Here is a 72,089-nt window from a genome sequence, read left to right as displayed (position 1 = left end):
CAAGGCTTGGTGTTATATGTTCTGACCTTCTGGTCCTGCTTGAAGAAATTTGCACATGCTGGACACATCTCTTGAACATTCCCTAAGGGCACCCCCATACTGACAGCACTGAAGTAATATAACATGGAGGTTACCATTGGGAGGATTACTGACCAAGGATTACCAAGCTGCAGATAGGCACCAGCCAAAGCTGGTAGAAGGCTTTCTGAACTTCAAGTGGCAAAGATGACTCCAGGAGAACCCACGAGCTATGAACATGGTCCTTCAAGAGGGATATAACTCCAAGCAGACCAAGATAATCATCCTCTATATGGTCAGAAGAGCCACCCACTAATAGCATCTCAGTCTTGTCTGAATCGAATTTCAGTTCATTAGTCCTCTCCACTCCATCATTTCAGCCAGACAAGGATTAAACTCAACTACAGCCTCACCTTCTGGAGATGAAAAGGAGAAACAGAGCTGCGTATCATCAACATAGTGATGGCAGTGTACTCCAGAACTCCAGGTCACACCACCCAGTGGTTTTATGTAGATGTCAAAAAACCATGAGTGACAAAATTGTCCCCTGAAGAACCCCATGCCTGAGGACCCACAGGGCCAAGCAATGCTCTCCAAACATCATCTTCTGGAATTGGCCATCAAAGCAGAAGCAGAACCACTGCAGTACAGTACCCCCAACCTAAAGCAGTCACAGAAGAGAATCAACAGGGCCACATTGCCCCGATCTCTCTCCCAACGTATGTCATCATACAGGGCAACCAGAGCTATTTTTATTTCAAGACCTGGCCCAAATCCTGACTAAACTAAATCCAGATAATTAATCATCATAATAGATGACTCAGGGAGGGCAAAATGATAATAATCTATCTCTAACTGTTCTTCCCTATGTACAAATTAGCATATTAAAATTTTATGGAAATCTACATCTTTTTTGTTCCCTTTACTGATGATTCATGGTCTCTTTTTTAACAATATGCAAATTGTCAACAGAAGTAAACCCTTCTAGCTCTGTCTGAGCAAGCAGGCCTAAAAAAAAAAAAAAAAAATCAACCTATTCCTTTTCATCCTTTCCTGCAGGGGAGAGGAGAGATTTAGCTGGAGTGAATTGATTTGATTCTGCTCCCCAGAACCAACAGTTAAGACGTGATAAGTGAGCCAACAGTTAAGAAGTTCAGGGGAATGTTGTTTTGCAAGGTGATGTTATTTTGCAGTTGCCATGCTCATTGGAATTGCTGAGGTGCATTTTATTTCTATTAAGATTATAATTATTTCTAAATCTGCACCCATACACATACATTAGCACCTATGCATTTTATAAAAAGTGGTGTCTTCTTTTCGTGTGAACCATTTCCTCTTTTGGGGTGATTCATCAGTGGCTACCTTAGACAGAAAGTGAGAACCGTTAAAATTTTCTAACCAAAAGCTATTAATTTCCAGGTAGAAACCTCTTCCCATGCTTCTTGGCCGAAAAACAGAGTGAAGAGAAGGCTTTATTATTTCTCCACCTTGTGGCCCAAGGTATAGTTTCTTCCTTTTACAGCACACCAGGCATTAGGCTTCGTTAACCTGCCGGTGTTTTTAATTTACCTCCTGACCACAGCGCTTCAGGAGAGTTATTCAAGTATGTTAAATGGGAAAGGGTATGCGGAGGTGGGCTCACATCCTTTGCTCACTGTAGAGTTTCCAAACTGACTGACGCTGTTCCTGTAAACTCACGCTCTGGGCAAACCCAAGGAGGGAAGCAGGCCCTGTGCTGATAGCAGATGACATTTTCAGCCTTCGGCCACATGCTTCCCCAGTCAGCAGCTTATGAGAAATGACAGTAGCATATCCTCAACCATCGGTTCCCACTGCCTCACACAAACCCTTGTCAGGTACACTTATTTCCTCGGCCCAGGCCACATACGTTCTGACCCGAGAGAGAGCGCGCACAAACCCAGGCCTTGGGGAGAGGAAGGGGGGGTTCAGTAACTGTCATCTACAGCTAGAAACCACCTGCCACAGGAAACTTGTTTCAGTGCTAGAAGGAAAGTCTTGCATGTTTCTTTCAGCAGCTGGGGGAAAGCAGCAACGTAATGGGGAAATTCATCAGAAGAGAAAGCTTCTGCATGGCCGTGGAGAGGAAGCCTTTCTCCTTGTAGGCTCAAACTATGGGAAACCATTTTGTGCAGCTGGACAGGGCTGCTCAGTCAGGCCCAGCCTGAAATTAGGCCTGCTGCTACACTGTGTGTAAGGGTGGCCATACAGTGTATTGATGATAGATACCTTTCCCAGAGCACCAAAACTCATCACGGAGTTCCTGTATTATCCCTCCACTGAAGGCTTGTCTCAGTTTGGGCCATTTCAGCTGATTTATGTGTGCAAGAAAAAGACACGCAGCGAGACAGGGAAAGGGAGGAAGGTCTACAGGCATTATTCATTTGTTATGGGGGTTCCTTTTGTGAAGACACTGTATTTTCCCAGCAGGTTTACAACCTTCCAGGACCTGTACCATTTGCAGCTAGGAAATCCATTTATGACTGAATCAGGAGGGGGAAAAGTCCTGTACATGTGAAACTATGCAGTTTTCAGAGAGAAAACTGGGCTAGAAATGTTCTCCATGATATCTTGGTTTCTGTGAGAGGGGAAATTTGTATGTGAAGTCCCCCCACCTACAGATTTGAAGTAGCAGAGTCCAGGAATAGAGACTGCAGCCTTCAGCAACCGCAAGGATGAGATGTCCATGCTTGTACTCTACATGAGCAATTGCTGTTTATACAAGGCTCAGGACTGACATTGGCATATACAGTTTTCTATATAAACAGGTGTAGTATTGTGCCTTGAATGAATTACAGTATACCTTAATTAGTTGGTGGTTTTATTGCTGATGCAACAGAAACTGAGGTTCTGAAATAGATATGATCTAGCGCTTTGCCTGCTGGACATTCTCTAAATAGTATGTAGAAATGAAATCCGCTAAAATAATCCGCTAAAATAAATACAAAAGAGTTTAAAATGGATAGAGGTCAATATAAAATAAGCATCTCTCTAAAAAAAAAAGATACAGTATAGACTTCTTCAGTATTGTCAGCATCATACACTCATTTTGTCCAGTATAAAAACGTTCTTTGTTCATTTCTTTATCCAAACTGCATAGCTTTAACTTTAATTTAGCCTAACCTTAGTATTATTATTTATTTTATTGTATTTATTGTATTTATATACCACCCCAATAGCCCAAAGGGCTCTCTGGGTGGTTTACAAATATTAAAACCCCAAATACAGTGCCCAATCCTAACAAATAAATAAATTTATTTATTATTTATTATTAATGTCAGAAGAGCACAGAAATTACTCATTCAAGACACACGGAAGCTAATGCAGGACAGAGCAACTCTGTGGCACTCTGTATTTCCCTGAGCAGCTTTGGAGGGTCTCCAGATGTATCCTGTCCCCCCACCTCAGAAGATAAATATGCCTTGGGATAATCTTGGAATAAACTCAGGAGCATAGCCATTTGTCTGTCAGACAGCTGCAAGCAAGCTTCTGTGAGAATCCACAGGGAGGCATCCAGTTCCGGATTCATGACTTCTGGCTTCACTGGGCCAACTGACGGCCAGCATTCAGGGCCGCATGTCTGAGAAGGGCAGAGTCTACAGAACAAATGGGGCATTCACTGGCCCTGACATATGAGCCACCCTCATTCTAGTTCATTCAGCCTGGATCAGCCGCCACGACTCCAGGGCACTGAGATTTTTGCCATTGAGCACCTTAGTTCAAGGGAAAAGGCTGAATCTAGTTTTCTTCCCTTAGCAGTGAAAGCCTTCATCTTAAAGGTTCAGCTCACTCTGGACTGATCCTATCCATTGACCAGTGGTAGAAATGAAATATTTATTAAATGACTCTAGACTGATTCTCACAAACAGCAGTACAGAAGTAAAACCTGCCCTTGAGCTTTACTACTTGCAGTTGAGGTGTGTGTGGGAGCCTATGGCTTAATACTTTTCTGTGGTCAAAAGAACGTTTCCTTGCATCTATGAAAGTATCTAGACTCCCTCCCTAGCTTTATATCTGCAGGGATGCTAACTCATCAGCCTGTTAAAGCAATGAAAAATGGAATTTTGGATTATATGGAGGGGGCATTCATACTGAGCTGTACTCAGTCATGTGATCCTCCACTTGCAGCCTAAGATGGTTGAGTCCCAGAACAGTTTGGCCACCACATCTGCTGCTAGCACAACCTGCTAGGCCCATCCCACAGAAATCCAACTGAATGGACGATAGCAGTTCTTACCAAGTGCAGGGTGTCTGCTTTCTGTGTCTGTCTCTGCCGGCTCTTCTGGGCTGCAATGCGGTTTTTTTCCCTTCTTTGTACTTTCCTCATGTCATCAGAAGACTCCTATAAAAACCCCACATGGTAAAGACTTAACCCCTTCCTGGTGACTCTTACAGAAGATGGGAAAGTGGAGGGAAGAGGAGTACAAAGTGGAGGAAAGCAAATTTTATTCTCATGATCTCTATCAGCCATGGTCTCCTCCCACACCCCACCTTACCCTCTGTTGCTTTCATGGCATCACCTATATTAGATTAATATAGAAACACTCTCTCTTTAAGCATACACAAATGCCTGATAGCATACCAAATAGGAAAGTGCTGAAGTACAAAGAGGAGGAGAACAAAAATGCATCTCAGCAATGGTATCCTTTTCCTCTCACACCGTCCTCTGCTGAGTTCATGGCAGATTCCATATCAAACTGATACGGCTCTTCACGCTTTCCTCTTTAAGTATGCACAAATCCCTGATGAAGAAGAAGTAAATCCAGCAAGGGTGTAGGGCAAATGCTTATCCTCAGATCCTGGATCCTGGTTATGAACTCTTCTGCATACAGACAAGTACATTTCGTAAGGCCCTATTTTATCAAGGTACATAGCTGCTTTCCAAAGATATGTATCATATCTTTCAGGAAAAAGCAATGCATATTTTTAAGTTTCCTAAAGGACATACAGGTTTTAAAATGTTTAATACTGTGTTTTATTCACTTTACTGTTTATGGTTTACCAGAATTGGTCTAGATGTCAAGCAGTAAATAAATGTGGTAAAATAATTATATATATAAAGTTTGTCTTTCTCAAAAGCATTTTCTCTCCATGGGGTGTTCATGCACCCCAGGGAGAATGATGTCCTGTTTGTGGGGTACTAGTGCCAAGCAAATGGGAGATTTTATATGGATAGCTATATCAACAATCTTTCCATCATATCCATGAATAATGTTTGCTATTCTTTTGTTTAATATTCAACATGGTTCCATTCCTGTCCATGTTTTCTTTGCCTTGCCTCTTATCTTAGGTTTTATATATCATGATTGGATTTTGCTTGATTATTCCAGAAACTTAATCTATTCTCTCCTTTCCTTTTCTAGAAAGCCCCATGAAAGTACCACTGGGAAAGTTTCCATCTCTTTCTAGCTCCCCAAGCTGTTTCTCTTTCTAGAGAAACCTTTAGTTGCATGGTTGGGCAATTCTTCTAGCTTGCAAGATTTACTTTGCCTTTTACTCAAAACCCAAGATCTACCACCCAAAGGTTGGTGCAGAAGACTCTGAATTTGGGGTCCAGTCCTTGCACACAAAACCCCCCTCTTAGTTACCTCCGAGCTTTCACTGCAGCAGCACAGTTGATGGCAAGTAGTGGAAGTCATCTTGTTGCTACTGAGAATTCAGAAATCCTTGTTGACCTATGCAAATCACCCAGAGATCTTCCATAGATCCCACTTTACTTTCTGCCCACCCCTGAACTACAGTTATCATCTTCGGTTTCTCCCATGCCTTTTCTACAAACTGAGAGAAATGCAGCAAGACAAGTTTTCCCCATTACTTTGTCTTCAAGCAATGACAAACTTCTGCTGTTGAATGTCTGTATATCAACTCTGCTGCTCAAGGGAAATGGAGCTGAAAAAGTGATGCCCATAAAGTTAAAGCAACTGCCCAAACTGTACCTGTTTGCTGGATGAAGATGACTGGCTGAAACTACTGGAGTCACTGCTGTCAGAGCTGTGGGGCATGGCTCACAGCTCCCCCTGTCTGTGGACTCTCCTCTTTGCCTGTGGACGCGCTTCCCTTCAGTTCTTGGTGATGTTCTCTCCCTCTGCTCCTTTTCCTTGGGCTTTCTCTCTCCTGCTCTGCCCTTCCTCTTCTGCCTTGTGGCGCACTCTGTGGCTCCTTGCTGGTGTCTACATTGCCCTCCTTTTAGAGTCTGCACCACACTTCAGTAGTTGCTTCTTTTTAGATCTTCACTGCTGTGGTTTCTCGGAAGCTGAGAGGCTCAACTGAAAGTCACATGGGCGGAAACTGAAGTTAGAATAAGAAAAAAAAATAGCTCAGGGAAAATTGAAATAAAAAAACCCCAAGTAGCTTCAAGCAGTTAGTGAGATCCAGCACAAGAGAGTATTGGTTTCAGCTGCGTGACAAACACGAGAAGGGAATTAAAAACACAATAAACTTACTATAAAGAAGTGTAGAGGTTTACCTGCTCAGAAGTTCTTTCAAAAAGACCTGCTTGGCCAAGCTTTATTTTGCACAGACCATTGCAATAACATTTATAATGCAAACTCTGGGACAGGTAACATCCATTAATGATGGAAACATTGACCAGAGGTAAAACAATAATTTAAACAAATCTGTATTTTTTCAGCTTCACAGGCAAAAAGAACTATCTTTGCCATTATAGTTTTTATATTTTGGGAACATGAAAATGCATATTTGTGGAGGTTTGACCAATGGGCATTTCCAGCAAGCAAGTATTTAAGGTCCTTTAGCTATCCCTCTATTTAGAATACCAAGTCCCATGGAGACCATCTGGCTAAAAATAATTAAAGGCAAGTGTCAAATTTATTGAATAGCATTGTAGTTGGAATTTACTACATACTGTCATCCCAAGGAAAGGATGGAGAAGATGCTTTCCTGAAAATATGAAATGCAGGCATAACCACACAGTCCATAAGCATAAAAATAAAAATCCACAGCTGGCCAATATGTTTACTAGTACCAACCCAAGTGCCAAAATCATCTCTGGAATTTTATGTGATTCCAAAACAGGTGTTGCCCAACTGTGGATTTTGGATTCCCCCTGCCCCTAGCCAAAACAAAGAACCAGTGCTTCAGAGAAGGGAGAGAACTCCTAGCACTTAGAAGGCATTCTACAGTTCTGGTACCTCTTTTTTCTTGAGAAACATAGATGAGTTGAAGACAATGTAATTTGGACCCTCTGAAAAATTCCCTGAATAAGAACATAAGAACTACCATGCTGGATTTGACTAAAGTCCCTATAGCCTGGCTCCCTGCTCACAGGTACCCCACAAACAGGATGCCAGTGCCACAGCGCCCTCCTACCTGTGCTCCCTACCAGCTGGTATACCTAGGTAAACTTCCCCTGATAATGGAGGCAGCACATAGCTGCATAACCTTAGCCTCCAGGAATTTGTCCAGTCCTCTTGTTAAGCTGTCCAAACTTGATCATCACTACATCTTGTGGAAGTGAATTCCACAGTGCCATATGAAGAAGTGCTTCCTTTTATCTATCCTGAACTTCCCACCAGTCAGCTTCATGGGATGACCATGGGTCCTAATATTATAAGAAAGGGGAGGGGAGGGGAAATCCCCCTAGCCACTTTTTCCACACTATGCATAATTTTGTACACTTCTGTCATGTCTTGCATCACTTGCCTCTTTTCTAATCTGGATAGTCCTAGATGCTTTCCTCTCAAAAAGTTGCTTCAGCCTCCTGATCCTTACAGTTGCTCTTTTTTTAACCTTCCCTATTCTTTTCTAGGTGTGGTGATCCAAGCAGTACAGAGTATTGCAAATGAGGTTGCACCATATACATCCAGTAATATATTAGCAGTTTTATTTTCATTCCTTTCCTAAATTATGCCTAACAAGGGATTTGCCTTTCTCACAGCAGCCACACACTGGGTTGACCTGTTGCTCAAGTTATCCAGCACAACCCCAAGACTTCTTTCTTGGTCACTTGCTGATAGCTCAGATCTCATCAACGTATATTTACAAAGTTGGGATTTTTTTGGTCGTGTGTGAATCATCTTACTCTTTTTTACAGTAAACTACATTTGTCATTTTGATGGTATTCTCCCAGAGATCTTTCTTGAGTTCTTTCAGTCCATTCTTCTTTTAACTACCCTAGATAATTTGGTGTCATCAGCAGACTTGGTAACTTCACTTCTAATTCTACATAATTTATGAAAAATTTGAAAAGCATTGGCCCCAATCCCTGTGGGACCTGTTATGCCAAGTAATTTTGGGGAGTAATACACCTCAAAAGGAGATGCTTGTCTGCCAGATTGCCTCAAAAGGTTTGGGATCTTTTGTTGGAGTTTAATGCACAATGCCAGAGAGAACAAGTCCTGGTTTTGCATTCACACAAACACAAGACTTAGGAAGGAAAGGAAAGTTTATTCAAAGAAAATTTAGAGCACGCTGAAGTTTTTAACCCAATGTTGTCGAGGCAGCAGGTATTCATATTGAATCCCAATCTTGGTCTATATTTCTAAAGAGATAAAAAGCTACCTGCCTAACCGAAAGTGAAGCTAACAGACAAAGGGAAGAAGGGAGAAGGAGTCCATTACCTGTACTGAATCCATGTGGCTCCACAAAAAGTTAAGTGACAGCCTGAAAGAAAAAAAGAACTTGTTCAGGTAGTGGAAGGTAGAATATAAACAAATTGCAAAGAATTGCAGGAATGGCATGAGAAAGGCTAAAGCAGGAAATGAACTGAGAATAACAAGAAAGCACAACAAGAAAGCCTTCTTCAGATACATCCAGAACAAAAGACATGAGAAAGAGAAGGATGTCCAGCTACTTAAAGTGGATGGCAGAGTGATAACAGACAACAAAGAAAGGGCAGAGGCACTCAATTCCTACTTCTCCTCAATCTTCTCCCACAAAGAAAACTGCATCAAGAGGAAGTACAAGCTAGAAGTGAGAGATGGCAGCCCAAGATTGACAGACAAATGGTCAAGGAATACCTAGATGGAATAAACACTTTCAAATCTCTGGGCCCAATGAACTCCATCCCAAAGTCATAAAAGAGCTAGCAAAGGAACTCTCAGACCCACTGGCTATACTGTGTCCAGTTCTGGGCACCAAGATTTAAGAAAGATGCAGGTAAATTAGAAAGGGTCCAGTGGAGGGCAACAAAAATGATCCAGGGTTTGGAAACACTGCCCTAGGAGGAGAGACTGAGAGAACTGGGCATGTTCAGCCTTGAGAAGAGAAGACTGAGGGGCAATGAAATTTCACTCTATAAGGACCTCAAAGGCTGCCACAAAGAGGAAGGTCAAGATCTCTTCTTGCTGATGCCAGAGTGTAGGACATGGAATAATCAATTCAAGCTGCTACAACCCAGATTCAGGGTGGACATCAGGAAAAGTTTCCTCACTGTCAGAGCAATTTGACAGTGGAACCAGCTGGTGGTGGGCTCTCCCACACTAGAGACGTTCAAGGTGAAACTGGACAGCTGTCTGAGTGGTACGGTGGAACTTGGTGTCCTGAAACAGCAGGGGGTTGGACTCGATGGCCTTCATGGCCCCTTTCTACTCTACTATTCTATGATTCTAAGCAAAACTCCTTGTGTGGGCAGGGACAGTACAAGGCCTATATTCAGAGCTTGCCCCCCTTTCCTAAGTCCCTGATCTTCTTTGTACTTGCTACTATGGGAGCAATGAGTTTCCCAGACTTATACTAATTGTTGGATGGTTGCTCCATTGTTCCTGATCACCTTGTGACTATGATTGTCTTCCATGGGTCTTAGGCTGTGTTTGCCAGCTGCTTTGATGTGGGGTATTCAGGGTGCCTCAAGAAAATGGGCCGTCCTCTTTGCAGAATTGTCTTCTCTAATATCTTTAAGAGAAAAGCCTGACCTTTTATCCCCAAGAATTCCAGTATTCATTCTTATCTCACACTGACTAGCCCAGGATACTAGGTCCTCCTTCCTGAATTCAAGCCTATCCAACATGGGCCATATAGTGAAAGCCTGTCCCATCCTTGGAGCTTATGGCTATGGTGCTAATATTGATACATACATGCACTACAGGCCACACTGCTTATATCCATCCCTTGGAAGAATTTGCCATTTATTCCTACTATTTGTGGTAGGATAGGATGAAGTGAGGTAAAGACACCACAAAAGCCTTGAAAGCATCCAGTAATTAGTAGGAATGGGTAATTTCCACTACCCTGAAATCTTCTGGGACACAAATGGAATGACCAGTGAATTCAGGACATGCCTTGCTGACCACTTCACCCTGTTTCTTCATTTTCCTGTCCAGAGTGTCATAGGCAGATAAAATATATTCATAGTTGTGACTGGAGGTATAATTTATTCTCATGTGGATGAACAAGGAGGAATAATGCCCAGTAATCTTGATAAGTCTTGGCCACCTCCCCATCTCATCCTGGATCCAAGCCCTAGAGAGACAAAATAGTTCTCAAGTTAACAGGTCTGGCCAGCACCCAGCTGTACCACCTGGGAGAGATACCTGAGTTGCCACATTCGCCTTTTCTTGCACTTGGAGAGTGGGTCTTCTGATCGGGCATGGATGCCATTCCTAGGATCCTTGGAACCACTGAACATTTGCTTCTTTCTTTCTTGGTTCTGGTGATTCTCCTGCTTCTAAGAGTCACTCTTGTTGCTTGGTTATGCACTGTGGGTTCACATAGATTGCTAAGCCTGTGGTTCAATAGCAACCCACAGAATAAATCATCATGCTGTCAGGACCCACTGCCTTCCTGGTAGCGTCCTCCCTGTTAAAATTTTCATCCTTTCTCCTAACAAACACATCCTGCTTTTGTCCTTGTTGTAATGCAACTTTAACCCAGCAGTTCCCTATCTTGGACATGGAATTTTACAGTTACTGGGTCATCCAGAGATTGTTGTCTTCCATTTGTATCCTTTTGTGTTAAGAAGGAAAAGATCATGCAGCACAATTGTTTTTGACTGGTAGTGCTGGGAGCGCTTTGCCTGGAAACAGCCTTCATCTCTTCAAATGAGGTGAAGTGTGAAAACTTCACTCCTTTACTCCTCTTACTTTCTCTGCTAAGAGAGCAGTCAGTTTACACTTACTGCAAATGTAGTTTTGTAATATTTTCAGATAAATAAATAAATCAAGCAGACATAGTAAAAGTCACCTATGCAGAACCCTCCAACCTTTTCACTCTTGTTTATATTCTGACTAACCATTGTCTTTCCTGATGGTAGTGGACTCCTTCCTTCCTTCCTTCCTTCATTGCTTCATGGTTTCCTGAGCTCCTGAGCTTTAGTATACAAGGCATTTATTATTAACTTCTGAGTCTACTTTCAGTTTTGCTTTAGCATTGCACTCTGGACCCTACACAAACAGGTCTTCCACCCCCTCTTTTCTGCTTCATAGCATCTAGGTAGAGCTGTGCTAGTGAGATAGCATAAATATACTCAGAGATAAAGCACCATTTTCCCTGTTGTAATTTAATAGCTCATTTTCTAAAGAAAGTGGGGTGGGAGTGAGGAAGTGTTTTGGAAAAGCAGCAGCAAAACTGGAGGATCATGGAGTAAGGAACTATGAGGACACAATAAAGGACTCATGTGGAAAAGCACCCTGTGGTGAGCTGATATTTTGGATATAATTTGACCCACTGATGCAGAGCAGGGGTGGTTAAAAGCCCCAGTCCTGCAATCACACATATCAGTACTCAGGCACAAGAGACACCAAATCACTGAGATCCCTTTAATAAGTAGCTTGCACAGCATAAGTTTAATGATTACAGTTTTCAGAAATACAGATGATGGCATTTTGCCATAGACCCTTGAAATAGTTCTGCATCAAGATAGTGGACCAGAATGTCTCCCAGTGACCAAATTCCCCCAACATTCCACACCAGTGTATGGAATTGGAGGCAATTCCCCCTGCTGTTTAGACAAAGGAAGGATTAGAACCAATTCCAGATGCTCCTGGGATGGGGAAGGAATCCTTGTAACAGGTCTGACTTACTCAGAACTCCTGAAGAGATCTGATCCAACTGTGCCACTGAGTTGGCACGTCCAGGGTGCTGTGAGTCTTAGCCTTAGGATCTGAGCAGCTGTTCCTAGCTGATCCTTGTACTGGGGAAGAGATTCTAGAAGAGGTCTATCATGCACGAGAGTATACCAATGAGCTTAATCCAGAGGTTATTTTGTTGGGAGAGGGATCTGTTAAGGGTGGTTTGAATATGGTCACACTTCTCCCTGAAGAATCAGGTTTGCAGCTTGGAGGTATTCCTTGAGCCTGCAAAAGGCAGATATGGCCACAGTCACACATACACTAATCATCTCCAGTTTTGTTTATTACAATGGTTTAAATGAAGCTGCCCTTGAAAAGCATTGAGAAACTTCAGCTAGCTCCAAACTTGACTTGTAAGGATTGCCCAACTGGAGCACAATTCTCCAGCATTGTGCTATCAGCACTAGTTGCTCGTTTATTTCTGGGCTCAGTTAAAGGTGCTGATTTTTCAGACTGGGGCTGGAGAACATGAAGTGCTTGATCAGCTGCAGCCCCTTCAGCCTGATTTCATGTTGCTTGGCTCAGGGAAGGAAGGGCAGGGGGATGGTGTGGCGGAGAGGGAGAAAACAAGAGTGAGAGAGAGCGGGAGAGCATGCTACAGAATCCTGGTCCTCCAAATCCCACCCACTTTTGGTCCTGGACTGGCTGTGCCCACCAGACCATCAACTGCAAACCCAACTGACCTTTCCCATTTGTCAGTGGCTTACCATAGGAAGAGGTTTTCCCACACCTGATTTAACCTTTAAAGCTGTAACAGCACAATTTTATACATGACTACTCATATATAAGTTCCACTGGATTCAGTGTGCCTTACTGTCAGGTAAGGATTGCACTCATATCCAGCTTGTGGGCCTTTGTAATGGGGCATTTGGTTTTGCCACAATATGACAACCAGCATGGCTTTTCTTATCTTCTTAAGCAGGTACAGGACTGCAGCCTCAATAGCTTGACTGATCTTCTCACATCCACCCACCCACCCACCCACAAGTACTCAGTTTTTTTAATTCAGTGCCATAGTGCCTCTGAATTTGAGGGTTCCATTGTCAAAGCCACTAATAGACAAGAGACTTGTCTCTCATCAGTTTAGCTCAGTTCCTTTTAAAAGCACCAAAGCCAGTGCCTACCCAACCGTGAGGCAATGAATTCTACTCATAAATTTTGTATCGCATAAAAATTGTTTTATATGTTTTAAATCCACTAGGGATGGCTCCAAGTTTAATGAGAAAGAAAGTACAAGCATCTGCACTGGCTTTAATTGAGCTTATTTCCAGATAGGTGTGTACAGGATTGCTTCATCAGTGCACTTTCTTTGTCGTCGTTGTTAGTCGCGAAGTTGTGTCCGACCCATCGCGACCCCATGGACAACATTCCTCCAGGCCTTCCTGTCCTCCACCATCCTCCGGAGTCCACTTAAGCTCATACCAACTGCTTCAGTGACTCCATCTAGCCACCTTATCTTCTGCCATCCCCTTCTTTTGCCATCTATTGTTCCCAGCATTAGGCTCTTCTCCAGGGAGTCCTTCCTTCTCAGCACTTTCTTTAGTCCATCCATAATTTTATGTACATCTATCATTCCCTCTGCCCTTTATAAAATATAGCAGATTTTTAACAACCTCACCAATATACGTATAGTTACTCAATATTCTTATAGAAAATATGTTACTTTGCTGTAACAGCTATCCTAGATTGCACTGGGCATTTGTCTATTTAGTAGGACTAGATCAATGCCTTTCATACCCTTGAAGGCATTTCATCATATAATACAGGGAGTCACCTTGACTCGATTCAATGTTGACATCTCAGATTGTATAAAGATACTCCATTCTGTTTTGACTTCCCACTGTAGACTCAACATTACTGAACATTATGTGTGCAACATTACTGAAGCACACATAAGAGAGGAGAGTGAACTGTGTGAGAATGAACTATTGTATGAGTCATTTAAAACTATTCTGCTAGGGAAAAACAACCCAAGCTGCTCATGAGTCACAACAAAAATGGCACAATACATGGTCAGCCAATGCCCTAGGACCAAGCAGAAAGGTAGACAATTGAGGACAAGCTTTCAAGATCTCTGGAGGATTATTTTACCAAGCAAGATGTTACAAGAAGTGGCAGGAGTGAGGCAGGCATAAGGGGCTGAGAGAGAGTGGAGAAAACCAGAAATATTTCTGCATCATTGGAGACCTAGCAGGGCGTAGAGGAGAAGGTGCAGACAAATTGAAATGGATCAGATGCTACTATATGTTGCACAGGTTTTGGTCTACACAGAGGGTTCTTGGGATAAACATATAATGATTGTTGCTCCCACTTTTAAAAATATAAAAGCCAGGCAATGCTTAGACTTGTCTCTAAGAAAAATGGACAGGTTCCTCAGGAGACAAAGAATAAACATAAAAAGGAACCTATGGAACTTTTCTGTTAGCAAAGCTGGAGGTTAATTTTGGGTAATGCACTAAGTTAAAAAAAAAAACCTCAATAGGAGTCCAACTGGGTGGTGTGGCCCAGTGGATGGAAGAAAGGTAACCTTTAAAAAAAGGAATATGTTAGAAAGTCATGCATCCTAAAAAGATTATAGAATAACAGAAAACAATAGCATTAGAGCAATAGAGGAAATGCAGCAATAGTGAAGCCTCACCCTCACTCCCAAATATATCCTCCAAGCACAAAATATTGAATAGTGAAAACTATTCTTTTTAAAGAGAATGTACCTACACTTGCACAACTGTGGACATCTGCAGTTGTTGTGAGTGCCGAAATAGGGAGCATCATGTGGACATGGGCAGGGGGTGACTGCTGGAAAAGTCCAGATACCCATGCCGGGCATTGCCCTACAGAGGTTGTAGGTAAATTTATTTTCTCTTCTGGTTACATATGGCAGTTGTGAAAAGGTGAGCTGTCAAAGGTAACCAAAGGCACGAGGGAGCTTAGCTTGCAAATGTGAAGTGGTGGCTCATTCAGTCACTTCACTGCAAGTAGTTCATGTGCATTTGATTTGCAGGAAGCGGGGTTGCGGAGGACTCAATTTTCCTAAGGGTGACCTCATTTTGCACTTGATCTTGAGATTCTGCCACGTCAGGAGCATGCAAATAAGTAAGCCACCCCATTTGCAGGAGTAGTTACTTTTGATAGCTGAACTATCCAAAGTAAAGCTTCTTATGGTAAACTGCCTAGGAAGGCCTTTTGGCAGTTATAGGCAGCATATAAATATGTGCATAAATAAATAAATAAAGCTCCATTTTAAGGTATTTAGAAAGAGTTAAAAGCATTTTTCCAGGAAACTATATAGGTATATAGATTCTATATATCTGTATAGTCCCGTCCCCCCGCTCAAAAAATTGCCAGTCACTAATAGCCCCTCCAAGGTACCACTTGGGTAAGCTGAAGGGGATGTTTGTGGCTTTCAAAAAAGGAATTGTGAAAGTTGGCAGTCAAGCTGTCTTTTACAATTTCTGGAAAAATGTTGATGATCCAAAAAAGCTGCAGAGAGCCAAAAATAGCTCACAATTGTGGTAAGGGACGGGCAGCCCGTGCAAGCTGTCTCCTACCCTTGCTTGAGCACTTTTGGGTGGGTGGCATTGGTGAATGTCAGGGCATGCTTGGCAAGAGCAGCAAGGAGTTTCCTGCTCTCTTGCTGCTCTTGCCAAGTGACTCGGTAACTCATTTCCTGTACTTACTAAGGCATCAGTCACCTGGGTTTAGATAACACAGCAACCCATTGAGGACCAAACAACTGTACTACAACACAGGGGTTGTCAGGGTGGCTTGCTATCTTTAAAGCAGTCTTGAGAGAATCAGTCTGAATTCACAGGACACAGCAGCTTGTTATGGGTAGCTACCCAAGGTGGATTGTTGTGTTATGTGAACCCAGTCAACAGGCACAGTCAATAGTCACAACAACCCAGTCCAAAACCCCCAGTGCCAACTCAAACTCCCCATTTTAAACGTGGTTTTGAGAGCTAGTTGTCAAAGCTCCTCTTCTCTTGAAAAGGGGTGGGGGTGCACATTTGCAATTTCCTTAAGAGGAGATCTGATTAGAACAGTCTCTGCCACCAGATCCCCTGCCTGGAAGTATTGGAACTTGACTTTCATCATCCTCAGCCAGCAACACACCTGGAGGGCACCAGATTAGCATAAACTGTGATAGAGTAGGATTATAAAAGGTGATCAGCAGCGCCCTTTGAATCATTTTTGGGAGGAGTCAGAAAAGCTTGAGTAGGTAGGAGGAAGTTTGTATGTATTTTTACTTAATGTGTAGTTACACTGCAGAAGTGCTTTTCTGCCTTCTGTACCTTGTGATATGTTATGCTGCAGTGTATCAGTTTGTCCAAATATGGTCAAGTGAGCTTCAGAGGTGATGGATTGGAACTCGAGTTCCTCGTTTATTTATTTCAGTTAATATTTATGCCGTTTTTCTTGTTTAAAAAAAACCTAAATCACAAAGGGATCAACAAGAGAATAGTATGATAAAATCCAATAAAAATAATAATTAAAAAACAGAGCTGTGATAAAACAGTAATATCCCATTGCAGAGTTGTGGCCCACCTTAGGTGAGCTGTGGCAACACATCCAGTCACAGAAACAGGTACTTCTGCTTCTTTTTGGTTGCCCCTGAATGCCTTAAACCTTTGTTGCACAAGCTAGAGAAAAGGAGTGGATTCTGCCCATCAAACTGACTCTAAATGTTTCCTTTGTGCCTGGTTCATAAAAATTCTAATTTCATGAGCTTCTCTTTTCTCCTCCTACCCCTTCATCCCCTTTTCTTTGTGTCTCCTGTCTGTTAGAGTATAAATACATGGGCAAATACTGCCTTACAGCCAATACTTGTAAGCCACTCTGGCAGCCTCTTTGACTAAAAGGTGGGGTAAAACCTGTTTAATTAAACAATAAGACATGTTTCTATTAATAGGTTGCAAATAAATTCTTAGAAGATGGTTCCAGGCTTGGTGATAATTTGCAGGAAGCCATGTTGAGTGGTGCTTGCCAAGGCATAAATATTTAGCGGTCAGGGTACCTAAAGGACCACCTCTTCCCATGGGAAACCATCAGTGAAGATCAGGAGTGGAGGCTCTTCCTCAGGTATCCTCACTATCAGAAGTCAGGCAGGTGGGTAATGTCACACCTTCCGAAAGCATACCCAAATATCTGTCAGAGCTATATTTGTTATTTCCACTGACTGGGAGTACCTCAAAACTTGCTGTGCAACAGAGCTTACCCACGTTGGTTTGGAGAGAAATCTTACCACATCTGCATTGGACTTTGACCACAGAAGCATAAGGACAGAGTTTAGACAGGCCCAGAGAGGTCTTAAGGTATCATCCTATGCATGTTTAGGTCAAAAACAGCTTTACATTTCCCAGCTAGGGCAGGTGGAAATGGCAAAACCTCTTTATGTCTGAGCATGCATCCGACTGCAAGCTTAGGCACTCACATTCTATGTCAACGTGATACAAAATGGCACCCTCTTTGTCACTGTTCCCCATCCTGGAGCTCCAGCCCTTGTCTTGAAGCCTAGTAACAAATTCAGCACCCATCCAGCAGCATTGCAGTCACATACCTCACACTAGGCTAAGTGTCCTGGATTGACTCATGAGATGTGGAACTGATTAACTGATGCATATTAGTCTCTAGCTACTGGCTAGAGATGGGATATGCCTCTGTAATCTCCTCAGCCCCAGGAGGGCTATAGCAACAGATCCCACTTGCTGTGTCTCCCCTAGTAACAGTTCCTCAAGTCCTTTTCAAAGACCCAGGTGTAAGAATCGGACTCCCTTCATCAGGTTTTCTGGTTTTCGTTATCTTAATCACAGCAGCAATGAAGTTGTTTTCTGTGGTATTAACAGAGAAGGAAAGAACGGTTTAAGTTTCAACCTTTGCATGAGTTCCTCAGAGATGAACTGGTCTGTGGCTGAGTGCACTGTTGCTCACATTCCTTCTTCTGCATTCGGTATACCACTGAGTAATAATGGACAAGCACAGAGATTGAAGGGAGATATCTGGTATAAACCATGAGAATGGCCCTTATCAGAACTGGAAGCCCAGTCAGGGAAACCTAAGAAGGCTTGCAAGACTGGCATTTCTAATGAAATGACTGTGGAGCAGAGATCTCCAAGTTTTTAGGGTTGGTGGGTGCAATCAGAATTCCAAGAAGATATTGTGGATGTCTCTTCAAAAATGGCAGCCCTGGTAGACAGGGCTGGTCACAAGGTGCTTGTTTTCCTGAAAACAACCTGCGGAGATTAAAAGAGAGGTAGCCTGCCCAAGAACGTAGGTAAAGGTGAAGATGGGGTCTGATTTCCAAGACATAAAGCCATTATTTTGAGCCCAAACAGAATCATGCAAACATGCAGCTGAATGCAGGTGCTGGAAGGTGGCAGTTCACTTTGTGATTGCCAACCTCCCAAATTATTTTTTTAAAGTGTAATTAAACAAAACCGTGAGACATGAAATAACATACAAGTCAGAGCAGGTGTGCAGAAAAGTGTCTGGTTGTGCATTGGTGCACAAGGACACCATGTTGGAGACCACAGCTGAAGAACATAGTGATCGAGATATGAACCAAGTCCCCAGTTTGCCACAAACACGCCAAACCATCTCAGGCAAACAGCACTACTCGTATTACACCAACCTCAGTCTCCCTTTCTAAAATACGGTGATAGAAATATTGGTCTGTCTTAACCACCTGTCTCTGTTAGAGCCTTGAGGACTGCACCAGAATGGAGCAGGGGAGACGCGACTGTAAATCAACTGCTACAAGCTGTAAGAAATCTGGTTGGTGTTTTCTATATTTTGTACTCCTGGGTAACTTCACAGACTGAATTATTTATTAATGCCTCAGTGCCCAGGAAGGATTGGTTTGGTGTGCTTGGCTCTGGCTTATGCATTACTTTTTACAAATAAATAATAATTGATGTTGCAATTATGATTTTGCCTATTCTGTAACTAATCTGAATTATTGTAATGGCAGTCTTTGTGAAATGAACTGTTTATATTGTTTCTTATTGCAATTGATGTATGTATATGCTTTCCTCTATTGGTGTGAACTGCTCAGAGAGCTTTGGAATTTGGGTAGTATAGGAATAGAATATATGAAATGAAACAGTAAGGATTGCTCAAAATATGCATGGAAGGTGCTTTGCATCCTCAATATGCTGACCATTCCTCTATAATGTGGCTTTAAACTCCACAAAGACAGCAAATTTACCCTGATGAAAGCTGGCTTTTCATGCTGGAATAACTTGACTGTATGTCAGAGCTGCAGAACCTCTTCAACCAAAAGTCCCAATTCCATTTTGAAAAAATTCGAGGGGCTGCATTTGAGTGGCAGTTGGGCCAAAGGCAGGAGGAGCATGGACTAAAATACTGAACATGGCACCTTTGAGCCTAAAAGTCTTTCTGCCAGTAACAGAAGCATTTCAACCTTTCAAAATCTGCATGGGCTGTATGTTAAAAAATCTCGTGGATTCTTCTATCTGTGTGCCCGTGTAGATATCTATTCTACCACACTTTGACAGCTACTGTGTCGTAAAATTCTCCTTTCCATTTGCAGGATGATAGAGACCACCTAGCTGCTTAGAGGTGAAAGTGGTCGCCCCTGGGTTGTTTCATCATCTCTGTGAGCTTGAATAATTGAACACAAATGGAACAGCCCACCATGCATGACTAATAAAAGTCTCCATATAGTCCTTGAAAAAGCACCTTTAATCCAGGTCAACTTAGGTACTGGGGCATCATCCAGACAATTTTAAACACAGCTGCAGCTCAGAATAGGATGGAGCAATGGCCATCAACTGGGACAGCTTTCACAGAGGACTCTATAACTTCTTGGAGGATCAAGCCATCAATGACTACTCATGATGAATCTATATAACCTCCAGTATCAAAGGCAGCCTATGTTTGAGCATCGGTTGCTGGAGAACATGAGACGGAAGCATGCCACTGTGCACAGGTTCTCCTTGTGGGCTTCCACTGGGGCTTCTGGTGAGCCTCTGTGAAAACAGGATGCTAGATTAGTTAGTCCTTTGGTCTGGTCCAGCAGGACTTGTATTAGTTGAGGTTCTCCTGGCATCGTCACTTTATTCTTTTAGGTGTAAAGCTAAACCCTTCTTTATTTTTTCAATGTTTTAAGGCTTGGTTGTTTTAATATGGGGTTTTATTGTTAATTGGAGAATTTAGATTAGGATGCTGAGTTTTATTCTGTTTTGTCTTACTGTGATCACAGGATGGTTTAACAATAAGGGACAGTCTAAAAAGTTTTAAATAAATAAATAGTTCTTGTATGAATAGCATTCCAAAATGCTTCAACGGTTCGTGCTAATTTAAATGAGTGGGGCCATAGGTATGCCTAGTCCTGTGGATTGTACCCTAAGGCCACATGGGTAGGTACAGGATCATTCCACAGAAATCAATGGTACATAAGTAGTTATCACTGTGGGTACGATTGTAGTCACTTAAAAAAAAACATGAAGTAAAGATGAATGCATTTTTACTAATTTTTCAGTAATCAAAATAGAATACTTTCTGACCTTGGTTTCAAGTTCACAGTCAGCAGAGGATAAGCCAGCCAAGTCCAGAGTTGCCGTTCCATTGGCAGAGGACCTAACCTGAATTTCTGTAAAGTGAGTACCCTTGATGGTTTCTTCCCCTGAGCTGATTGCTCAAGCAGACAAGTGTCTTTTTCTCCACCATGCCTGTCCAAGGGACAGAAGGGACAAGAAGCAGGCCAGGGGCCTGATGGAGGGCGCAGGCTATTTCTTTAAGGCAGGAATGGGAGTCCTCTTCCACCCTGTTTTCAGTTTTATAGAAGACCTGGAGAGACACATTTCTGTAGTGGATGAGGCCAAAAATACCTGGCAAATTAGGAAAGGCACTTCAACCGTTTCAAAACCAGGAAACCATCAAACGATCAGGAATTGGAGGAAGGGAATAGGCCACTGGAAAGTGTGTGGCTATCTGAGGAAACCTAGATAGTAAAACTTGACCTACTGGCTGGACATCTTCACCTTTGCTTTAAAGATTCAGTTGCTTCAGCTAGGGTGGGAGAGCCTTGTTGGAAGGCATGGACTGGGACTTAGAAGGCTGAACTTGCTCCAGGCTTTGTTGGTGTAACATCCTCACACGGAGCCTCCCAAGGTACTCACTGGCACTGCCATGGGCAGACCAGCAGTGATGCACAGGGAGAGTCCCTCAGGCAGCTGATGCTGGGGCAGAGGGAGGAGCAAGCAGAGGTGAGGATTTAAAGGATGGAAATATGGGTGTGTTGTCAGCTGAGCTCTCCCTCCCAGTAGTAACAGTCTCATCAGCATTTCTTGCCAAAAGCCTGTATTTTACAGGTAAGTCTCTGAGCATACACAAAGCAAAATGCAGAACCCTCTCTGGCCCTCTTTACCTGAAGCTTTGTGTATAAATCCTTCTGCACCTGTCCCTGGAGGGAGGGGCGCTGTGGAACTGGGCACACCATTGCTTCTCCCTCTGGGATCCCAGTTGGGCCACCCTATGCCTGTGACAATGGATGATCAGGTCCACTTCCTCAGGAGGCTGGAGTTCCCCATCTGATAGACTCCCCATCTCTAAATCTCTCCCCTCAGGATCCTGTTTCTGTTCCTTGTTGCCAAGGGTAGGTTGACTGGGCCCCATGGCTGCCCTTGAACTAATCTCTCCCATAGCAGGCACAGGACTTTGGACTGCAGCTGGAACTGGGTTCGTTTCAATAAACATCTTGTTATCAGAGCCTGAGCTTCAGCCCTGCCGGGATAGGCAATTCGCCTGCACACACCTCATTCTCAGGATCTGAGCTGTCAGTCCAGCCAAAATGGGCTTGCTGTTCTCACACATGGTGAAGGATACTGTTCAGTCTCAGGGGCCACAGCAAGATTCAATTGCCAGGCCAGCTTCTTTTTCAGAATGAGGGTGGTGCTTCCTTTGCCTCAGGAAACAAGTTATCTTGGGCCAGCCCGCACAAACCCATCAGAACCTGTAGCCAGAATGCAGATTTCTCTATGAAGTAGGATAATATAAAGGGAAGATCATTTACTTGATCCTGAGAGGATCCTGAGGAAAAGGGTTTCTTTTCCAACATTTTATTGCTGTATTTCTCATACTGAATTTCCCTTCTCTTTCCCGCTCCACCTCTTGTTTCTGTCTTTGCTCATGCATTTCTTCAGAGTGACTATTTCCGTACCTTAGAAATTTCCATACAGTCTGTATCCAGAACTTTCCCCTACAAATGTTATAGGCAGGACAGGTGGAATCTTATATCACCTTAATGTTGCAAGACACTTTCACTTGCTCACAAAATTAAGTATTTGAAATTGTATTCCAAACATGAACTGGTTTGCATGCCATACAAACCAGTCCTTGGCTAGTTTCAGCCATAAATTGGCAAGGATACACATGAGCAAGTAAGCAAGCTGCTTTCTTCTGTTTTCAGCAGCAAGCCAGGAAGAGAATGCTATTTCATGACTTGTGAACCTAGACTTCTTGGTTGTTTAGGGGTTAGATAACCAAGAGTCAATCCAACCATCACCTATTTATCCCATAAATTCTGAGTGTTTTGAACCATCTAGGAATGGGGCTCGGTGCTATTGAAAACAGAGCTGGGATGGGAAGAGGCACAGTTGCTTGCTCCCATGGGTACCTGCTGATTCCTGATCAAATAGGGCCGCTAATTCAGCATTGTTCTTCCACAACAGCAAGACTGTTCCGTCTGCAGTTTTTTGTACACAACATCTTATGCAAATGAATTAGCGCACAAGGCGACCTTTTTGTTGGCAACTGCTTTGCGCAGAAACATAAACAACCATTTATGAAAACTGTGTGGGGGTTTATCTTCCATGACAAGTGACAAATTAGCAGCTATTGTGAATCATATTCTCTGTTTGCCTGAAGAGGATCTTCTCATAATGTCATTATCGTGTCAGATTTAAATGTTAGAAAGAATACTCTGTTTCTGGGGATTTGGGGCCTTCATTAGTCTTTTAAATAAAGGAAAAATAAGGGACATATTCTAGCCAAGGTTAAGTCCTTTAAAATCCCATAGATGGCAACAAGAGAGAGTTAAGCATGACCTACCAGATTTTTTTCAATATTGTTCTGTTGTCAGCCCTTGACTACCCCAAATTTTTCAACTTCTCTCTTTGCAAAGGGTGAGATGCAGCAAGCAGAGGCAATTTTGAACTGTTGTTCATGTTGCTTTAAGAGCTTTAATCATCCCTTCGATTAAATATTGTATGTTTCCAAATGGCCAGATCCAGTAGGTCCATTGCTGGAGTTTCAGTATGTGGGGCAGCCGTCTCCAACCTGATACCCTTCAGGTATGTTGGATTGCAAGTCCCATCAGCCCCAGCTTACATGGTAGCTGACATCCAGTGCATTTAGAGGACACCAGACTAAAGAAGGCTGAGATCTGTTGCTTACGAATGCAGTTAGGAAACTGTCATGGGTGCTGCTGAAAATGGGTGTGCTATGGATGGCAACCTGCCCAGTGGAGCAACCTGCCATCTTGATTCTCCTAAGGATGCCCCTCAGCCCCACGTGTGGCTCAGAGGCATTCATGGGAAAGAAGACAGGAGAAGTTAGTGGCCTTCACTTCCAGTTGCCAGTAAGAAACTGTATTAATTTATTTTTAAAGCAGGAGGTATAGGGCATCCCAGCTGGGGTCACAAAAGGGTCTGAGGGGACACCAGTTCCCCCTGGACACCGCACTGTTTATCCCTGCTATGTAAGCGTAACAGCCATGCAGCCACGTCTGCTGGTATGCAGTAACCTCTCACATGGATGGCACCAGGGTGTTCATGCACACGCTGTTCCACCCCAGTGAATTCTACTGAAGAGATTATTGTGACTGTTACCTCCTGTTGGGCGAGGGTCTGGATTGAGTGTAATGCCCACATCTGGCTGTGTACTGTCAGTACAACAATGCCAATGCAGTCCGTTCTGCAGGGGCTGGAGAAGAAATCCTGTAGATGAGCAATCTTGTGCAGCACTGTGTTGGAGCCGCAGATCTGGGTTAAAAAGAAGTTACACATTTAACACAGAAGCAGTCACCACATTCAGCAGCATATTTCCAGCTGAACTGATTTTCAGTAAACCTAGCCTCACTCCCTTTCTCTTTCTCCGCTGGAATTGTGTCTGTCCTGCAGATACAGGCAAAACCATGGTGTCAGGGAGGTCTAGGGTTTCCCCAGAGGTACCACAAATAACAGCTCAGCAAGTTCATTCTGCAGAACACTGATAACAATCATTGTAAGTTGGATGTTACTGGCAAAAGAGACTGTTCCCAAAGCGTCATCTGAAACATCAAACCGCACAGTGAAACTTCTGATAGCCAAAGCCAGCTCCTGCCCTCCTTTGCACCCAACTGTTTTTCTACGTGAAGGCAGCACATTTTGCTGGGTATATTCAATCCCTCTGAGATATTCCCAGGGTGAACTCAGATTCTATATAACCCTCAGGCAAACCAGCCAGGGTCTGTTATTGGAGCAACTTAGTTGTTCTTTGCCCCAGCCTGCACTGAGAAGACAGACACCAAAGCCTGCCAGAGAACCAGGCAGGAACAGGGGCAATCACATGGTTGAAAGACTTCCTGCCTCGCATGCCCCACTGCGAGCAGCTTCAGGCATTGGCTTGGCACAACCAAGACTCCACACCTCCCCTAGGAATCTACTGATAAGGCCCTCTGGGACCTCCTCCTCTCCCCCTTGCCATTTCAACCCACCTGTTCACCCACATCTCACTCTGGCCCAGAAGGACTGAACAAGCAAAAGAGCGGAGGCAGTGAGAAACAGTAGCAGTGACAGCCACTGCCTACTCACTGCTCAGCAATCAGCAACCAACAAGTGGTGGGAAGGACGAGGAAGAGGGGCAGCAGTGGCTGTAAGGGAGAGGCCCTGTGGGTGACGGGGCCCCACTGAGGGTGTCTCACTCAAGCCCCACCATCAAGAACTCCCGTGATAGATCTGTAAGGAGAAAACACGAGAGGGAGCAGAAAAGGTTTCTAGACTATCCCTGAAGTGCTGGCTTTCTTCTTCTGGGGAGGGTTTGTAGCAGTGCTAGTGTTTACATGGGGGAATATTAAAAAATGTCACTCCAGCCCTGCAGCCTCAATGGATCCAGCCCACTCCACCACTGCAAGGATCAACCATGTCATTCTGCTGCATTTCCAACTAAGCCTGAGAGTCACTGCTTGGTCTGCTTTTTGTCCTTGTGTGTTTTTTATTGCTGAGATTTTATGGCTTTTATTCTGAGCTGTGTAGGAGCACTCCATGGTGGCAAATCTCTTTTGTGGAGGGATGAATTTTGCTCAAGATGATTTAAACTAGCAAGAAAATGTTTGATTAAAATTTGTAAAATCCAATTTTTAATTTTTTTTTAAATCATTGATTTCTTTAAAATTTGGCGATGAAGAATATAAAACACTTTCTGCTGTAAATGTTTGCCCTTCACACTTGATGAGCTCAGAGGATCTACAAAACCTCATGGGGATTCCATGGCTGGTGAGTAACACCTGAATAGGACTATATATAGCATCCAACTGCTGATGAGAAGGACTAAATGTTGTTGCCTGAAGAAGGTGCCCCTTTCCATGCTCCTGGTACCCAGGGACCAGAGTTGCTGAAGTAGGGAGGACACTGGGGAGTTGCCCCACTTGAAGAACTTCCAGCCATCTGGAATGGCTCAGAACATCCAAGGGAACATTTAAGCCCTTTACAAAATGATGGCCTCTTTCAGGCAAAACTGCATGGAAGCAACTAATCTGCACGCTTTCAAAAATTGTTCTTTTCCTTAACCCAATATGGGATTGGGATGTAGTGATCTGGTAGAGTGTTGCTTTTATCCTTTCCTTCCTGTTGTGGTTCTGAGGAAGACCCTCCTTCCCAGAAGTCTATTAGCTGCAAGACAGAAATTTCCAGAGGTGCCAATATCAGCATCCAAGAGAGGAATATTTGTCAGGACCATAGTGGGGAGGAAATTTCCAATTTTATTTCCTATTCAAGAGCCAAAGGGTGAGGGTGGTTCTGCAGCTACTCCCCTCTCCCAGTACATGTCTTCAAATTGCTTGCATGCAATTAATGCCATGCCTGAGTTTTCTTTTGCCACGGAACCTTGTACCTTATTAAAGCAATGCAAATCTGTGACTAGACCAGTGATTTAAAGAATTTCCACCATGACTCCAGCCTGTTGTGGGTAATTATGGGGCCTGTTCTAGCAAGCAAATTTAAATTTAAAATATACAGTCAGCTCTAAACTTACAAGAAGAAGCTGAGGAGGGAAAGACACTGGAACACTGTGAAGAATGCAAAGAGCTTGGCAAAGGGCTCTTGTCAAAAGCTGGCATGACTGGGCACTTGTTGAGGGTTCAAGCCCAACAGGGACCAATGACAGGTGCTCTCATGACTTGCTCCATCTCCTCCCCACTGCAGCCCTCTTGCTCTGGCCTAGGCAAGGGTGCTGGTGAGGAAGAGGAGCCGGAGGTGCCCCTCCTGCTTGTACCCTCACTCTGCCTGGCTTGCAGCGAGTGGGGTCCTGATGAGAAAGCAGTTGAAGAGCAGTGGCAGCTGGTGACAAGGGATGCAGAGTCACCAAGGCAGGGGGCTGCTGAGATGGCGTGGCCGAAGTGGCCAGCAGCAGGGCATTGACTGGCTGTCTCCAGGCTCCCAGGCTTGCCTCCTGTGTGTGCCCCCCGTTGCTCAGTTGCCCCACCTGGCCTTCTTGCTGCAACACCAGCCTCACTGCCGTGCCCACCGCCATCGGGCACACAAGGGCTCCGTTTGCGGGAAAGGTACAGCCATACCAGCAAGGCCTTGCAAGGTGAGCCTGGCACTGCAGAGAGGCCAGGCTATCTCACAAGATGGGCGCATCGGCAGACATCTTGACCAGCCAGAGCAGGAATGAGGTGACAGGGTGAGATGGCAAGGACGTGGCAAGAAGACAGAATAACAGGGTGGCGAGACATGGCAGTGGCCCGGCAGCTGAGTTTCTAGGCAGAACAAGGCAGAAGAAAATGGTGGCTGGAGTGGTTGTGGTCGCTCTTGCCACCAAACTCACTCTCAGAAATGGGGAAACAGTGGGAAAACATTGTAAATGAAGTCACACATAACAACAGCATATTTGCTGAATTCCTGCATAATGACAAGCAATCACCAGCATGGCTTGTCTGTATGCGTGAACATAGCTAAGGTCAGATGCCATGACCCATGGTAACTGCGGAGCTTTGGCTTAGTGTTATGTGTGAATACACCCTTGGAGTAAGACTCATTAAAAACATTGAGACTTAAGTTAGCCATGACTAACCTAAGTTCCACTGATTTCAACGATTCTACTCTAAGTATGGCTATGTCTGAATTCAACATTTTAAGGCCAGGATTTGTTTTTGTTGCGAAAGATGATTCTTCTGAGCATGTGAATGTTATATCATAATTCAAAGTGGACAGCAGGTGGCGCCAGAGGATTGAATGTTTTCTTTCTGTATCGGGCCTGTCGAGTGTCGGCTGTGTTGCCACTTACAATCGGTTCAAATCGAAGAGTTCGTTCCTTGCCAGACATTTTTTATTTTCTCAAGTAGCTTCTCGGCTAGGCCTTCTCAGGGTGATCTTGCCCTGCAAGCTTCCCTGGTGCCTCTTAAATGGGGGAGGAAGGAATCTTTCCACCCTTCCACTACCCAATGGATCATCACAGCTCTTTGATGTTGCCAGGAGTGGGGAAAAAACCACTAGCGAGTCTGCTGGGGTGTAAAATCAGAAGATCAACCACAGTTTATTCAGACATATGGTAAATACATGCGGGATGTAGGCAGTCCCCAGAAGGACTACCAAGATGGAGTTGGTACAAGAAACATAAAATCACAGAATACAGAGTTGGAAGGGGCCATGATGGCCATCTGGTCCAACCCCCTGCTGTTTCAGGACACCAAGTTCCACCATCCCACACAGAGAGCTGTCCAGTTTCACCTTGAATGTCTCTAGTGTGGGAGAGCCCACCACCTCTCTAGGCAGCTGGTTCCACTATTGCATTGCTCTGACAGTGAGGAAGCTTTTCCTGATATCCCGCCTGAATCTGGGTTGCTGAAACTCAAATTAATTATTCCATGTCCCACACTCTGGCATCAGCACAAAGAAATCTTGACGTTCCTCTTTGTGACAACCTTTGAGGTACTTATAGAGGGATGTCATGTCCCCCTTCAGTCTTCTCTTCTCAAGGCTGAACATGCCCAGTTCTCTCAGTCTCTCCTCCTAGGGCAGTGTTTCCAAACCCTGGATCATTTTTGTCACCCTCCGCTGGACCCTTTCTAATTTACCTGCATCTTTCTTAAATCTTGGTGCCCAGAACTGGACACAGTATTCCAGATGAGGTCAGACTAGGGAAGAGTATAGGGGAACTACTCATGATTTGGAAGTAATACTTCTATTACTGCGTCCCAAAATAGTATTTGCCCTTTTTGCAGCTCCATCACATTGTAGCCTGTTGCCCACAATTATTCCAAGGTCTTTTTCAGTTCTGTTGAGCCACTTATTCCCCATCTAGTATTGATGCATTTGGTTTCTTTTCCTAGGAGGAGAACTTGGCACTTGTCCTTAGTGAATCTCATTCTGTTGCTTTCAGCCCAGCATTCAGGCTTATTAAGATCACCCTGAATCTTTATTCTGTCTTCTAGGGTGCTTTGCTTTGTATTGTCTGCAAATCTTATCACTTTTCCTTGAACTTCCTCATCTAAATCATTAAGAAAGATGCTGAAGAGCACCTGGCCTAGGACTGAATCCTGCAATACCTCACTAGTTACCTCCCACCAGTTTGAGAAGGTGCCATTGATGAGTATTCTATGTGTCTGATTTAGCAGCCAGTTTTGGATTCGCCTAATACTTTTTCTTGGTAATCCACTTTTTGCTAACTTGCTTATCAGAATGTTGTGTGGCACTATGTCAAAAGCTTTGTTAAAGTTCAGATAGATTATGTCCACAGTGATCCCTTTATCCATTGGGGATGTTACACAGTCAACAAATGAGATTAAATTACTCTGCCATTATTTATTTTCAATAAATCCATGTTGACTTTTATTAATCAATGAATTTTCTTCAAGGTGCTTGCAGACTGATTTTTTAATAATTTGCTCCAGAATTTTTCCAGGGATTGATGTCAAACTAACTGGCCTGTAGTTCGCAGGTTCATCTTTTTTCCCCTTTTTGAAAATGGGGATAACATTAGCCCTTCTCCAGTCATCTGGCACTTCTCCTGTTTTCCAAGATCTGTCGAAGATAATAGCCAGTGGTTCTGAGAGTTCCTCTGCTAGCTCTTTTATGACTTTGGGATGGAGTTCATTGGGCCCAGAGATTTGAAAGTGTTTATTCCATCTAGGTATTCCTTGACCATTTGTCTGCCAATCTTGGGCTGCCATCGCCCACTTCTAGCTTGTACTTCCTCTTGATTGCAGTTTTCTTTGTGGGAGAAGACTGAGGAGAAGTAGGAATTGAGCGCCTCTGCCTTTTCCTTGTTGTCTGTCATCACTCTGCCATCCACTTAAGTAGCTGGACACCTTTCTCTTTCTCATGTCTTTTGCTTTGTATCTATTTGAAGAAGGCTTTCTTCTTGTTCTTAGCATCCCTTGCTATTCTCAGTTCATTTCTTGCTTCTGCCTTCCTGAAGCTTTTATTACCTATCAGTTACATACACAGTTTGGAGGAGGTGTGGGGGATCAGGTGAAGGATAAGGTAGGCAGTTTGCTTAAAGGCACATGAGAATAAAACAAAAGGGTCGAATGGGGTTACACAATACAGAAATGACCTTCAGGAAAAGTAGACATTAGCATGTTAGGTGTGCCCCCAAGAACAGGTTTTTCAGGACAGGGACAGTAGCATTTCTAAGGTGCAAGTGGGAAGCAAGGCTTGTAACATGGATTCCCGATCAGATCAGGACTCCCACCTTAAGTCTAAAGCAGTTCTTACTGTGTCAGGGTTTTAGCAGCCCTATTATGGCTGCGCTTTTGTTCATTTTGTCCTGACAATGTGAAGCTGACACATGAGTAAATATTGGAAGCATCTGCTTTGGAGCAGTGTTTGTGAGGACATCATACAAGCTCCCCACTGGCCTACTGTAGCTCAGTGGAAGAGTGTGTGCTTTGCATGCGGCATGCTCTGGGGCCAATCTCCAGCATGCCTGACTAGAACTGGGGAAGACCTTTGTCTGCCACAGCCAGACCCAGAGCTGTCATTGGAAGCTCAAGTAACAGCGGTAGCGAGGAGCGACTTCCTGCAGCTTTGGCTGATCCATCAGCTGCGTCCCTACCTGGAGAACGACTGCCTGGTGACTGTGACACATGCATTGGTAACTTCCCGATTAGATTTCTGTAACACGCTCTACATGGGGCTGCCATTGAAGACGGTCCAGATACTTCAATTGGTGCAAAATAGAGCTGCCAGGCTGCTGACGGGGACTGGGCGTTGTTCTCATATAACCCCAGTTCTCCGTCAGCTTCACTGACTCCCCATTGAAGTCTGGGCCCAATTCAAGGTGTTGGTGATGACCTATAAAGCCCTCAACGGTTTGGGACCTGGTTATCTAAAGGAGCGCTTGCGTCCATATATGCCCTCCCGCCCCCTGAGATTGGCAGGGGAGGCCCTTCTCCAGGAGCCCTCCGTGAAGGATATTAGGAGGGTGAGTACCCGGAGGAGGGCCTTCTCTGTGGTGGTGCCCCACCTATGGAATGCACTCGCCAGAGAGGTCCACCTGGCGCTGTCGTTATTTGTTTTTCAGCGCCAGGCCAAGACCTTTTTATTTAAACACTATTTTAATTGTTAATCGGTTGTTTTATTTAGTGGTTTTAAATTATGGCCGAGATACTCCAAATGTTATTCTATTCTTCGTTTATTTATTCTCTTTGTAAGCCACCCCAAGGCTTCTGCGATGGGTGTGGCATAAAAATGTTATAAATAAATAAATAAATAAATAAAAATAATACTGAGGTAGACAGACCACTGGTCTGACTTGGTACACAGTAACTTTCAGGTTTTTTCTACCCATACAATTATGATTTTCCCCATAGAAGAACAGAACAATATTTACCCTTCATTTTCCCAGCTTTCATACATAGAGATATATATAGGGGGCTGATAATTGCCATACATATGGCATTATTGTTGTTACATTACTTTTATTATTATATAACTTGTTTTTCTGTGATGTTTATTTTATGTGGCCTCTGAGAGGCATCTGAATAGGCCTGAGTTTTGATTTGTCCCTGTGTAGCAATTGCTCAGTGATTGTACTATGAAAGCGGGGAGAAAGACAATTGCTTTGAATATTGTTAGAGGAGCTCTGGACAAGCTGGACTTAAATTCCTTCTTCTGCATTACTGCTACAGGTATAGGAGCCCTGTCATTATTTCCATCTGGTGGACACTCTAGTTAATCAAAAGTTGACCATGAGTGAACAAAGAGAATGTGAACTGAGTAAACTTACCACCTTTTGGTGTCTTATTAGCTCTGTGCCACTGGAGGGCAGTAGGAACATTTGAAACAGCAATTGTGGACAGATCAGCTAAGCCTGAATTTGGCAGGCCAGTTTTCTGCAAAACCCAACAAAAATGTAGTATTTCACAAGAAGGAAAGGCTATGGATTTCCTGGAATCAGTGCCCTTCCAGTCAAGTTGGGTAATGTAGAATCTTTAAGTGTTTGCTTTCTACGTTTTCTATTCTGGGAGCTATAATCGGACGATGTTAACAGACACTGCTATGGTGATTATGAAGGTTTTGTACATAAATACTGAGACTCATGCAAAACAGAGAAGATGATAGTTTTTATTTCTGGAACCAATGTAGCCATTTTTTTTTTTTTTGAAAAATCCACCACCTGCTGATACTTGCAGTTCTGAAATATGGTTGCCAGCATTTTTATTGGCTGTGATTTGGTGTATTTTTAAAGGAAGAGCCTGGGAGGCCAATATTTAGCACATGAAGCTTTTTCTGGCATGGAACTAAGGAGACGGTGCATAATTCCTGCAAGTGAGGCTTAGAGGATGAAGCTTTTTGCTCCATTGGTGGAGGCTCAAATAGATTCATCTGTTATAGTTAGTCAATAAGTTTCTGAACAATGGTTAAATGGATTTAACTCTTCAGACTAAACATCAAGTAACAAAAGGGGGGTGGGGAGGGAAAGATTGGGACAATGCCAGCCATGGGTCCACATTCTTTAGTCTTCAGTGTTGGGGAAGCTGTGTTACATAATCAGTTGCACTTAATTAAAAGCAACCTATCCCAGCCTGGTGCCCTCCAAATAAGTTGAACGATACTGGAATTAAGGTCTCACATAACTGGAAGGCACAAAGTTGGAGAAGGCCGAGTACTAATATGCAACAGTTATCAAACAAAGAGAGAGACATCGAAATCTGAGACTGCTCGGGTCTCCTTAGGAAGCCCTCTGTCACTATTCATTTTTAACTTTTCCTCAGAGTGGAGCAGTCTGTTCTTTTACCACCATCACCCCTCATATGCAGCTGAAATGCTATTAATTAGATTAATTTGCTCATAGTGGAGAACCAGCCAAGTATGACTGAAAAAAAAATGACCTAAATGAAGCAGGAGCCAACTGGGCATTGACTGAGGTGAGGCAATGGGACTGTAACTGGAGGCAGCCTCACGGAACGTATTTACCCATAATTCCTCAAGCAGCAGAGCAAGACTGAGCAGGTTAAACTCACAAAGAAACCAAAACTGGAATCTAAGGCTAGGCCTTGGAAAGTGATACAATTTGTCCACCTCTAAAATGGACACTCTGAAAGAGATGGAAAAAAAATCTGCCTTTCTTTTATTTTTTAAGGGCACCTATAGTAATTCTGCACTTGGAATATTGAATGATGGGAGATTCAGAATAGCCAAAAGAAAATGCTTCTTCACACAACACATTGTTATTCTAGAGATTTGAGTTCTTTAGCTTCAAAATAAGAAATCAGCATGGACAAAGCAGATGCAGAGGATGCCAAGAACTTTTAAGGTGTGACACTGAAATGGCTTTTGACCCTCTTTGTTATCATTCCTGGGATAATATGTAAATTGAGAAGTATAGCATGATTCATTTGGTAGACCATTGTGCCTTGCAAAGCTACACTGCAGACAAAAATGCCACATGTTCAGTCTTTACTGCAGGGAGATCCAGTTACAGGAGGCACTGCACCTGCTGAATTTCTGCCTGCTCCACAGATGTGGCAGTCAGTGACCTTCTGTTGCAAAGCAAAAGCTCCTCTTGGCCAGCGCTCATGGCTCCAGTATGGGAAGGACCTTGATGTTTACCCAAGACTTGCAGTTGAAAGTAGATTCACATTCCGAACTCTGATCCTCTTTGGCCAGCCACGCTTTGGGCAAAACGCTGCTGACCACCCTTGCTGGCTGAGCACTCTGTACCATCTGGCAGTGGTTCACTACTAGTGCTTGGAATCCCAGCTATTTTCATGTGCACAGAAATTAGGATAGCCATATTTTTCCCCGGCCAAGGCTCTTTCATGATGGGCAGAAATGCAACAGCTTTGTATTTTTCTTGGGCTGGAGATGCAGTGATTGGAAAAGTTTAAGCAACTGAATGTATGCCAGTGATGCAGTCATATGGGGAGTGTGACAGGGAGGGGAGGGGAGGCACTAACCCTCCCAACTGAAAGGTGCATGGATTCCAATGTGTAGGTCAGACAGGATGTCGGATGACCTAGAAAAAAATGTCGGTGTTTCTTATGCCTTGAACAGCAGCTTAAGCTGCAGAAATCAACTGGGAGCAGGTGAAGCTTTACACAGAAGGAAAGAGGGGCAGTTTTACCATGTGCAAATGCCTGCAGGCCAAAATGGTGAGCAAAACAATTGACATCTCACCAAAGGGTCTTCAATTTTGAACAGCCCTTTGACACCAGCAACAATGGGCAAGGGTAGTGAATCCAGGCCTGTGAGCCTGGAATTCTGGTCTCTCCCTCTGGGTCTATCCCCCCATTTTTCTGGACCCACCCATTCTCCAGCCACCATTTATTTGCTGTGTTCCTAGCTTTTGTGCAAGGTTTTCACATTCTAGAAGATTGAAATTGCTCTCATAAGGCTTAGGGAATAAGACATTTAGCACTGAAATGTATGGTGGACTTTTTGTTATTTTGCCCTGTCCTGTTGTTATGGCCTGAGCCACCACTGAACCTCTGAGAGCTTCTCCAAAATTCGCATACAGGCCAAAAGAGGTCCAACACCCCACTGTATGGGCTCAAAACTAAATAGCTTAATAGCCACTGAACAATAACCTGGCCTCTGCCTTGTATCACCTGACTAGCAGTAACTGTTCAGGGTCGCAAGCTTTTTCAGAGCTGCCCAACCTCTGCCCAGAGCTTTGCATACCAAGCAGGTGCTACATGATCTGCAGGTACATTGCACGGTTGATAGTGAAGTTATGATGACTCTTGCAAAATGGTGAACTTGTAGGCACCTTGCTAGTGAGTTGGTGCAGATGTAGCCATACTTAGAATAGATCAGAGATGGCTAGAACACTGCAAGTGGACCAAACCTGGTGGTCCCAATCTAGTCCCCCGGGATTCTCAGATGGCCATGCCCCTTTTCCTTTCCTTTGGCCACCCAGGAAAAGGTGGCTTGGTCTTCCCAGCTTTTCCACATTCTTCTCCATTCAGCAAGATTGAAATACTTCTCCCACGGCTTAATCATAGTCAGTAAGAGTATTAAGTGATAATATAGTGACATTTTTGGTATTTTGCCACCACCACTTTGCCCCTCTAAGAGGTTCCCTGATGCAGCTGAAGGTAAAATCTGGCCAAGTATAATGCAACATCCCAAGTACATCCTAATCATTGCACTGTTCTAACCTATGCTATTCATGGAGAGAGGAGCTGCACAAGCATTCACTTGTGATTAATTCCAGTTTTAAAAGAGTGTTCCCAAGAACACATCCCAGCCCTGCCAAGAGGAGTCACAAGAGCAGAGTGAGTGCTAATGGCAGCATGAAACACCCTATTTAGTGGTTTGCCCTCTAATAGTCTCTGGCACTGCGACTGGTCCAGGTAGGAGAGCAGCAACGGGAGCCCTGGCATTGGCCCAGCACAGCTGCTCTTAGCAGTGTGGTTCCTTGCTATGTCCAGGAACATGCCGGGACCTGCCCTTTCAGAGGGGTCTGCTAATGGGGAAGGACACGTTCCTGACTTGCCCACATGGTGCTTCAGTGGGATTAAGAGGTGCTTCTTATTGCAATGACGTTGATTGTGCAATGTGTTTTTGAAGCACAGGCGGGCACAAGTGGCTTAGGGTTTGTCTGTATTTCTGTAACAGTGGAATAGCTTGAAGGACTTGTATCTGCAGGCAATATAATCGTTCTGGATTAGAGTCTTCATTGCACTTAGGATTCTTGTTTATTTCCAAGAATTAGCTCCTCACCTCCCCCAATCGGATTCCCTCTGGATATCTGGAACACTAACTTTCATGTCCATTGGCCATGCTGGGTGTGTCTGAAGTCCAAAATGTCTGGAGAGCACCAGTTTGGGTGAAGCTGCTCTGAGTTTTCCCCTTCAAGGAGGTTTAAGCAGGAGCTACAAAGAGTTGGGCCCTTGGTACAGTTGCCCCACTAATTCAGAAAAACCTCCTGAGCGTTAAGCATTTATACAGGGCACACCTTTTGCAAAGGATCTGGGGGAAACTGAGGGTTAGTTTAATGGCAGGATTATTACTTTCAGAGCAACAAATAGCCTTGTTTGAAGTTTTTGCCGCAAGGGGGGAGTGAACCTATGGCCCCTATGCCATATCTGTATGCAAATATTCCCACCAGTTGAAGACAATAGTTCTTGCATCCAGTAGTGCCCTCTAGTCTAAAACGGTGGTTTTCAACCACCAGTGTGTGGGAGATTTCCTGCTGGTTCTTGTGGTGGGGGTGGGGGGCACTGCATCCCACTTGCCGCAGACTGGCACAGGGACCAATTGTTCTCCACCACCTCTTTCTTGGTTGGCTTTGTATTTGCGGGGGTGCACTGGTGCCAAGGGGGCCAGGAAGGGGAGAGACAGCTCAGTGGGAGCCACGCTGCACCAATTTCAGTATTTTGTTCTTTTGTTGGCATTTTTGTTGATTGGTTTCTGGTTGTTTTGGAGACCTTCCTTCCTTCCTTCCTTCCTGGTATTGTGTTTGGAAACTAACACACAGAATACTGTATTATGTGTATGCTGCCTTTTGCTTTTGCCTCAGCAATCCCTGAGGTGGTTTTCTTGTTTTTGCCGGTCCCCTGCTTTGAAACAGTTGAAAACCACTGATCTAAAACATACACACATGCACACTTATATAAATTTTTGAGCTGCAAGTTTTATTTAGAATTATATGCCATTATAACGTTGTGCCAGTTGTAGCCAATGGTGTCCATTCAACCCCAGAATAGATTCCCCTTGCCTTTGTGAGCCCCCTTCCACAATCTGTTCAGGATTAGGGAACCCTCCAGAACAGACTTGTGGGTGCAAGAGAGTTAGGAGAGGAGATGCTAGGAGTTTGGAGTACCCAATTTGAATAGGCTGCTTTAAGATGCCATAATACTTTTGGCTGGATCATTGTGAGTAATGAAATCATGTGCAGTGTATCATATTGCTACATTTTTAAGCCTGTGCTGCTGTAATTGTGGATTTTAAGAGTTGTATTTTATACAGGCTTTTTTAGATTGTTACTGTTCTTTGGCAAGCTCCCATGAGCACTGGGAAGTATTTCTAGCCATGCTAGACATATTAAATAAATAAACCCCAAGGCTGTTTCACACACATTAACATTAATATCCATGAAAGAAAGACTCCCATGAGCTACTGTAGGTAACCCTTATGCAGGGGGTGCTCTATCCACGATTGATCTTGCAGAAGCTACTTTGCACTGCCCTTTCCAGAGATGCCTGACTGTGGCCTTTCCTACATAATTTTCCTATATGGGAATTAGTCTAGGAAGAAAATATTGCATGCAAGTTACCTTCAAAAGTGATGTTAACCTTGGTTAACCTCTGCCTCATGTTCAGGTCAGTGTGCCCCCCACCCCACCCCGGAGACAGCTCTTTTCTTCAGTTCAGCCTCAATGATATACCAGGCAATTGAATACAAATATGCTGATATTAAATGTACGTATTTCCCTTCTTTATTACAGGTGCTCAAAGGCACGACAAGGACAACACCTCTGAGCTACGTTAGCTTCACAAATTGACACTCATTTCCAGAATGGGAAGGAGTGGGTCCAGCATTCCTTGCTCCTTTGAGGGTGTGGCTGTTTGAGACACAGCATCAACAGAAAAAGAAGCAAAAACAGAAGCCTTACAGTGTTGAAGAGCAGAAAACAGAGCCTTCCAAGCTCTCGCATATGCAAGTTATATTATCTTCCATTCCAGCTGGTTATTATAAGAGCCAGTATTTACCTTTAAGAATTGGTGCCCGACTCTTCATTTTTCCTCTTCCCTCCCACACTATTTTCTTTTAGAGTTGTCCCTTTTAGATGGTAAGCCTGAGCACAGGAACTGTCTTGTTAGTTTATTGATTGCATGTAAGCTGCCATATAATAAACTGATTCATAAGTGGGAGGTAAAAGCATGGTTCTTCTGTGTCACTTTGCAACTCTGCAGTCCTTACCTGGGCAAATCGATTCAGCTTTGGCTGCAGGCCCCAGTCTTTAGCACACTCCCTGCTATGTGTAACAGTATCTGATTAGTTTCAAATCAGGCCACTCTAGCAGTAGCCAGCAACTGCACAAAGCATTTGCAGCGCACGTTACAATAAAGGTGATGAGGCAAGACGGGTAACAAAGCACAAGGCACAGGATAAGTAAAAGTTAACATTTACTGAGAGATACAGGACTGAATATTATGAAGGACATACATGGATGGACATGGCAGTGGAGCCAGTGCAAAGGCCCAGGACCTTTTCCCAGCATGCCGAGGGAAAGGAGCCAGATGCCACCAAACAAGTAACACAAAAGAGATAACTGTGGCATATGCGGTTGTAACAGAGAGACCATAATAACATACATATCTATGAGATCACATCTAGTGATTATATAATTCCATATAGAGACTGCTGTATAAAAACAAAACCTTTATAAAAAATATAAAAAAGTGTAAAAATGTGCATTGTAAAAGCATGGCCTGGACAGCTGGGCTGTAAACATTGCATGGAGGGGGTGCTTGTGGGCGGGCGCCTGCGCCCCAGCGCCACAGGCAGGCCCAGCCGTGCGGCAGGGCTGGTGTCAAGTGTTCAGTTTGGGAGACGGGCACGCTGCCAGGCTGGGAGTGTGCTGGAACGAACGCTAGCGGACCGTTGTCCGCGCTGCTTCCTACCCTGGTTTCTCTGCTGACCGCCAGCCGCTGCCTGTGGGAAGAGGGGTGGGAGGGAGCCCGGCACCAGCTTCTCAGCCTCCCAACATGTTCCAGACGCGGCATGCACAGCAAAGGGGTGCTGGAGGGTTCTCCAAGAGTCGGAGGAGCCAGGACGAGGCACCTGCAGGGCCCCCTGCGCAACACCGGCCGCACTCACTCGGGTGGAGCCTGAGCACAGCAGCGAGAGCTTCCCCTCCTGGGGTATCTGTGGTCATCTCCTCCACTCCCTCTGTTTGGCTGGAATGTGCAATCCCCAAGGAAGCTTGCCATGTTCTGGCTGCACAAGTCTTTTGTGCACAGTTCTTCATACAGTACATAGATGAGAGAGACCCTGCATTTGTCTTTTGCCGCCTGCTTCTCTTTGCCCACCTGTGACCTTTCACTTCTTCTCCAACTGTTCGAGGAGTGGGTTGGCCTCATTCTCCGGCGTTTTGACGCTATCTGTCCGCACAATGCAGGTGGGGCGATGGCGGTTCAGCATCAAGATCAGCTGCTGCCTCTCCTGCTTCAGCTCCTCGATCTGGGCCTTCAGCTCAGCATTCATGAGCTCCAGGCGTTCAGACTCCTAAGTGGGACCAGGGAAACCAGCGGCAAGCATTTGTAAGGAGCTAGACTGAAGCATGAGAAGAAGTGACAGCACTGTCCAACGGACAAATCAAAGAGCCAAGTGCCCGCCATTTAATATTCAAGTTCCCGTATTGCTCCCTTACCCTGCCCAGTGCCCTCCAGATCTTCTGCACTACCATCACTCCCAGTCCACACATCTGGAGGGTGGCAGGTGGAAGAGAGTGGCTGCGCCTTATAGGACTCATACCCAAGTTGTTAAATATTCAGCCTTCATGTAGAGGTTGAAAACAAGCTTTCTTCCTCCATATTTGTTTAATAATAATACTAAAATTACATCAGTATCTTGTTTTGTTCTTCTTGCAAGGGACCCAAGGTGCTTTCATAATCCCCCTCCACTTCATTTCATCCTCACAACAACAACAGCCTTGTGAGGTGGGTGATGCTGAGAGTCTGTGAGTGGCCCAAAGTCGCCCAGAGATCTTCGAGGTCAAATAGACTGGCACTTGGATCTCCCAGGTCCCCAGTCTAGCATTCTAATCACACCACACTGACACACCTGACCTACTGTCTTTGCTATACCAAAAGGCCACAAACATGGCAAGCTTTCAAGATTTGCAACTTTCTTCATCATCCAAGATGTGGCAAATGTGGGGGTGCAGGTGGGAAATCTGACAAGTCATGGGGTCTCCATGAGCACACCCTTGATCACACCCTCCTTTATGCCATCTCAAGACTGTGCTCATGCAGCTGCCATGCTTTTTACTCCATCAAAAGTTTTGCTCTCCCTTTCTCTCCCTGTCCCCTGCCTCCTGAAACATCTTGCCCGATGAAGAGATCTGGTGATCCAAAATAACAAAAATCTGAATGGCATTTTGACTGGCCTAATAATGATATTTCACTAACATGAATTTTGGAATTTTGCTTATGCCCAGTCTTTGCTTTTTTGTAGGATTTTTTCAGGCCTTTCTATCTGTTGCAAGAGTATGCATGCACCGGGAAAGAAGAGAACAAAGTTATGGCAAAGAAAGCTCCTGAGCTGACAGTGAATCACTCACCCTCTGCAGGAACTCTGTCCTCTCCTTCTTCTTGTTCCGACATCGAGCTGCTGCTACTTTGTTCTTCTCTCGGCGCCTTTTCCGCCTTTCCTCTTCTTCATCTAGCTGGACAGAAAGACACAAGCACAGCGCAATGAACGGACCAAAATAAAAGGGAATCAACCTAACAGTCTCCTTGTTGGATGCTCAGGGCAAGCCCCTCCAACAACCCATTTCCACTCTTCTTGTATAAAGTTCTTAAAGACCATCTGAACCCTGCGGCATCCTAAATATCACATCCAAGGAATATTATCTCAAGTAGCACCCTTGAGACCAGGGCTGAGCAAGCTGTGGCCTTACAACTGTCTCCAACCCTAACCCTCACAGCCCCTAAGATGTCATGTCATACAGCCCCCATGGACTGCATCACCAGCTACGCTGGCTAGGGCTGAGGGAAATTTTCATCTTTCATTCATTCTTGTATCACCCACACCCAAAGCTCTCTGGGCAGTTAAAAAACAGTCAATAAAAATACAATAAAATTCTCATAAAACCAGTAAAACATTTAATAAAACACAAAAAATAGCCAATAGAAATTAAAAATTCAGAAATTTAAGGACTCTGCAGAAGACTTCTTCATGCCCCTGGGTGGGCAAATAAGGGCCTGAGAAGAGGGTCATCTTCATAGAATAGTAGAGTTGGAAGGGGCCATGAAGGCCATCCAGTCCAACTCCCTGTTGTTGCAGGACACCACGTTGCACCATCCCACTCAGACGGCTGTCCAGTTTCACCTTGAATGTCTCTAGTGTGGAAAAGCCCACCACCTCTCTAGGCAGCTGGTTCCACTTTCGTATTGCTCTGACAAGGAGGAAGCTTTTCCTGATATCTAGCCTGAATCTGGGTTGTCACAACTTGAATTGATTATTCTGTGTCCTACACTCTGGCATCAGCAAGAAGAGATCTTGACTTTCTTCTTTATGACAGCCTTTGAGGTGCTTATAGGGGGATATCATGTCCTCCCTCAGTCTTCTCTTCTCAAGGCTGAACATGCCCAGTTCTCTCAGTCCCTCCTCATAGGACAGTGTTTCCAAACCCTGGATCATTTTTGTTGCCCTCCACTGGATCCTTTCTAATTTTTCTGCATCTTACTTAAATCTTGGTGCCTGGAACTGGACACAGTATTTCAGGTGAGGTCTGACTAGTAAGGAGTATAAAGGAACTACTACTTCTTGTGATTTGGAAGTAATGCTTCTTTTAATGCATCCCAAAATAGTGTTTGCCATTTTGGCAGCTGCATCACATTGTTGTCTCATGGTTAGCCTATTGTCCACAATTACTCCAACGTCTTTTTCTTTTCAGTTCTGTTGAGCCACATATTCCCCATCTTGTATCGATGCATTTGGTTTCTTTTTCCTAGGTGGAAGACTTGGCACTTGTCCTTATTGAATCTCATTCTGTTGCTTTGAGCCCAGTATTCAAGTTTATCCAGTTCACCCTGGACCTTCATCATTCTGTCTTCTAGGGCATTTGCTATTCTACCCAGTTTTGTATCATCTGCAAATTTGATTATCTTTCCTTGTACTTCCTCATCTAAATAATTAATAAAGATGTTTAAGAGCACTGGGCCTTAACCTGGTCCAGAAAAGATGACAAATTCAATGCCAGCTGGACTGCAGCAGGGAGGTTGTTGCATAGACGGGGGGGCACCACAGAGAAATCCCTCCCCCTTGCTGCTACCCTCTGTACTTCCCTTGGGGTCAGCACTCAGAAGAAGGCCCCAGAGGTGGAGTGTGGGATCTGAGTAGATTGCGGTTGGGAGGAGCTCTCCAACAGGTATTCTGGTCCTAAAGTGTGTAAGGCTTTATAGATTAAAACCAGCTCCTCGAATTGGGGCCAGAAGCATACAGGAAGCCAGTGGAAGCAGGCCAGAACTGGTCTTATGTGTTTTGCCCTGCAGGTCCCGATTATTAACCTGCACTCATTGAACCATCTTCAAGGGCAGCCCCACACAGAGGGCATTGCAATAATCCAATTTAGAGATTACTAGAGCATAGATTACTAGAGCCAGGAATCCCTGCCCAGGTAGGGGCATAGTTGGGCCACCAGCCAAAGCTGGTAGAAGGCACTCCAAGCACTGAGGTCATCTGAGCTTCAAGTGACAGAGATGGATCAAGGAGCACACCCAAGCTATGATCCTGCTCCTTCAGGGGAAGGGCAACCCCATCCAGAACAGGTTGAACATCCTCCATCTGGTCAAAGGAACCTCCCACCAACAGCATCTCAGTCCTGCCTGGAATGAGTTTCAGTCTGTTAGCCCTTATCCAGTCTATTGTTGCAGTGAGGCACCAGTTTAGCCCATCCACAGCCTCATCTGCTGATGTTGAAAAGAACATACAGAGATGTGTATTGATGGCAAAGCACCCAAACTCTGCATGATCCCACTTAGTGGTTTCATGCAGATGTTAAATAGCAGGGGGGTCAGAAAAGACCCATGAGGAACTCCATGCTGGAGAATCCACAGGACTGAACAATATTCCCCAAGCACCACCTTCTGAAGACAGCCCTCCAAGAAGGGGCAGAACCACTGCAATGCAGTGTCCCCCCGCCAACTCCAACAGTTACCCAGAAGGATACCATGGTTGAAGGTACTGAAAGCTGCCAAGAAGTGCAGCAGTGTCGATGGGGTCACCCTCCTCCTTTCTCTCTCTTGGCACAGGTCATCATACAGGGTGCCCAAGGCTTTTCTGTGCCATAACCAGGTCCAGAAGTGCATACCTCTCCTTCAGACCAACTCCAACCAACTCCACTGCTGTCTGGCCCTACAGGCAGAACTCTATCAGTGCTTATTACTATGCTAATTACGGGCTACTCTCCCCTCTGCAGTGCTGACAATATTCCTTACTGCCTGTTGCATCTCCTAATACTCCTGGATCTTTCCCTAAACTCGCAGCCTTGAAACCCCTTCCTTTGTGTGTCTATGTAGAAGGATGTACCACTGAGCTTGCTCTAAAGTAAGTGAGCACAGGAGTGCAGCCTTCAAGTTTTTTTATTTGCAAATATTTCGGCAAACTAGTTCTAGCTTTCTCAATGGCAACTGCTATCACAAGTGTGCTATTATGTTGTCCAAACCCAGCTGAGATAACAACCAGGAAGAGCATCCTACAGTCTAACAACACAGAATACATTTCTTCACGAGTTAACAAACCATGCTTGTTAGTGAAGCTGAGTTCAGACAAAATAATAACCCATGTATCATTAACAACCAATAGTTCAGCAATAAGCTATCTTCAGTCCTTGAGCATAGGTTATGATGTTGCCTGAACCCAGTCAGTGAATGGCTATGGTAATGCAGCTGGCTTCTTAACAACTGAGGATTTGGACCCAGAGCTTACAACTCAAGTCCAACCCAGTCTAACCAGTACACAGCATCCTTCATAGCTATTATCCTGCCAGTAATCTCAACCATGCTTCTCTGGGTAGTTTACAGCAGGAGTGGGAAACACACGGGCCCTGCCGACCCTTGAAAAAGCTTTTAAAAGGCACAAACAAGATATGATTGATCCTTGTGGTGCTCGGTGGCTTCTCCAGCTGCCTTCCCCAGCCAGAATTGTGCGTGGGTTGAGCTACAAGACCCCGGGGGTCTGGTATTGTCCTTTTGTTTCCAATATATCTATCCTGCCTCCCTTAAAAATTGCATGACATCTACCTATGGCAGAAAATAATATAACAAGAAATTGATATCAAGCATCTTAAATCAGTCATTAATTTAACAAGTTTTTTTAAATGATACCAAAACTGTAGTCAGTGGTGCCTCAGTTTCCCTTCATGTAATATAGAGCCAATGGATAATAGCACCTCAGCAAACAAGAACAGGCCAAACAAAGCTAGAGGCAAGCATCACAAAGATGACAACACTGCAGTATGTTCTAGTTTGCTTACAGTGCTATCCAATACATGACTGCATTTATACAATCATGAGTGGACTGCACAAAAGTTGACTTCAGACTGTCTACTCATTAATTAAGTCCGCTGAGTTGAATGAAGCTTATTTCAAGCTAGGTGTGCTTTGCATTAAGGCCTTAGCTGGCTATTTTAGCAACTGTTACAGTTCACTGAAGCGAACTAAGCAGATCATCATCTTTGGTGGCAGAGGTAAAATTTAGTCTGAGAAAGCTGCCAGGAGGGAAAAGGCCCACAAACATCACCACCCATGCACAATATGGAATTAGTTTCTAGCAGACTTTGCCAACCTGGTCTATAAGTAAAGCTGGCACTGGACACACTCATTCTGGAACTCACCTCGCTTTTCACTGGCTGAGGCCTCTTGCCCAGTTTCACCTCCAGGAAATGCAGGGGCGAGATCATGGCCCCGATGCTGCGGATGTCGGCATACTTCAGCTCCTCTGCCGTCAAGGTGGTACCAGGCAGTCCTGTCAAGGGGCCAAGGCCAGGCAGTGCCCCGGCTGTCAGGGATGGGTCTGGAATCTGCCCTGGCATCATAGCAGGATATGCAAACCCACAGCCTAGGAAAGAGAAAGAGAAACAGCCACTGAGTACAGGAAGCTGAGCAAGGGGACTGCAAAAGGCAAGGCAATCACAGTTCATCATGAAGCTTTCAGGGAAGGGCACAGGTTAGGCAAGAACATGCTCTCTCTGCTAAAGCATCTGGTCACAGGAAAAGCGATCCCTACCAGACTGGAAGACCTGCCCGCAAAGGGACCAGGAGGCATATTTGTCCCCCAGAGTCTCTCCAGGAGAGGCAGCTGAACTATTACCGAGAAGTCCCACTGTGAGGTCCCACAGTTAACCACTGTGCTATGAAACAATTTGACAAGGAAACCAGCTCCATCCCTTCCGAGTAGGAAAGGGAGTGCCCACCCCGTAGCTGCTCCACAGACAGAAGCCAAGTCCAGCACTAATGATGGGGCAGTGCCCTCCACTACACCTGCAGGCAGCAGGCTAGCTGAGAGGGCCCAGAGCAGGCTGCAGGGCAGCCACCAGTCTGTCCTCCAAGAACTGGCTGCAGTTCACCATCCCTTATCTTGAGGCAGCTCCCCCACTCTGTCTCACAGCAGGACCAGCCCTGCTAGGTAAACAGGACGCAAAGATAGGAGGTTGTCTGAGATAAAATATCACTCAAAGCCACAATGAGTGAACATTGTGTATTTTGTATATGGTTACAAGCCTGCACTACTGCTGAATCAAGTATGAAGGCTGGTGGACTGAGAAAAAGGTAATAATTGATTTCTTTGCCAGAGGGTGATAAAAACCAACTTCATGAAGTCAACACTTTAAGAACAAGAAACAATGATTACCTAATCTAGCAGCCAGCCCGGTCAGCATTATTTATAAACTCAAGGAGGAAGGTGGAATGGCAACAAGGAACTTAGCTAGTTGCACAAATTATTTAAGATTAAAAGTAGGGTGTCCACAGATGAAAGTTATGAGGCAACCTGAATGAAAACTACAAATATCCTATTTGAGTATTGCATATCCTAGTTATCCTATTTGGTTAAGTTCTCATTGCAGTGAGATCAGAGAAGATAACCTCACAAAACACCATCTTGGATCCATTAGCTTAAGAATTCAGTTTCAGTCACCATGATGACAGGAAGCTGAAGCAATAAAAATGGACTTCATATTTAGGAATAGCACAGAGGACAGTAATTCCACTATTGTAATTGGCATCTCTGCAACAGAAAGGGAAAAGCTAGGAAGCAAGATACTGTGGGGAAAATCAAGAACCACAGACTATGACAAGCACTTTTGGTTTCCCGGTCCCTGCTAGAAAGAGCACTGGGCTTCAACTGACAGGTACCCAAGGACTGGACAGCATAGGGGAAGTGCACCCTGGCCTCTGCCACCCACCAGGGCACCCAGGCCATGGGCAGGCTGTAAGCCCTGCCTCCCAGCAAAAACATCTTGCAACGAGTGAGACCAGCCTGGCCCCATTTGCCAGCCAGAAAGGGTAGTGCTGAGAGGTGGCCTGCCCGCACCCCGTCTCTGCCAGAACCAACACTCAGCTGCCAGCCCCTGTGGGACAAAGGTATGGCGCAGGTTTGGTGCTGGTGGTTGCTATTACTGCTATTATCACTTCCCTTTGAAGCATCAGATGAGAATCAGATGAGTGAAATACAGGATAAACAGGTTCAAAATAAATAAATAAATAAATAAATAAATAAATAAATAGCATTAACATAAATGACTGCTGATTCCTAGAAAGTTTTGTTTTGCCACTGTTTCTGTTTGTTTTAATTAGAAAATATGTGCAGAACACTATATACAGTGCAAAAGATGAGGGTTATCTATAAGAAAAGCACTCCTTACCAAACTCTGAGGAGGCTGCATTAGCCACTGCATTTATGTATAAACAGCATTTTCTAGAGCCTCAAGACTAGAGCAGGATCCGCAAGACATTGTGTGCATTTAAACCTCATTCTTTCAATGAAGGCTGCACTTTTATTGAACTCATCAGCAACACAATCTTAGGCTTATTAGAAACTTATGAATACTAAGCTTTCTGTTCATCTAGTCAATGCTTCCACTTGATAGTCTTCCAGATGATTTGGACTACAACTCACATAATCCCTGACCATGTGGCTGGGGCTGATAGGAATTTTAGTATAAAACATCTAGAAAACAGCAAGTTACTACCAGGCCCATCTCCTATCAGCCACTTTCCCACACACACATATATTCAGGAAGAACCTTTTTCAAAACCTGATGAACAAATTCCAAGGAAAAGCTCTTATCTCCAATTAGCTGCTGGGGAGACCCCTGTGGGTCAGAGGTTCTCCATCCTCATTCTTCTCCCAACCTTTTTAAATGTACACTTTTCCCCTACTTTGCTTTCTCCACCTTCATTTTAGGAGGCGAGGGCCTCCAAGGGACTAACCACCTGCTTCACCACCTTCAGCAAGGCTCTTCCACACCTCTCCAGTGTCTGACCAGCTGCTCTATGATAGCAGCAGTACTAGGCCTAGTGCTGCGCACCACTGTTTGGAAGAAACAGCCATGAGCCTAGAAAAAGGATATGGCCTTAAGCTACAGTCCTATACACACTTACCTGGTAGTATATCCAACTGAACTCAGTTGCCTTACTTCTGAGCAGACAAGACTAGGACTGTAACATTAGAGAAATTTCTGGACTGGCATATTGCAAGAACTAAGGCTCAACAGAATGTATATACTCGAGAGATTGCTATATGCATGTACATTGAGCTATTGAAGTCTGATCCAGATCAGCCACTATGTGATCGGTTCAAGACAAACTTTTAACATAGATGACCTCCAATTTTGTGCTCTGGAACTGATCTCTTACTGCAGCTAAGAAACATGTTGCATCTGGATTCACTACTTGGAAAAATATCTGTGCATGGGCATTTTTACTTGTTTTTTACCACTGCAAAAAAAGTTGCTCTAAACATGGAATTACAGGTTTATTTCAATGGAAGTCAGGTTTGCTATTCAAGATTAGAAGTCTCAGTTCCAGATCGATACATGCAAGTCAGTGGACGCCACCATCCCGTACTTGCATAGTCAGAAGTAAATCCCACTGAGCATTTACTCCTAGATTACTGGATATAAGGTTGCAATCATAAATTGCAGTTGTATGCAGACACTTTGACATGATTGGGGTAGAATGTGGGGGAGCCCAATTCACCAACTTTCCTCAGAGAAGGAACAATGACATTATTCACTCAAACATGCTTACAACCACTCCAAGCTCTGGCAGACAGATGAGGTGATAGCAAAGCTTTCAAGCTTCACCTTGTTTGTGACAGATTAACAGAAAGTAAGTCAAATAATGAGGATAATAACAAAGCACAGGCATTTTCTTTGATGGGGTTCCTACTTCATGCTACAGTGTACATGGTAACACATTTGCAGTTGTGTTCATCCTAATAAGCTGGACATTATGCTGAGTGTAAGAGAGACAGTGCGTATGTGTGTGCATCTTTGACACATGCACAAAGGCACATGAAATCCTGCAGTTCGGCATTCACATCACACCACTGGTAATACTTTACTTGCCTTCAATGTGTGACTATGCTATTCTACACATATTCTGGGAAATGTGGCTTGCACTGAAGTTTGAGAGGCTGTGTAAGTTATTCTTACAGAGATGCCAGAACACTTAAAGCAGGAGGATGTCTGCATACTGTCACAAAAGCAGCTTGCAGTAACCTAACATTTCCATTAGAAAATAAGGGGAAATATTAAACCTTGGAGCTGTGTAGGTTTTCCTAGAAACTTCCCTTATAGAAATACCCCCACAAAAGGAGATGGATATGAATAATCAAATTGTACTCCCTAGTATTGTCTGGTCCCTGCATGTCTAAGCAATCTCAAGTCCTTAATGAGTTAAGAGTACAGATATTGAGGGGGGGGGGGATTGAATTGGGAGGTGTGCACAACTCTTCCCTACTAGCTAAAATGCAGGGCCTGCTTCCTGCAGAGGAAGGGTCTGGATTTGCCTCAAGACGTCTGTTTACTTTCACTAGGATGGTAGGAGCATGACCAAAAAAAGGGGAGAGACAGACAGGCAGACAGACAGACAGAGAGACTGCACTATATGAGTAACATCCTGGAAGAAAAATCCTGGTAATCTGGCCACAAGCACAGCCTCTGCAGAATGAAGAAGACACAGTGCATTGCTTATGCAGCAAGGTAAGGAGTTTGCACAGCCTCCCTGGAACAAAAGAAGCTGCCTTCTATGAAGTCAGACTATTTTTCTAACTGTTCCAGTACTTTCCTCTCCAGCCTTCCCCAGTCTGGTGCTTACCGGGTATTTTGGACTGCAATTTCCATCATCTCCAGTCTGGATGCCCAATGGATGTGCATGCTACGGCTGATGGAAGCTGTAGTCTAAAACAACTGGGAGCAGGTCCCACTAGGGAAAGGCAGTCTACTTTAGCACTGGTTCTGTGGTCTTAGGCAAATCTTCCCTTTCCTACTGCAAAGGCCAGGGACTGAACCCACAGCCTCCTAAGCGCAAAGTATGTGTCCTGCCACTCAGCAGTGGCCTTTGTTCTAAGCACCCTCTGCTTAGAGCAAACCGAGTACATTCATTAGCCTTGCAATTACACATGCAGGTATTTAGTCCTGAGGTTGTCTTCTAAAGCTAGGCTTCTTCAGCTCTCTCTCATTCTCTTCCTCCAGCCCCTGCCCCATTCAGTACTTGGTGCCCATCCTACCAGATCACCTTCTGTATTTGTAGAAGAACAGTTCATTTGCCTCCTCTTTTTAATGGAAGCTTCCAAAGAGGAAGAACGAAAGGCAGACAGGATGGTAGCAGATCTATGGGATGAGCCGGCTGCTTTGTCAGGTTGGGGGCTGATTTATGGAACACAGGAGCAAGTGAAATGGGGAGGTGTAGCCTTCTATGTACCACTCATGATGTTCTTCCCAAAGCCACCTCTCTCTTGGTGAGGCACGATGACCAGAAAACATCTGTGCTGTGAAAATGCCTACTGATATGAAGGGCTGGGATGGAAAGCCTGTAAAAATTTCCCTGGGGAACTAATGGGGGAAAGTGGTTTTGATTTTTAAAAAACCATTGGTTTTTTTTTCTGTTTTTCCTCTAGGCCTCCCCATCTCTTGCCAAAAAAAAAAAGTGATTTTGAATGGAAATGCACACAAGGTGCCACCCCTCTCCTGCCTTTAAATCATGACCCTCAATTCTGACACAAGGGTCTGCAGCCCTCATTTGGACTTTGGTCTCCAGAGAGAATCAGCCCACATATCTCAGCTAGAAAAGCTGCATATGAAAGCAACAGGTTTCTTTAATTGTGCACTGCACACAAACAAAATCATATGTAGACAGGAAAGTAATAATTAAGCTGAAGCCAAGGATAACTTGACATGTAGGGAAAAACATAGTTCTTTTAATAGCCATTTTATGTAGTTAGTTTCTGCTTTTAATAAAGGCATTTAGATCAGGAAGATGGCACTTTTATCTGGATATAACCTCAAGGCACCTACATTTAAGAATAGTTCTCACTTTGTTACCAAAGACCTATTTCCACCTTCTCTGAAGTGGTGCCCTCCAGTGGTGTATCATCATCACCATCATAATCATCATCATCACATTATTATTATTATTATTATAAGCCATCTAGGGGCTCCACTTTGGGGAAGACTGAATGTTCCTTCAAGGCCTCTCATTCAAATAATAGCAGGAACAAGTTATATCTAGCCCTACTTGACAGATAATTTGTTTTTTTTATTACATTTCTACACCCCTCAGCTGAAGCCCTCTGGACAGCTTGCAAAGGATCAAACTTTAAAAACACAATATAAAACAAAATATGACTACATTAAAAACACCAGGACTGGGTAAAACCTTATCATTTGCTGATAAGGTTTTACCCAGGTTTTACCCTGACAAATGCCTGGAAGAAGACGAAGGTCCGAGCTTGGCACCAAATGGATGACAATCTTGGTGCCAAGCATTCCATCATGGCCACAGATGAAATGTGCGTATTATTTTGCTATCAGCATATATACAAGCCCAGCCTAGAATGCTAGCAAGGGAAGAAGGCAACTTATTGAAAAAAGCACAAGGTTGTCCATTCAGAAGTCCTTTCCACTGCAGCAGCAACAAAAACAGAAGTAGCAGGTAGTACCAACGACTCTTGAGCAGAAACCATAGCAGTGCAGATGCTGCTAGCAATTGTGACAAGGACGGGATATTCCCATGGATTTTAGAAGCATAAAGGTCACATTATAGCAGTAATTTGCGTCTCGTTTACCTGCTAAACCCATGGACACTAGCCAGAAAATCCCAAGACAGTTATCTGTGGCTCCTCATTAGAAGAGCGAATTTGGACGGACGGCCTTATGTCCTGTCAACCCACCCACGCAAATGGGCATTCTAAATCGCCAGGAGCTACACAAAGAATTTGACATCCTAACAGCTAGTATCCCAGACGCCCCCACAAGCTTGTAGATTCCCAGCGGAGATCTCTGGCGAGGCCTGCAGATAATTTTCATGCAGGCTTCAAGAAACAAGTTGAAAAATTTCTAGCCTGACTCAGTGAAGCATTTGTCTCTGCTAAGCTCTCCAAGCCCCAACACACACACACACACACACACACACACACGGAGTTTGGCAGTGGTTGCGTTCCAGGGCTGGTAATACAAGCCATGAAATGAGCTGCCAAGACAAGCAACAGAATGAGCCAGGCCCCATTTCATTGGCCACCATACGTTGCATATGGCCCTGGAACCAGCCAAGAGAGTGTTCTCACCCACCTTGAGGGCATAGGAGACCCTGTGTTTTCAAATACACCTCCACAGGGCCTTCATTAAAGGAAAATGGAAACATAATGTGGCTCTTGCTTGCTCCTCTCTCTCTCTCTGTATTTCTCTTCCTCTCCATCTGATCTCCAACCTATTTCACTCCCCCCAGGGACAGGGAGTGGGGAAGAGCGAGTACTGCCTTCTGGACAAGAATTCAGAAGATTGACTTTAACGCCACTTCATGCATGACTGCTAAAGCGGACTTAGGACTGCCTCTGTGCACTTGGTCTCAAGGGTCTCCTTTCTTTTTCAGGTTTAAGAGAACTGGAAAAAGAAGGAATATTCCTGAAATGGCATATTTGCAACAATCCTCCAGGTCACAGAACTAAAAGAGCTTCCATGGGACTGAGTTTGGCTCATTTTGAACTCGCATGGTTATTAGTGTGCATTGTCACTAATGAAGTGAAAAGGAAAGCTGCCTGCAGAAAAGCACCATTGCTCCTTGTTACTGGTCTATACAGAATAAGGACCGTTCAGTCCTAGTCATTAACCAGAAACCAAACTGCAGAATTGAAGCAAAATTCTGCCCCAGTGTGCATTTGTGGGGTGAAGGCATGCATTCTTCCCCATAATCATCAGCAAGACTGTCCCATGTGAAGAAAACCCAGAATTACCTTGCTGACTTTGAAAAGCCAAATATACCCATAGTCTTCCAAGTATTACAATAACTAATTTCCTGGATCATATCAAAGGTTTCTTTAATCCAGCATTCCACTTGAAGCAGTAGCTAGAAAGAAACTGGCAAATGTAACATCAAGACACTGGAAATACGTTAAGGGAAAATCCGGTAAGATGTACTACGCACATCACCCAAATCTGTAAAACCTGACCTGCATATCCTCCTTAGCATGCTAAAAAAAAGGTGTGGCTAAAAAACAGGCCCAAAGCTGTGGAACTTGTAAGCTTTAGACAGCTCTTTTCTAGATCCTCCAGGCAGGGCCTATCCCAGATTTAGTTATACCAATGCATGCACTGGTATAACTTGGCCATTACGCCATTGCGGCTAGCAAGAATGGATGGCCCAGTCCCAAAGGTGAAACACCTACTCTCAGTGTTATTTCAGCATCACTAAATACATACATTCAGGGGGTTCAGGAACACCCAAGGGTAGCAACAACAGAACTGTGCAGAGAACATGAGGGGGCAGGAAGGGAATTCTAGACTGTTATGTTACATATGATAGGGCAGCCCTGCACAAAATACAGGCAGACTGCAATCATTCCTTATTTGCACCCCCTGCTCCAGGGCAAGTTCCAAATACCCAACTGTTTGCAGCCCTCTTCCATATCTCCAGGGAAACTTAAAAGACCCTTTCCCTCAACCCCATCCAGAGAGGAGGGGTGTGATTGTTGCCAGTTTTCCCTGCCTGGTGCACCCGGACAGCCTGGCACATGCTCAGCCCACTTTTACCAAAGACCCCTTCATTGATGTGAAGTACTGGCAGAGTGAGAGCCTTGTGCGCTAGAACAGCAGGCAAGAAAAAACCTGACGGTGGAGCAAAGAAACAACTATGGTTGTGCAGAATGAGAAAAGAGGGTGCCCCATGAGATGCAGCATGGCACAAAGCAGAATAGAGAATGGGGTTAAAAAGGGGGAAAAACATTTAAAGTGGAATAAAAATATCTTTCTGGGCCAACAGTGCCTCTTGATTTAATCATATAAAGCAGCCCTTAAAGTGCTCTTAACTGTGCAACCCACTACAGGGTCACCTAGGGATGCATCATGCACACACATCCCTTTCCCTTTTCTTGCCTTCTGCTCTCACCTACCGATACACTAAGGTTTTGCTGCGAAGGATCCTGTCTTGATGCAAGGGGCTGGGTTAGTTAACTCCAGCTCCTTTTTCAACCTAAGATGTTGAGCAAAAAAGAAGGGAGAATAAGAAAAAGAAGCGGGCACGGGAGACCGCTCCCAAGGTATTCTGGCACCGCGTACCCGAGTTCATGCGGTCACACTCCGCATTCATTAAGCCAAGGAATACATAGCCCCGCGGTTTCTCTGAAATCACCAATGTTTTCAGTCCAGATTACAACCACCCCCCGTTCGCTCATAAGAATGCGCTGGAAGGGGAGTAATGCCGCCCTGAATGTCAGCCAGGCAGGAAAGATTCGGGAGGAACATCGGTGAGTGAAGGAAGACGCGGTGGCGGCGACCCCGAGGAATGCGCGAAGGGACCCGGGCTGGGCCCCCTGAAGCGTCTCGCGCTCTTCGCGCGGTGCTGCGCCTCAGCAAGCGAGAGGCCCAGCCAGGGCCGCCGAAAGTCGGGTCCGATGATGACTGCAGCCTTGCAGGCAGGCGGCGCGGAGCTTCATGCCGAAGAAGAAACAACACGCGGAGCCGCCGCGGAGCCCCCCACCCACCCGCCATCGGTCCGTGGGTCGGGATCCCTTCTTGCTGTACCCACCGAACTGACGGAACAGGCGGCGAAGGCACCCCCGGGGCCCGGCTGCAGCGGGAGGCGGGCTGCACACTCAGCTCCACCGCAGCTGCCCAGCTCCGGGAGCGGCTCTCGGCCTCGCTTTCCAGGCCCGTTGTGCCGAGCCCGGTCTGCTCCCGGGAGGAGTCGCCGCGGCCACGGGAACGCCTGGGCGGCGGCGGGGCAGCGGCGGCGGCCCCCGCAGTGGCTGCAAGTAGCCTCCGTCGCTCACCGTCCCTCCTGCAGGCTGTGCCGGACGGCTGGGTGGGTTGCATCAGCCCCGGTTATATATCGGCCCCAGGGCTGCGGGGAGGGGTCGGGAATGCGGAACCGGCCGGACTGCCAGCTCCAGACGTCAAGGTGGGAGGAGAAGAGGGGACCGCAGGGGAGGAGAGCGCAGGCCGGGGGACGGCGGAGGGAGAGGCGGGACCACTTCCCCGGGTAGCACACGGTGGTTCTCCTGCACGTTTTCTCCAGCTCCGACTTTTCCTCTCTTTCCAGAAGACAGATTGGAGTTCAGCCCCGGGTAGTGTTTACACGATTTACCTTTGAAACAAGTTAAGTCATGTTAAAATATGACTCTGAGCATGTGCAGAATGCCGGCATTGGTTGCATAAATAATACAGAATAAGAATGCAGGAGGGCTTCCAGGTCATAGGGCGTGACTTCCAGGCACGTTTCAACCACAGCCTCTTTTCTTTTTCGGAAAGGAAATAGCGTGCTGGGCTGGGCAATGGGAAGGCGTTAACCCGTTGCTACACAGACATTACCGCCGTCGTAGGGTGGACAGTATTCCTCATCCACACAGCAAAACTTAGCATCCATTTCAGTGCCACGATGGTGCCACCGGGAACATGTTTTCTTTGCAATGACGCAAAAAGCTACAGAATGTATAAGGATATGTAAAGAAGCTTTCCTTTACCTGGCCTTTTCCCGGAGTGTTGGATTACAACCAGGTACTCACGGAATACTAGAGTTGGGAACGGCCAGTAGGCCATCGACCCAAATCCCCCTACTCATTGCAAGACTAATCCTGGGAGTTGTAGTCGGTGACATCTTTGAGGCTGACATAGAGTTTCGCCTACGTAATGACCAGAGATCCAGGAATTCTGATTCTGTTCTTAGACTGGTGGTAGGTTTCTTTTGCATAAGTCAATGCAATACAGCTTTCATTAAAGCGGTGGGGGAAGGGGGAAGACGTTTTGGACCTTGGTTCCCAGCATTCATGATCGCTGGCCATGCTGGCAAGTGCTTATGGGAGACGAAGGCCAAAACATCCGGAGGTCTTAACTACATTGGAGGACTTACTTTCTGTTCACATTTATGGTGCATTGTCTGCTATGTTGTCCGCTTCCTCTCCAGTTTTAGGAATTTCCACACCTCTCTGGGGAACTTGGGTAGGAAGGTGCTGTTACATAACCTGCTTGTGGGGAACTGTCGGCCACTGTGTGACTAGAATCCCAGACTAGATAGACCCTTGGCCTGATCTAGCATGTCTCTTCTTGTGTTATTATTTATTTTATTTTATTTTTTTGATTTATATCCTGCCTTTTTCCTACAAAGGGCTCAAGGCAGCTTACATTATCTCTCCTCCTCCATCTTATCCCCACAACAACAACCCTGTGAGGTAGGTTGGGCTGAGAGACTGTGACTGGCCCAAAGTCACCCAGTTGGCTCCATGGCCGAGCGGGGACTCAAACCCAGATCCTCTGAGTCCCAGTCCCATGCTCTTAACCACTACACCACACTGGCTCTCCTTCTGTTGGATGTCCAAGAAGTACGTATCTATGCAACAACATAGGAAATCATCGATCATTCTCTATATGACAAAAGGAGTCTAGTTGCACAGTCCATTTTCAGATCATGCAGCCAAAAAAATTAAGAAGTTCATATATCAATTAGGATTGTGTGTGGACATTCTTGATGAAACAGATTGGCATTTGACCCAGGGCAGAAGCCTGAGGCAGAGCAGCTAACGACAAACACTGCCACCGCCACCACTTCTGCTGCTCCCTGGCAGTAAAATGTGATAGACAGACAGACCACAGTTGAGCTTTTTCATGACACCAGAAATCCACTGCACCACTCTGCCTAACAGTAGGGCTGGGCTTGACAGCATGAAGCTAAGAATGGCCTACCCCGAGAGTTGCATCAGATATCTGGGACTGTTACCTTCAAGAGGGAGTTAATGTATTTCTTTCAACAAGCCTTTCCAAATTAGTTTTTGCTCAGTATGGTTGCTTTTAGTCTAAATTCAAATTGTTATTGGGTTAAATGTCTTGGAAACTGCCCAGAGCCTATGGGAATGGGACAGTATATAAAAATCTACATACATTTATAAGGGTCTTTCTTGTGAGGCTTGAAAGTTTCAACAATAGAAGAGAAACCCTAGAGTCACCCTCTAGGTGTATTCTCTCATGTTTGGGCCAGCTTTTAACAGCCCAGCTTAGGCTGACATAGGAGAAATTTACTGCAATTTATTATAGCACCTTCCTTTGCAGTGCCAGCCTGCACCTTCAAGCCAGTATTACCATAGGCTTGACATACTTATGAGAGGTAGGGTATAAACGTTATGAATAAATGCATAAATACACTGCCAGTCCAGTTGGGTTTCTGTATCTGGAATTGTAGGACAGCACATTGTGTCTGCCTCAAGCCAACTCTGCTGCTCCACTATTTTAACTACAATTTTATTTTTATTTGTGTGTATGTGTGTGTGTTTATTGTTATACAGAATGGATGGGCTAGAAACCAAAACAAATACATTTCTGTGTCTTATATAAATTTATTAGCTAACATGATGCACGTATATTCAGTAGGAGCATTCTGAACTAATTTTATTTGCAAATGCACATCATCATTTCAACCTGAAACAGCTGAAATCTTTTCTTCCAAGTGGCTCACTTTACTAAGTATTATTAGAACATATGAGAGCAGGAATCTTCCTGCTTGTTAAAAGCGATCTTGTTGCACTGAAACTAATGCTAAATAAATAGCGTTTTATTCCATAATCTGCCATGTTAAATCAAGGACAGATTCTGCGTCATATTATGTATTTTTCTATTTTCTCTCTTCATCATCATATTTATAAGGGAAGCACTAAAATCACTAAAGAATTGCAACTCCCACAATGCCCCAACCAGCCATGCAGGGAGTTATATACTCATTTCCTGTCTAAACCTGCATAGGGTTGCACCTTCAGAAAGTGTGAATTCAAAAGAAATTTTAGTGCCAATCTGGCATATATTTCTGTAGAAGGGGAAACAGTGCGGAGGAAGTCTAGCATGTCCTTTCTGTAGCTCTGAGCCTGACAACTGCCATTGTATCCCCCTTCAGATGAATTAAGAAGTGCCATGGACTTACTTGTATTACATATCCATAGCCTGATAATTTGCATAGACATATATTCTGCCTTCCTGGGGATGTCTAGAGTGCAGCCTGCATTTATTGTATAGGAGAAAAAGAATACAGTCCACAGTCCCTCCTAGAAGCATAGGGTTGTATCCAGTATTAGTTCTGGAGTAGACCCACTGAAATGAATGGGATTCAAGTAAAACTAACATGGGTACAATCATAATAAGGCTGCAGCATGACAGGAAATGCAGTGACAAACTAAAATGTTAGTATCCCCAGTTGCTTCATTAGGCCTTACATAAGAAAACTGTGCATATATTTATGAATTATCTGCTTACATTCTGATCTAGAAAATTCTGCTTTCTTGGATCTTGTCACTAAAAGAGGGTCAGCACAGTCCCCTGCTGCCTTTGCCAGCAGTATTACAGCAATGCAGTTTTCAACAACAGTGAAAGAATTTACTCTGGAGGAAAGGTAAGAGGATAGCAATAGGTGTCTAATGAGTAAGGCCACAATCCTATGCATGTTTGCACAGAAAGAGTCCTGCAGCTCCTAGCATTCCACAGCAAACAGGGAGCTGTAGGGGTTTTTTTTCCTAACTGAACATAAGTAGGATCACTCCCTTAGAGTTACTGCAGTCTTTTGCATCCCACACAGAGTGTTATCTTTAGCTTCCACATGAAGAGCTTGCAGTGTGCACACACTGCTGGGACAGGAAATTCTTAATTTCCAGTTCAGGTTTTGGTTTATGCAATCATGAAAGAAACACATTGATTTTATACATATCATTCTATTTGGTTTTAAAAAGCAATAATGATCCATTAATCACTGAGCATTTCATCATCAGCAGAAACGCTGCTGAAAGGCAACATCAATTAAAGTGTGGGAAACTGGAGGCCAAGTAAAGTATTCCTTTGGACATGCCATTGATAGCAGTGGTTGCATTTATATTGACACAGAAAAATCACAATTCACCCGAGGTCACACGAGATGGGAATAGCCATGAGGACTAATGGCTGGTGAAGGAGAACGAATGCTCTACTTCATAAAGTATCACCAAAAGCAACATTTTTTGAGTTTCTCTTTTGCAGTACTGTTATTATTGAATGTATTTTGGTTTTATCTGGATGACAAAAAGCTAACTGGAGACTGCAAGAAGATGAAATGTTATAATGAAGAAATGGAAGATCCCACCACTGCATGAAGAACTGCAGTGGAAATATGCAGTCAGTGCTTTTATTACTGGATAAAAGTGCTTTTGGGGTAAAGAGAAATCAAAATAGACAGTAAACACTGAGAAAAGATTCATTCTTCTCCTGCCCCAAGGCTTCTATAAACATTTAGAGTGGAGTAAATCCCATTGACTACAATTAGAATTGTACTGTATGACATCAAGAGAGATAGCCAACCATTTCCAGTTTATCTAAAGACATAAAACATTCCATTACTTGGGTTATAATATTGGTTTATAATCCTATGATATGTGACCCCTTCGACACACTTTTCAGCTGTGCCATTCTCATTCTCATTGGGCTCTTTCCAGTGCATTGGTCCCATTCCTTGTGAGGTCATGCATTCCAGTTAGTTTGCTTGCAAATAAATACCCTGACAGAATGATGTGCCTGCAACAGCAGTGCCCCACCCCATTTCCTCACCACCACTGTAGTTGTTACAGTTCTTCTCTAAGCACCGGAGTAGTGGTGTGCATTTGAGTCCAAATGGCCATCTGCATTAAAAATACAGACAAACAAACCTGGAAGCCAGTCATGCCCAGAACAAGTCTAGGCCATGTCAGCCTTCTGACTGAGAAAGAGTTCCCCCACAAGTGGAAAATACATCAACAGGAAGTCAAATGTGAATTAGAATTAGCATCCCATGGGATTGTGTATGCTTGGTTCACAGTTGGTGATGATTTCTAACAAAAGCCACGGATGCTGGTATACTTTTAAAATATACAATGGAGATAAGGCAACTATTACATATATGTCAGCCTACTTCCAGTTGTGATAGACTGCGGCTCCCACCATCCCCAGCTAGCACAGCCATGCTGGCAATGAAGGATGGGAGTTTAACACAGGTGGTACCAGGCTGACGAAGGCCAACCTGTAGTCTCTCATATCAGTCCTAGCAGGATGTAGACGTACCTATTTAAGGCTTTCCACAGGCCACATTTGGACCCCTGCAAGCCAGTTGGACACTCACCATCTTCATGCATCTGACTGAGCATGGCTCCTCTTGTATTTCCATGCAGGTCTTTCCCCATTACTATTTTGCATGGCACAGATAGGGTAAACTGTTCTGTCTTGTGATCAGAAATGTTGCCCTTTCCAATTCCTTAATTGCCTCTTTGCTCCTACACCCAGACACTATCCAATATTTGTTTGCCCTAAAACCAGCCAAATCTCAGGTTTCTGTTTGCACCACCCCTCATTAATTCTTCTGACTTCAGGCATTATAATAACCTACAAATCTAGAGCTCCCATGGTTTAGCATGCTGCATGCTTTGATATTTATTAGGGTGCAGCTACAATGCATATATGTTGGCAGTTTTAAGCATCTGTTGTTTTAATTAATTCTATTTTCCATTATTTTTAAATGTTACTGTGTGAACTGCCTTGGGGAGGCTTTGTTTCAAAAGCAGCATAGAAATACTTAAAATAAAGAAATGTTTATACTTTTCCTTTATCACACCTTGAGAAACACAGCAGAAGGAGGGAGAACATACTCCCACACTAGCAAAGAAACACGAGCAGCCCCAAATCTGTACTAAAATAAAATAAAGAGCAACTAATAAAACATACAAATGAGAAAAGAATAATATGCGTATTATATATACATGGTAGTCCTTTTAATCGACAAAAGCAAATATAGCACTTCATCTGTGCCCCAGAGATACCTGCCAATAGTAATGTAACATCTTGCAAAAAGATCCAGGCATAGTTTACTTCCACATGTGCTGTAGGAATTGCTCAGCAAAATCCTGGCCAGCTAGCTTATTTCATATGGCTTTATGCTAGCATTTGCTAACCTGGCACCTTCCAGATATGTTAGAGCACAACTCCTACCACCCCACTGATCATGCAGTCTGGGGATAGTGGGAACTGTAGTCCAAGATATTTGAATTCTAGCATTCTGTTCTATACTAAGAGTGTCTTAGTAGGCAGCATCTATTGTGCCAGAATACCTTTGGGCAGGGGCAGGCATACAGGTGTTTAATGTTTTGGGCTGCAGCTCCTAACAGCCCCCTGCTGAATCAAGGATTAAGGGATCTCTAGTCCAAAACATCTGGAACTTACCAGGTTGCCTTCCCTGGGACTAAGGTGTCACAGCAAAGCCTCTTTGCTGTTTTCACTGAATACAGTAGCCTTTGCTCCTCTCATAAGTCTCTTTTAAAATTAAATATGTCAACCCTTACCAATTTCTTTAAACTGTTTAAAGTTTTAGTAGTGCAAAATTACAGATGTTATAAAAAACCCTTTTGGGTGTCAAATCTTTTCCGTAGCCTGGAATACACTAAGGACTCCTCTTTAGGCTGCATTATTCACTATTAGGATGCCTTTTTTTACTACATTTCTACATGCCCAATAACCAAAGATAGTCACCAAATTAAAACCCCAAACTGCAAGATAGAACATAATATAAAACATATTGAGGGGAATTTTAAAACATTTTCACACCTGAGAAAGCCATAGACATAATGAGTAAGGTTCAGTCCTATGTTGATAGAACTCCCCTGCCCACAACTCCCATGTCCTGCTTATGTGTATCCATGGAAGTTGTAGGCCTTTTTCTGACTAAACATACTGGAGAGCTTGAAACAATTGAACACATTATTTTTTACTGTTGGTTTTTATCAAGAAATACGGGCCAAGTTTATTTCCCATCTGTTTAGAAGGTGGCCGTGCAGATCTGATCCTGAGGTTGCCAGAAAGCTTCTTATATCCACCAATGCCCAGTTCACAGTTTGTTGTGCTAGGTTTTTCTCTCTGCCTTCAAGATCCACAGAGATATTGTATGCATTTTTAAACATTTTAATTAGAAATTGTATCAGGCAACTTTAAACAATTTGATATCATTTGTCTACCATTATTTTGCCTTTTAACCTATGGTCTTACTTTGTATATTGTTTTTTAATGGACAATCTGGTCACTGACCGTAATAAATGGAAAAAGACCAAACATGCATTGAATTGTACTCTAAAATGAAGTGTTTGGTCCTGATTTTAGGGACGCTAGAACATCATAGTCGGCTGTAGACAAGTGCATCTTTCCATCAAAAATGCAGATTCCCTATCTAGAAGTAGGTGAGACCGCATTTAGTTCCTGACGCAGAAAACAGGAACTGTGCATACAGTCCAGATTCTGGATTAGATGTTCTAGCATCCACAGAGCAGGAGTAGGAGTGTGTGTGAGTGAGAGATGCTAGCTGTTCCATAGCCATGTACATTCTGTTTCCTTTGGTGTACTTGTATCCAGGTTTCTTGAGAAGAATCACTGTGCTCCACGTGGCTTGCTCCCAGGTAACTGCAGTGTTGCAGAAGAACACAAAACATAGAAAGAACCATGCCAGATCAGCCCAAGCATACTGTTCACACAGTAGTCCGCTAGCTGCCCATGGAATAGCCATAAGCAGGACAGGAGTGCAACAGTACACTTCCTCCCATGTTCCCCAGCAGAGGTAAGCTGCCTCTGATATTGTAGGCAACATGCAGCCATCAGGACTAGTAGCCATTAAACTCCATGGATTTGTCTGATCCTCTTTTAAAGCTGTCCAAATTGTTGGCCATGTCTACATCTTGTGGAAGTGAATTCCACAATTAAGCTATGTGTAGTTAATGATTATTACTACCTTTGCCACCATGAGAATGCAATTCCTATTTGCTTTATTAACAATGATCCCAAATTTTCAATGTGTTAAAACATGAAAGAAAATTTGAGAACCACTAACAGAGCTTCATAATTTCTGGGTTAAAAATCTACTTTGCGTTTAATTTTAATTATTCCAGAAAAAAATAGGCAACTATTTATAGACTTCTGTGTTATCACTCTTACTGATGCTGTCTGGAACAAAAGGATTTAAAGGAAACTAGAATCTGGCTATTAAGTTCATTTCTTTCTCATATTAATTTTACATTAACAGTGCTTTCTGAGCCACTGCTGTTTTTTGTCTTACTATGGTCTATATTATTACTCTGATCCTAAAGCAAGCCTACCCGTCAGACTGACAAGTAAAAGCAAGTGACTAAACTATATGTTTATCCATGGTCAGAGTCTTCGGCTGCACTCCATCCACTCTTACCCAGGAGTAGGTCCTGTGTTGCAAATTAGACATAAGAAGAGTCCTGTTGGAACAGACCACAAACCCATTTGTTCAGCAAGCTGTTTCAGGCAATAAGCAGCCAGAGAGTTCTGAGAAGCCCACAAGCAGCATATGATGTTTGGTATCCAATGCTGTCGTTGTCGTCGTCATCATCATCATCTTTACTGTGATGTTCACCAGAACAAAACAAAACAAAAAAACCTATGTAAGGGGAGAAAAGAAAAATATAAATTTCTTACAGAAATTCAAGGGAGTCACTATAGGTTTGTATGAAATGTATTTGTTATTTGCCATCAAGTTGTCTCCAACCTTTGGCTATCCTATGAGTGAAAGCCCTCCAAAATGTTGTCCATAAGAACTCCATTCATTTCATCCAGGTTCAAGCTTCCTTTCTTATCTTTGGTCTTCTACTTCATCTTCTGCCTTCAACTTTCCCTAACATGATTGTCTTCGCTGGTGAGTCTTGCCTTCTCATGATGTGCCTAAAATATGAATGCCTCAGTCTTGTCATTTTTTGCTTCTAGGGAAAACTCTGGCTTGGTTTGGCCCACTTGTTTGTCTTTCTGACAGTCCAGGGTATTTGCAAAGCATTCCTCCAGCACCATGTTTCAAACATATCAATTTTCTTCCTGTCAGCTTTCTTCACTGTCCAGCTTTCACACTCATAGTTTGCGGTTGGACAAGCTACCAATAGAAACAGTGATGCATAAGCTTCCGAAAAGGTGGACCAAATAGCCATTTTCCCCCATCCACAAGGGGCATATAAGTGCCATACAACACTGAAATTGTTGCTAGCCCTCCATGGTGTTACAGAATGGGGGCATTACGCTTTGCAGTGTTGCAATGTCACTTTTAGCTGCAAGAGACTGTGGAAAATCCACCCATGTTGTCCGTGTGATATGTTCCAGAGAGCAGGCAAATATTTCAAATGACAGTGTATTAAACAGCATTTTAATACTAGGTTTATCCATGCCCTAAAAGAAGCAACCACTGGGCACTGCCAAACCATGGGTAAGTGAAGTATTTGCAGTATTCTGTCTCCAGCAATTAGCTGGCTCAGACAAACCGTTCTTAAAAGGTCCGCGTAGCATCCAATAAACACAGAACAATTTTTGCTGACTGAGTTGTAATCTAAGATCTCTATACTCTCCTGGCACAGACACAAAAAAATGTGATCCATTGACAGGCAAAACAGGACAATCTACTTCCCTCTTCTTTAGGAGTCTGTATATTACATTTATTAAATGTATTCACTGATAATAAGCATTTATAAACATGAACCATGCATCAATATAGGTGCTCAGACTGCATCAGTGCTTCCAGTAGTAGCTGAGATTTGACAGGGCCGAATCGAGATTCTAACAAATGTTGCAGTTCCAACTTAGTTTTGCCACTAAGCTTAAACAGGCAAGTCATACTTGGCACACAACACTGAAAAGGACAGAAACTCATTGTCCACACCCACCAATTGATTCAAAGCAAAAAATCAACCTGTCTGTCCAAGTCTACCACAGAACCATTTTCTTGTCAATTTTTAAATCTAGATTTCCCTATTAATTTAGCAAGAGAAAAAGGATGATTGGGTAATTAATGAGATATATGGTACACAGCTTTCTGAATGCATGATTGTAGAGTGCCCTCTAATCATTTAGTTTTCATGTACCAAGAACCTAATCCCATCCATTTGGGAAGAGGATCCAAAGGATTCCGAAACTGAATCGTGGATAATCAAAACTAAGTGAAGACCAAAATTTGAATGGTCAAAAAATATGCCCCATAAGGCAAGATGTGGAAAGCCAAACACATCCCCTTTAGTTGAAAGTTGCACCCTCTTTAAAGAAATTTGTGAGTAGAAGAACCCCAAACAAAATTGCAAAACAAAAAATTAAGGGTTTGGAACCAATAGCCAGGTATAAATAGAGGAATCCCACATGCAGTCCTAGATATAAGATTCATCTGAAGTATATTTACCTAACTCTACAACCTTGAGAGATGCCCATTTATCTATCTTGTGAGATCTCATTGATCAACTTACTCAAAATTAACTTACTCATTTAGGGGATGGCTCTAGAAATCAGTATTCCCAAATAGGTAATAAAGTCTGGGTAGCATCTAAATTGTCACTGAACTAATACATTCTGAGTTATGGTGTCTTCAGATTATTTATTTAATATCTCAACTTTTTTTCCCTTTCAAGGGACTCAGGGCAGCTAACATAATTCTCCTTTTCCTCTTAATCTTATCCTCACAACAACAACCCTTTGAGGTTGTCGCCCAATTAGCTCCATGGCTGAGTGGGAACTAGAACCCACATCTCCTGAGTCTCACTACACCACACTGGCTCTCAATTAGCATCACTTCAGACCTTGACCAGTTAATTTGATTAATTAATCAAGACTGATTACCAAAAATATTAATCACCTACATCAAAAATGGAACTGAAGACTGGCATTTTGAAGTTATCAGTCACAGATCATCAGCATAAAGATTAATTCTAAATTCTCAAGAATCACATATAAATCTACTAATTACATATGCCATTCCAAATAGCAAGAGAGAAAGTGGACATCCCTGCCTAGGACCATTTCTAAGTATACAAGTCAAATAAATAACCATTGATCTTAATTCCAGTTCTTGAAGTTGAAAATTAAAAAGTGTGAGCAATTTTTTAAATTCTGTGTAAGCCACTTTCTCAACATAGTAAAGATAAATTTCCAAGAAATTTGGCCAAAAGCCTTTACAGCATCCAAAGAAATAAGAACAGTGCATTTATGTTCCATTAGCATTTAAAGCAATCAGGTGCAGTTAGATACTTTGTATCTAAAGTAGGATACAATTGGAAAGTAATAACTTTCTTTCAATTCTGACTTATTTCTGAATAAACATGCAAAGGATCAAGCTGTATTTTAATTTTTGTTAAATGATTTTTATTTCAGTTTTAAGAAATGAATTGCTTATTATTTTTATGCTCCTCACACAGCCTCACTGCTTTGCCTCTTGAAAAATTGGGGACAAAACAATGATCTGGTGTTCAGATTCCAACTTTGTCAGGTAGCTAAGTTTGTGGCCTTGGGTACATCATTTTAACTCCTTGGAGTCCAGCACTTTGTTTTTAACAGTATCTACCAGCCAAAACTTCCTAGGAAGCTTGCAAGGGTTGTCCCCAACATCTGGTATTCGAAGAAGAGGAGGGGGCTCTGTCCACGAGATTCCTGCTCTGCAGGTAGCATTTTTCCTTCGACTCCGAGAGTGGGGAAGGGGCATTTAGGCCCTTGACTTTAACCCCTTGTTGTGCAGCAATCCAGTTTAAAGCATAGGAGCAGCCTGAGTGTACACACACAGTTGTAATCCTCATTGTGTTGTGACCTGAACTTATCTCATGCACAGTTCAGAGAAGAAAACCCGTGGGCATTCTCCACGCGAAGAGAAGATTGGACAATCCAGAATCTGAATTAATCGAAGCATAGTTCCAGGAATGGCCCCTTTGGGCGCACACTCACAAGAAATCGATTCGTCGGGGTTTAATCCTGTTGTTAGCGTGTGCAAGCGATCAGGTCTTTTATCCTGGATGCATGGTATCGTTTAATCAAGGGGGACTTGCTAGAACTCACGAGCCATCATCACCAGCACTGGGCTTTCTCCCGCCTCATTTCGTGCTGCCGGCTCCTCCCTCCCCACCACCCCGCCGGGGCAACGGGATCACGCCCCCTTTTCCCCTTCCCTCCTGCTCCTTTTCTCTCCCAGTTGGAAATCCCTGCCCATAGCGACGAAAGGAAAACAACATCATAACACTGCGGCCGGAGGAGGCCAACAGCCGAGATTTCTTCCGAGAAATCAAAGAAAGGAAAGAGGCAGGGAGGGAGCGAAGGAAGGAGCGAGCGAGGCGGAAAAGAGGGACAGCTTGTTTCGCTCTCTTGGAGCTGGAAAACTGACGTGCAAAAGCTGAGCGAGGACCACCAAGCAAACCCCGAGGGGACGTGGAGATCAAACGAGCGCCCAAGCAGGGGGGTGGGGGCGCCGCGGGACGCCTGCAGGGGGCTCTCGCCCAGGGACGGACGGGCCGAGTCGACGGGCGCCACGCTTCCCTGGCCAAAAAGAAAAAGCGCCGGGTGGCAGAAATCCCGTGAGTTTCACCCACTATTGGTGGGAGATGGCGTGCTGGGCTAACTGCTTTTGCCGAATGCCTGGCGTGCTGCAGCTGAAGGCGCCGCACCTTTGTTAGGGTGACAACCCCGCGATGTTACATAAGAGGGCGGAGAAAGCAGCGGGTGTTGAGAGAAGGCTCGTGAAATGCTGGACGCCATTCCGGTCACACAAGATCGGAAGCAAAGGAGATCAAAAAGTGGGAAGCCTTGCTAGAGATCTAAGGTTTTTGCAGCTGTCGGTTCTCTGAAGATATGTGGCCCCTGGCTTAAAGAACAAGATGGCCATTCAACCCAGGTACAACAGCCAACTGGGTTGCACCTGGAAACGTTTTTCAACACCGAGGATGGAATAGCACCCTTTATTTGTTACATCTGTATCTCACTTTCCCCTAAGGAGCCTATTTTATCCTCACAACAACTCTTCTAGGGAGGCTAGGATGGGAGTCAGACTGGCCCCTCCTCTGAGCACAGCAAGCTAGCTTACGGACCCCTGGGACAGCCCGCATGGCATATCCGGGTCTTTCCTCCAACAGAGGGGAACCACTAGCAGCTCAGGTGAGGCAGGACTGCTGTTGCTGCTGCCACCCTGCAACGTCAGCCACATGCAGCAGTTGTGTTGTTCTGCCTAACCACCCACCTGCTGGTGGTAACACCAAATGCAGGTATAGGCAATTTGTGGCCCACCTGGTGTTCTGGCCAACAATTCATATCTGCTTGAGCTGCCATAGCCAATGGTGAGGGATGAGAAACAATTTACCTGGAGGGCCAAAAATGTTCCATCCCCATAAAAAAGGTATAAAGAATAGAAATGAGAGGTAACTACTAACAGCTCTTATGTAACACCCACAGTTTGGAACCAAGGCTCCAAACTGAAGCTGATGGGTGCTGAACCCATCACGCCTGGCCTTCTGTCTGGGATAGCTTAGGAATTGGTATAAAGTTGGGTCATGCACTGAACCAGCCAGAAGACTCACCATCTGAACATGCTCTTACTTAAATAGCCATGCTTCTTGTGGCATCTTCAGGGATAACAGGCTGATTACAGCATAAGCAGTTGAGGACTAAAGTTTATTTCAATGAACCTTCCATCAGCAGAGCCCCTCCATCCACAAAAGATACCATATACCTTATGTATTCCATGCTGCCTCCCATGAATTTGGAGGAGTTTCCACTAACACCAGAACCCTGTGAGGTAGGACAGGGTAAAAGATAGGGTATTAAGCAATGTGTTTAGACAACATTAAAAAAAGACATTTCCAGCACACTGGGAGTTTTTGGACATTTTTTCCATCTGAACATGCCTTTATTTGTTCAAAGGCACCAAGTGGAATTTGAACCTGGCTTTCCAAACTCGCATGGATGAGCACCACAGGGCTACATATTAGGACAGCTCTGAGAAAGCAAAGGGTTACTCTATGGACAAGACTTCCATAGAAACCTTGCTGGTAAGTAAAGGGTTAACACTTCAGAAACTTGAGGACACACACAGAGTGTATCTTGGCCAAATACAGTGCTTATAGTTCAGGGATATCCTGTCGAGAACTACTGTAAGTGAAGGGTTAACACTGCACAGGGGAATATACTGTAATAGGTGCGGTTTTCTTTTCAGCCCTCAATAAAAAGACATTTTCTCTCTCAACCAGTCTGGACAGGTGAGAAATCGGAAAGGACTGGAGCCTGTGCTTCCTAGTGACACAAAGCAGGGTTGTTAGCACAGGGTTCTATGTTTGTAAGCAAACTCCATCAAAGTTGCTTAACTCTCTCCTGCTTGATGTCAGGGTCCCTGGAACCTAAATCTGTTTGCTGCTCATTTATGCAGAAAGGCACAGATCACCAGGACAACATTGAATTATTCGCAGTGATTCACTGAAACAGACTAACCCCAATGTGGTTGGAAGAAAATGGGATCAAACATGAACCTTTGACATAGGTTAAACAGCATGGCACAACTGCTCACAAGCATTTGCAATCCTGTTCTCCCAGTCAGTGCTTTGACTCCACCACTCGGCACCTACGTGGCTTTTTGTTACACAGACCGCCTCCCCACAACTCTGCCAATGTGAAAGAATAGATGGGGAGAAAAGAACATAGAGGAAGGAAACCATCTGTTCTGCCTTGATCTTATAGTGAAATTATGAACCACATTTGAGATATTACACCCATTATTTCTATGGGAAACATTACAAAGTCATAAATAACATAGGAGCAGAAGGTCATCATTGCAGACTGAAGCCTATGATAAGAAAACTCTCAAAATGTGGCCAGCCATCATATTGGCAAGCGAGTGGATCCTAAGACAACTAGCGGTAGCACTTGGTTTCACACAGCCTGAATCTTCAACTATGAGGGAAGAATGCTGTATGAAAACGAATTCAGAGCTTTTCTTTTTCTTAAAGTGATATGGAAGGGGATATGGTATGCGTTATTTCTAGTGCCAACATAAGACATGACTTAGAAATTCAGTTTTGTTGCATCAACAAATTGATTTGCATCCCCTCAGGGCTGTTCCACATCTTATGAAACTCCTGCACGTAGCCACATTTCCAAGTATGAAACTGCACGATTCCTTTATAGGAAACACAATAATGTTATACACTTCTGTGTAGATGCAGCAGTTTGCATGTGTTGCATGATACAGGCTAAATATGAGAGTTGTACTGTTTCTTACAAGATGCAGAAATTTGGTATCATGGATGATATCCTATAGGAATAGATGAGAATATATAATCTAATTTCAAAAATGTTATCAGTCTAGTTGGAGGCAGCTGGCTTATCTGAGGTTTATTTGTTCATTGAAAATTTCTTCCCAGTCATTTAGCTTAGAGATCCATGTAAAATGCAAAATAAAATGTAAAAATACAGAAAGCAATAAAAAGAACAGTAAGATAATCTGTATGAAAACCAAAAACATGCATAGTTCTAAAATATAATCTGGAAAAGAGTAGCAAAAATGTCAGTCCAGCATAAGAAAAGCAACACAGGAGACTAGGGCTGCAACCCCAAATGCATTACCTGGGCATAAGCTCCCCTGAGTGCATTGAAACTGACTTCTGCCTTGATATTTGTAGGATTCCACCATTGATCACTGAAATATGATGAACCTCCATGCACTTAACATAGATAAATATGCTCTGTTTCCTTCAGCAAATTCACAATGATTTGAACGTAAATAAGTTGAACCAGGCCTATGCTTTTAGGGGGCTAAGGAGCACTTGCTTTTGGCGCCCAGCTTCTCTACAGTGTGAAATATTTCACCTAGAACTCCTGTACACCGGCTGCTACAATACCACTAGTGTGTGATTGTTTTAAATGATGAACAGAGCATGCTGCATGCAAATTTACAGAATTCTGATTCCTGGCCATTTGCCAAAGTACCTTCTGGTCATTTCTGAGGGTTAAATTCGGTGGGGAAATGCTTCCTTTTGCCCACTGAACCAGAAAGTCTCTTTTTCTTCCTTGCATTTTTGTGTCGAAGAGTTAATGAAAAAAGAGCAAAAAGGCTGCTGTTTATTTTGTCCCCGCTAGAGCTCTGAGGGGATTTCTTTGAGGTGGACAGTGCAACCACTGTGGCTTTGCAGCAGTGAGGGAGGTGAACCGGGAGCTGAGAGGTGAAGGTCCCTGTTTAACAGCTTTCCGTTTGTTTACCAAAAAAATATTATTCCATCATAAAAATTCCCAAAATAGTTCCCGTCTTGACAGACTGACTGGCAGCTATCCAACTGTGCAGGGCCTTGCTAAATTAAAGGAAACAGTAGAGCTAATCTGGTACCAAGAGTGCAGAACCTGTACAGTGTTACTGGGCAGTGCTACTCTTGCTGAGTGTCTTGGAGAGGGGATGTTATCCTTTGACCTAGGGTTGGCATAATTACCAAGCAGAGATTTCCATTCAGCATTGGTCAGACCTAACAGGGACTGGGCTTTGGATCAATGTTTTCCTCCTAGGAACTTAAAAGACCATCAGTACATCTAGCCCTGTTGGCACGGACTGGCAGCATCTCTCCTGGGTTCCAGGCCTTCCTAGTCCCCTCTGCAGATGCTAGAGACTGAGCCTGGTTATTCAGCATGCAAAGCACATGTCTTTACCACTGAGCCTCTTCTTGTTTAGCAGAATAGCTTTCTCTTCTATTGGGGGCTTGGTCAAGAGAGTTTTAACAGGACCAGAAGTAACAATTTCCAGGGGGTAGCACTGTTGGCCCGTTTCGGCAAAAACAAAGAGACACCACTGATGGAGTCCTAGTTCACAAAAGCCATATTATTTTGATAGTCTTTAAGGTGCCACAGAACTCTTTGTAGTTTCAGGAGCAGAAGGAGTTAATGGTCAGAGGCCAAGCCTGCCAGGTGCATCTTTTGTAAGTGAGATTGCTGGCTGATTGCCCCCAAAAGCTTAAAAACAGCTGTGCCTTCTTCCTTGAGGGTGCCCAAGGGAGTAGAGGGTATACCTGGTGCCTCACCCCAGATGATGTCAGCAAGATCCATGGGTGAGAAAGGAACAGGAGAAGCTGCAGTTTGGAATCAGAGGGAAAACAAGGCTTGGCCAATTTGAATGTCACAGTAAGCAAGATGTTCCAAAAAAAAACAGGTTGCCTGAGGAAGGTATCTCAAGACCTTGAAAGCTTGAGCATTTTTGTGAACTTTGAGTAGGCATACTAAAAGTATTATATATGAATTTTTCCTTGTGGCCAACATGGATGCTTTTGTTTTTTGTGCAAACATGTCTTTCTTTCCTAAACCTCTCCTAGAGGGCTATCACTTTGCATTCCTGTGCTAATTGTGGCCAGCTGATCCTTCTAATCTAACTGTTGACTATTCATTTATAATGTTTATTTTTTCCCTTCCCTAAGCCTGTGGCATTGTCCAGAAATATTCTTGTACTGTTGGCATTTGGGACCAATAGGATATACTACAAATGAAATTGAAATCTTGCCCATTAGCCTTTGTTCTTCATTGAGTTTTTCCTTAGTAAATGGGCATCCATCCATTGGCTAGCCTCACACAACATGTTGATCCACATTCAGAGATTGAGAAAGTGTTGAGTGTAGGTTGTTGTTGAATCATGGGTTCTTCCTGAAACATGGGTTATCATGTTGTCTGAACCTAGCTGTGCTGACAACTCATGTTGGCTAACCATGAACAATGCAGAATTCACAGCTTAACACCTGGGTTCAGACAACACGTTAACCCACATTCAAGAGGATGAGCATGAATTGTTGCTGAATCACGGGCTGTCGTTGAAATGTGGGCTATCATGCTGTCTGAACCCTGCTGCATTAACAAGCTATGAAGAGTATCCCTGGCTTGTTGCTAGGTTGTAAACTGTAGGTTATTCCCCATAATTTGTTATTTCAGCTGGGGTTGGACAACATAGTGACCTACATTTCAACACTTGAGTATGCATTATGGTGTTGTCTGAACCTAGTCATTGTGCTGTCAGGTTTTGCCTGTTGCCCATCTTGCTCGTTTTGTTTGTACTATTCCACATGTACTAAGTCACTAAGTATGGAACTGAGCAGTGAACATTTTCAGATCATCTCTACATTCATATTTTTTCATCTG

The 72,089-nt window shown here is 44.0% G+C and overlaps 2 protein-coding genes across 4 annotated transcripts in view; both read right to left on the bottom strand.

Moving 5' to 3' along the window:
• The window catches only part of BATF (basic leucine zipper ATF-like transcription factor), an 11,995-nt gene extending 5,726 nt beyond the window's left edge, over window positions 1–6,269 (bottom strand). For both annotated transcript variants that reach the window (XR_006415334.1, XM_044436422.1), the window contains exons 1-2: window positions 5,973–6,269; window positions 4,274–4,378 (exon numbers count right to left, since the gene is read on the bottom strand). Coding sequence is in view for 1 of the 2 variants with exons in the window: in XM_044436422.1 (XP_044292357.1) it covers window positions 4,274–4,378; window positions 5,973–6,038 (171 nt within the window). In the remaining variant the exon portion in view is untranslated. The remainder of the gene's footprint in view (window positions 1–4,273; window positions 4,379–5,972) is intronic.
• A 30,840-nt stretch (window positions 6,270–37,109) lies between these two features.
• Window positions 37,110–53,765, bottom strand: JDP2 (Jun dimerization protein 2). Of its 2 annotated transcripts, none has more exons than XM_044437248.1 (4): window positions 53,707–53,765; window positions 44,298–44,521; window positions 40,020–40,124; window positions 37,110–38,962 (listed from the first exon to the last, which is right to left on the bottom strand). In XM_044437248.1, exons 2-4 carry the CDS (start codon window positions 44,496–44,498, stop codon window positions 38,777–38,779), a joined length of 492 nt encoding a protein of 163 aa, XP_044293183.1. In that variant the 5' UTR covers window positions 44,499–44,521; window positions 53,707–53,765; the 3' UTR covers window positions 37,110–38,776. The 2 variants fall into 2 exon arrangements, with proteins under 2 accessions (XP_044293183.1, XP_044293182.1); XM_044437247.1 differs by lacking the exon at window positions 53,707–53,765 and adding an exon at window positions 53,072–53,101.
• Window positions 53,766–72,089: the final 18,324 nt, after the last annotated feature.

The sequence above is a fragment of the Varanus komodoensis genome, unplaced genomic scaffold (genome assembly GCF_004798865.1).
Source record: "Varanus komodoensis strain SLA01 unplaced genomic scaffold, ASM479886v1 scaffold3, whole genome shotgun sequence".
In the NCBI taxonomy this organism is placed as follows: domain Eukaryota; kingdom Metazoa; phylum Chordata; class Lepidosauria; order Squamata; family Varanidae; genus Varanus; species Varanus komodoensis.
This window is presented reverse-complemented; position numbering and strand designations above follow the sequence as displayed.

Bases quoted from the DNA above. Each gene is read 5' to 3' on its own strand.
- JDP2 (XM_044437248.1), bottom strand. From the start codon at position 44,498: ATGATGCCAGGGCAGATTCCAGACCCATCCCTGACAGCCGGGGCACTG. The intron at 40,125-44,297 runs GTGAGTTCCAGA...CTTTCTGTCCAG, and splicing joins CTCAGCCAGTGAAAAGCGAG to CTAGATGAAGAAGAGGAAAG. The intron at 38,963-40,019 runs GTGAGTGATTCA...GGTCCCACTTAG, and splicing joins GGACAGAGTTCCTGCAGAGG to GAGTCTGAACGCCTGGAGCT.